General features: G+C 43.7%; 3 protein-coding genes and 2 pseudogenes across 5 annotated transcripts; 4 read left to right on the plus strand and 1 right to left on the minus strand.

Annotated features, from left to right (window-relative positions):
* Positions 1-14201: 14201 nt before the first annotated feature.
* On the minus strand, positions 14202-33944 carry Fbxo45 (F-box protein 45). Its single transcript, XM_004671729.3, has 3 exons — positions 33606-33944; positions 24913-25269; positions 14202-17594 (listed from the first exon to the last, which is right to left on the minus strand). The coding sequence occupies exons 1-3, from the start codon at positions 33942-33944 to the stop codon at positions 17409-17411; spliced, it is 882 nt and encodes a 293-aa protein (XP_004671786.2). The 3' UTR covers positions 14202-17408.
* LOC123460298 lies at positions 30772-30890 on the plus strand (annotated as a pseudogene).
* A 460-nt stretch (positions 33945-34404) lies between the features above and the next one.
* Positions 34405-47054, plus strand: Wdr53 (WD repeat domain 53). Of its 3 annotated transcripts, none has more exons than XM_045147791.1 (3): positions 34405-34446; positions 44366-44862; positions 46433-47054. In XM_045147791.1, exons 2-3 carry the CDS (start codon positions 44383-44385, stop codon positions 47027-47029), a joined length of 1077 nt encoding a protein of 358 aa, XP_045003726.1. In that variant the 5' UTR covers positions 34405-34446; positions 44366-44382; the 3' UTR covers positions 47030-47054. The 3 variants fall into 3 exon arrangements, with proteins under 3 accessions (XP_045003726.1, XP_004671769.1, XP_045003727.1); XM_004671712.2 differs by lacking the exon at positions 34405-34446 and adding an exon at positions 34453-34646; XM_045147792.1 differs by lacking the exon at positions 34405-34446 and adding an exon at positions 34453-34646 and having other exon boundaries at positions 44366-44763.
* On the plus strand, positions 43714-43810 carry LOC123460477 (annotated as a pseudogene).
* A 2548-nt stretch (positions 47055-49602) lies between the features above and the next one.
* On the plus strand, positions 49603-50190 carry LOC123460212 (bax inhibitor 1-like). Its single transcript, XM_045148327.1, has one exon. The coding sequence runs from the start codon at positions 49612-49614 to the stop codon at positions 50188-50190; it is 579 nt and encodes a 192-aa protein (XP_045004262.1). The 5' UTR covers positions 49603-49611.
* The last annotated feature ends 10758 nt before the right edge of the window (positions 50191-60948 follow it).

The raw sequence follows: 60948 nt of genomic DNA on the forward strand, positions 1-60948 counted from the left end.
GCCAAGGAGGGGGACATTCCCTTCTAGCCTGAGTCTTTCAGTTCTTCCCCGGATCCTAATTTCCCCTGAATTAACTTCCTAATTCATAATTTCTCCCTAAATAAAATCAATAATTCATAATTTACCCTGCTCAGAGTTTGTGTTCTCGATTCTGTGTTAAAATAAATGAGAACCTCAAGGTTGGGGTTCACAGGCTGAACCTCCAAATCCTGCATCATTACCACACCTACCTCCTTGGCAAGGCAAGGCCTGTCATGGCACTGTGTTTCCCAATTCCTTTGTGCTCAGCCGCCCTTCCTCTCCTTTGGGTCTGTAAGGTTCTGAGAAACTTCCTTCAAGCAATCTTCCTGTCTATCAGGGACAGAGACCCCAGAGGGCAATGGAAACCACTGGAGGAGGCCGATCTGAGAGAAATGAAAGGCACATGGAGCTGATCTATCTGTTGGGAACACAGGCAAACCCTCATCTCTAGGAGTGTCAGGCTGCAGTCTTGGGGCGGTTGGGAGTAGGGAGACTGGCCTTGACCTCCACAGTCCCTTGCAGCAGGTGAGAACAGGACCCAGAAGCAGGAGACAAGCAGACCGGACCCAGCACTGACTGGGCTGCGCTTTCTGGTTTCCCTCCCCGGACTCTCCAGGGTGCTTCCATCTCTTACAATGCAGAGAAGGCTAATTTCCTTCAGTGGCTGATTTCACTGGATAAGGAAGGAGAGGGGGAGGGGAGCCCAGCCTGGGTGCAATGCCCCAGGGAATAGGGGTGATCCTTGAGCAGAAAGGGTATATATCCTCAGTTAACTAACTCCCGACCCACTTCCCAATCCAAGGAGATTGCCATCCTTTTTGTTTGTTTGTTTGTTTGTTTGTTTTTTGAGGTAGGGTCACTCTAGCCCAGGCTGACCTGGAATTCACTATGTAGTCTCAGGGTGGCCTAGAACTCACAGCGTTCCTCCTACTTCTGCCGCCTCCCTAGTGCTGGAATTAAAGGCATCTACCATTCTTGGCTTGTTTTCTTTTTGTTTTGCAAGGTAGGGTCTCACTTTAGTCCAGGCTGACCTGGAACTCACTATGTAATCTCAGGGTGGCCTCGAACTCACGGCGATCCTCCTACCACTGCCTCCCAAGTGCTGGGATTCAAGGCGCGCGCCACCACGCCCGGCTGAGCAAGACTTATTTTGAACTACTGCATGGGAAGCTGACCAAGAACAGCAGCCAGCGTATTTCCTAGTTTTAGAAAGGAAAGCACAGTGCCATCAGGGCAAGCAACTGTACCCCAGGGCTACTTTATGCTGGGCTGGGACAGGTTATGAACCTCCTTACTCGTTCACAGCCTTCAATTGCAGACAGAAAGGTAAACATTAAGCATAAAAACGAATTCCCAGCCAAGCCTGGTGGTGCACGCCTTTAATCCCAGCCCTCGGGCGGCGGAAGTAGGAGGATCGCCGTGAGTTCGAGGCCACCCTGAGACTGCATAGTGCATTCCAGGTCAGCCTGGGCTAGAGTGAGACCCTACCTCGAAAAACAAAAAAAAAGAAAACATGAATTCACTTCATCCTGAATTACGAGACAATCTGGGATCTCCCTGGAAATAGAAAGCAGACAGACTATGTTAGAAGCAAAACCACTCCATCTTTGGACTCTGACCGCGATCCCATGTAACCCTCGGTTTCCCAAGGGTGGCCCAGCCTCCCCTCCTAATTATCAGATTCCTGGAATGACACCCCCGAACCCCCAGCCCCATCGTCACTCAAGTTCACCACAGGGTGGGCGACTCTGCAGCGGAACTGGGGAACTAGCTCGCTCTCTCAACTTGGAAACCCTCCACGCAGCAGCCCACCCACCCGCCCGCCCGCCCCAACCCGGCGTGTGACGCCGCCGCCCCCTGCTGGACAAACACGGCGGGACGCCCGGGAGACTTCCTTTGGAAACCCCACATTCCACGTCTAGGAAGGAGAGGATGGAATTATATAAGAGGCAGGCAACAAGACAGTGTTCAAGGGCTGCAGAGATAGCTTAGTGGTTGAAACCCTTGCCTAGGAAACCTAAGGGCCCATGTTCGATTCTCCAGGACCATGTAAGCCAGATGCACCAGGGGGGTGTGCGCGCGTCTGGAGTTGATCTGCAATGGCTAGAGGCCCTGGTGCACCCATTCTCTCTCTTTCACTCAAACAAATAAAATGTTTTTTAAAAAAAAAAACAGTATTTACACACTCTCTCTCTCTTTCGCTCAAACAAACAAAATGGTTTTTTTTTTAAAAAAAAAAAAAACTATTTAAGGGCTGGAGAGATGGCTTAGCGGTTAGGCTCTTGCCTGTGAAGCCTAAGGACCCCGGTTCGAGGCTCGGTTCCCCAGGTCCCACGTTAGCCAGATGCACAAGGGGGCGCACGCGTCTGGAGTTCGTTTGCAGAGGCTGGAAGCCCTGGCGCGCCCATTCTCTCTCTCTCCCTCTATCTGTCTTTCTCTCTGTGTCTGTTGCTCTCAAATGAATTAATAAAAAATTTTAAAAAATTATTTAAAAAAAACAGTATTTAAATATAGTCACACACACAATCTGTCTAAAACATCTGACAGAATTAGCAGACAGGCCTGTGAAAAGGGGGCAAGACAGAGAACTAGGGACATGCAGTCACTGAGGTAGGCTTCAAAAGACCTAGACTATCCACCTTTTATCTTGCCCATCTGAAACATAGTAACCTTTGTAGAGCACAATGTTTGTTATAGTAGGGTGATTTATTTTACTTTATTTATTTGACAGAGAAAGAGGAAGAGTGAGAGAGAGAGAGAATGGACGCACCAGGGCCTCCAGCCACTGCAAACGAACTCCAGATGTGTGCACCCCCTTGTGCATCTGGCTAACGTGGGTCCTGGGGAATCGAACCTAGGTCCTTTGGCTTTGCAGGCAAACACCTTAACTGCTAAGCCATCCCTCCAGCCCAGCATGGGGATTCCAGGTCAGCCTGAGCTAGAATGAGATCCTACCTCAAAAAAAAAAAAAAAAATGGAGGGGGAGAAGGGCTGGAGATGTTGCTTAGTGGTTAAGGCGCTTGTCTGCAAAGCCTATGAACCCAGGTTCAATTCCCCAATACCCACGTAAGCCAGATACCCAAGGTGGAGCATGCATCTGGAGTGTGTTTGCAGTGACTGGAGGCCCTGGCACACCCATTCTTTCTCTCATTCCTCCTCTCTCTCAGATAAATAAGTACATAAAATATTTAAAATAAATAAATAAAAGGAGGGCTGGAGAGATGGTTTAGTACTTAAACATTTGCCTGTGAAGCCTGAGGACCCCAGTTCGAGGCTCGGTTCACCAGTACCCACATTAGCCAGATGCACAAGGGGGCGCACGCGTCTGGAGTTCATTTGCAGTGGCTGGAGGCCCTGGCGCGCCCATTCTCTCTCTCTCTCTCTGCCTCTTTCTGTCTCTGTTGCTCTCAACTAAATAAATAAAAATGAACAAAAAAATTAAAAAAATAAAAGGAAAAGGGAGAGGTTATGCTGAAAGCTTCTTTATGGCAGCAGGATTAAAATCCAGCTATAGGTCTGGAGACATGTGAAGCGGCAGACCAGGGTGGCGGCGTGGGGACAACCAGGAGCCCAGAACCAGGACACTACACAGGAGACAGTGATGGGGCTGGGGGCTGACTCCGTGGATAAAGCCACCCACGCAAGTAGGACGGCCAACTTGAGCTCAGATCCCCAGCACCTTCAGATGTGACCAGCTGTGCAGCTTCTCAGCTCTGGTTAAAACCCAAATTTCGCTGGGCGTGGTGGCACATACCTTTAATCCCAGCACTTGGGAAGCAAAGGTAGGATAATTGCTGTGGGTTCGAGGCCACCCTGAGACTACATAGTGAATTCCAGGTCAGCCTGGGCCAGAGTGAGAGAGACCTTACCTTAAAAAAAAAAAATTCACTACCACTCTAATCGAGGTCTAAATGCAAGGTTTGGTTTCTGAAAGAATACAGATAAAGACTCTGACATCTTTTTAAAAATATATATTTTTTTGGGCTGGAGAGATGGCGTAGCGGTTAAGTGCTTGCCTGTGAAGCCTAAGGACCCCGGTTCGAGGCTCGGTTCCCCAGGTCCCACGTTAGCCAGATGCACAAGGGGGCGCACGCGTCTGGAGTTCGTTTGCAGAGGCTGGAAGCCCTGGCGCGCCCATTCTCTCTCTCCCTCTATCTGTCTTTCTCTCTGTGTCTGTCGCTCTCAAATAAATAAATAAATAATTTAAAAATATATATATATATATATATATTTTATTTCTGTGACATAAAAATAAATAAATAAATGTTTTTAAATAAATATTTATTTGAGAGAGAGAGAGTGAGCATGACAGGGCTTCCAACCACTGCAGACAAACTCCAGATGCATGTGCCCCTTTGTGCATCTGGTTAATGTGGGTCCTGGAGAGTTGAACCTGGATTCTTTGGCTTTGCAGGCAAGCACCTTAACGGCTAAGCCATCTCTCCAGCCCAACTCTGACATCTTTTAAATGACTGCACAAATATTTTTTTAATACAGCAGGAGAGCTTGTAATATGATGGAGAATGGAATTGCAATGGAGAAAGTGGGGGGGGGGGAGGGAGGGAATTAACACGGGATATCTTTTTATAATCATGGAAAATGCTAATAAAAATTTTAAAAAATACATATGGAAGCCAAACTTAGTAGTGCATACCTTTAATCCTATCACTCAGGAGGCAGAGGTAGGAAGATCTCTGTAAATTCAAGGCCAACCTGGAAAGACAGAATGAGTTCCAGGTCAGCCAGGGCTAGAGTGAGACCCTACCTCAAAAAAGGGGAGGCCTGGAAAGATGGCTTAGCAGTTAGGGAGCTTGCCTGAAAAATCTAAGGATCCATGTTCGATCTCTCTACAGATCCCACATAAGCCAGTTGCACAAAAGGTGAGGCAAGTGCAAGGTTGCACATGCCCACTAGGTGGAACAAGCATCTGGAGTTTGGTTTCAGGGGCTGAGGCTCTAGCACACCAATTCTCTCTGTGTCTCTCTTGCTCTTTAAAAAAGTTGAAATAAAATTTTTTAAAAACCAGCACTCAGGAGGCAGAGGGCGCTGGAAAGATCAGCAGAAGACATTAGATACCACAGGCACTCAAGCCGGCTCTGTCAATCACTTGTCCTTCCCTCCCTCCCTTCCTTTTTTTAGGCAAGCCAAACAGACTAGTTTTATTTTTAATTTTTTGTTTATTTTTTATTTAATTATTTGAGAGTGGCAGACAGAGAAAGAGGCAGAGAGAGAGAGAGAGAGAGAGAGAGAGAGAATGGGCGCGCCAGGGCTTGCAGCCTCTGCAAACGAACTCCAGACGCGTGCGCCCCCTTGTGCATCTGGCTAACGTGGGTCCTGGGGAATCAAGCTTCAAACCGGGGTCCTTAGGCTTCACAGGCAAGCGCTTAATGGCTAAGCCATCTCTCCAGCCTTTTTGTTTGTTTGTTTGTTTGTTTTTTTAAATGCAAGAAAGAGAATTGGCACACCAGGGACTCACTCTAAGTGAACTCCAGATGTGTGCGCCACCTAGCGGTCATGTGGGACCTTGCACACTTGTGTCACCTTGTGCGTCTGGCTTATATGGGATCTGGAGTGTCAAACATGGGTCCTTAGGCTTCCCAGGAAAGTGCCTTAACCACTAAACCATCTCTTCAGCCCCTGAAATAATTTTTAATTGTATACAGTTACTGTTCATGGTACTGCGTCAAGTACATTTTCATACAAGTATACATTATACATTCGAGACCTATTTTTCTCATAGAATTTTCCTAGTCAATAACAGATTTTGCTAAACTCTCAGGTTCCTCAAATGTCAGTCCTGAAAAGTGGGGGGAAATACCTATACAGATGCCTGAATTCATCTTTCTATCCCACATAATTTAATTGACCTTGGCATTTAGCTTTTTATTTTTTTGGTTTTTTTTTTGTTTGTTTGTTTTTCGAGGTAGGGTCTCACTACACCAGGCTGACCAGGCTGACCTCAAACTCATGGTGATCCTTCCCAGTCCTGGGATTAAATGCATGTCCCACCAATGCCCAGACTGATCCCTCCTTTGCAATTCCCTATATTTAAAAAATGATAATTTAGCTTTTAGAGAGACAAGGAAGATGGGCTGGAGAGATGGCTTAGCGGTTAAGCGCTTGCCTGTGAAGCCTAAGGACCCCGGTTCGAGGCTCGGTTCCCCAGGTCCCACGTTAGCCAGATGCACAAGGGGGCGCACACGTCTGGAATTCGTTTGCAAAGGCTGGAAGCCCTGGCGCTCCCATTCTCTCTCTCCTTCTGTCTTTCTCTCTGTGTCTGTCGCTCTCAAATAAATAAATTTAAAAAAAAATTTTAGAGAGACAAGGAGGGAGAGAGAACAGGTGTGCCAGGCCTTCCAGCCACTGCAAACGAATTCCAGATGTATGCACCACCTTGCGCATCTGGCTTACATGGGTTTTGGAGAACTGAACCTGGGTCACTTGGCTTTGCAGGCAAGCACCTTTACCAGCAAGCCATCTCTCCAGCCCTCAATTCCCTATCTTAATAAAGAGTGCCATTGTTCTCTAGGCTGTTCAACACAAGCAGTGTTTGACTCTTCGGGAAGGAGAGGACTGTGCATGTGTGATGAGTGCATGTATGTGTTTATACTCGTGTGAAGGTGTGCATGACGTGTGTGGAGGCGAGGAGTTGGCGTCAGGTCGCCCCTCAATCATTCGCCACCTTATTTATAGATGCTGGGTCTCTCACTTGAACCCACAGTTAGCCTATTTGGCTAGCCAACTTGCTCTGGGGATCTCACCCCTGTCTGCAGAGTGCTGGGATTACAAGCAGGGGGTCACACACTTTATCTGTGTTATCTCCTCAGCCCTTCACTCTGGAAGGACAGCCTGTGTTCATGCATCTTCCTGAATATCCCTAAAGTACATCCTTCCTCTACCCTTAGGTCTCAGTCATTTCCTTCCTAGATCTCCTGATTGCCACCACTCTCCATTATTTGCAGCCTGAGATAATCAATAGATGCAATCACAGATCATACTGTAACCCTCCAGGAAGTATATGAATATTAAATTCCCCATGAGAAACAGGATGCATTCTTATGTGACAGCTATGTATGACGTGGCTTCAACATTCCAGTACCATGCCTCCCATCACTTCTTCAGCATGCACCATTTCCAGATATACTGGACCTACAAATGCCTCTGCGCCACAGCACATACTATCCCATTGGCTTAGAATAGAAGTCTATCATCGTTAAATGATCCCCATCGTGCACACCATGGTGGTACGCTCCCTTACATCTTTAGATCAATCCCAGCACTCCGGAGGCTGAGGTAGGCTCGCCATGAGTTTGAGGCCAGTCTGGGACGAGAGTTCCAAGTCAGTCTGGACTGGTGAGCCCTGCCTGGGGAGTGGGGGAGGGGGGAGATCATCATCTTCTAAGACTGTACTTGGCTGTCTCTCCTGCAGAAGTATTCACCCTCCTATGCCACACTAGACTTCATGGATCATTTCATTAGAGCAATGCTTGCTTGGTTTCACAGTGGTCAGAATTCACATCGGCTTTCATGGTGATTTGTGAACACACAGCACATTTCTGGGTCTGTTTCTCTCATCTTTACACACCTGTACCTGGCAAAGGCCTGGCACCCAATGAGTACTAGGAAGTATTTAATGGGGAATGGGGCTCAGTTGGTAAGTGCTTGCCTAGCATGTCGGAAGACGAGTTCAATCCCCAACACGGAGCTTGGCGATGCACGCCTGTAATCACAGCACTTGGGAAGTGAAGACAGGAGCCCAAGGTTATTTCTGATTACCCTAGTAAGTTCAAGACTAGCCTAGGGGCTGGAGAGATGGCTTAGTGGTTAAGCGCTTGCCTGTGAAGCCTAAGGACCCCGGTTCGAGGCTCGGTTCCCCAGGTCCCACGTTAGCCAGATGCACAAGGGGGCGCACGCGTCTGGAATTCGTTTGCAGAGGCTGGAAGCCCTGGCGCGCCCATTCTCTCTCTCTCCCTCTATCTGTCTTTCTCTTCTGTCTGTCGCTCTCAAATAAATAAATTAAAAAAAAAAAACTAGCCTAGGCTAAATGACCATCTCAAAAAATGTAAATTTAAAGGAGTTTTAAATTAACCTTTTTGATATTTCATTCTTTCTAAATAACTGAGTGAATGACTAATAGGCAGGTGGTCAGGTAAACGTTTTAGAAACTGTGGCTCACCTACGACCACAGAAAATCCAGTTTGGGCTGTGGTGTTACTAACGGTTTCATGTAATGATCACAGATGAGCTCAAATCCATCACAGATTGTGCTTGGAAGGCAAATGCATTTAGTTGCTTCCAGTTAATGTAGCCAGTCTCTGTACCACCAAGCCTTTCAGCAAGTAGTCATTTGTCCACATTTTCTACCACTCTGGGCAAATTAGTAATGAGTAACATCACTCTTTGGCTAATGGAGGGGGAGAAATGTCACTGACAACTCTCATCCCAACCTTAAGACCTTCTTTTTTTATTCATTTTTATTTATTTATTTGAGAGTGACAGAGAAAGAGTCTGATAGAGAGAGAATGGGCGTGCCAGGGCTTCCACCCACTGCAAACGAACTCCAGACACGTGCGCCCCCTTGTGCATCTGGCTAACGTGGGTCCTGGGGAGTTGAGCCTCAAGCCGGGGTCCTTAGGCTTCACAGGCAAGGGCTTAACCGCTAAACCATCTCTCCAGCCCGAGACCTCCTTTTTTTAAAAAAATATTTTATTTTTGTTTATTTGACAGAAAGAGAGAGAGAATGGGCATGCCAGGGCCTTCAGCCACTGCAAATGAACTCCAGACACATGCACCACCTTATGCATCTGGCTAACGTGGGTCCTGGGGAATGGAACCTGGGTCCTTTGGCTTTCCAGGCAAACATCTAAACCACTAAGCCATCCCTCCAGCCCACCCTTTATTTTAGTCTTTCTTTCAAAAGTGAAGATGTGCCAGGCATAACAGTGCATTCCTATAATCCTAGCACTCAGAAGGCAGAAGCAGAACTGCTGGTTTCAGACTAACCTCATTTATCTAGCAAAACCCTGTCTTAAAAGAAAAAACACACAAACATCTTACATTAAAGTAGAAGAAGTGAAGTGAAAGGTAGAACTATGAGTGGGGATGAAAATGACCAAAGCACATGATGTATGTGTGGAAATGTCATAATTGAACCAACCCATCTTTTTTTCTTTTAATGTATCTGAGTGTCTTTTACTGAAGTAGAGCATCAGGTTATATACAATTCTGGCTGCATAAGCTTATCCTTTTATTCATGTGGTACAATTTCTATGAACAGCCTGCTTCAAGCATCAAGTATTTTTTTAAGTGTTTTTTTTATTATTAGTTTTCTATTCAGCAAATACAGGCAGTTTGGTACCATTATTAGGCTCATCCTTGACCTGCCCCCTCCCTAAATGCCCCTCCTTGTTGATGTATATGGGTCGTGCATTCTGGAGTTAGCCCACGAAAACCCATCTTTTGGTACGATTATGAGTTGATAATTTTTTTTGTTGTTTGTTTGTTTTTTGGTTTTTCAAGGTAGGGTTTTGCTCTAGCCTAGGCTAACCTGGAATTCACTATGTAGTCTCAGGGTGGCCTCAAACTCACGGTGATCCTCCCACCTCTGCCCCCTGAGTGCTGGGATTAAAGGTGTGCACCACCATGCCCAACTTATGAAGTGATAACTTTTTACAAATATTTTTATGGATTAGAGAGATGGCTTAGCCGTTAAGGCGTTTGCCTGCAAAGCCAAAGGGCCCTGGTTCAATTCTCCAGGACCCATGTAAGCCAGATGCACAAGGGGGCCCACGCATCTGGAATTTGTTTACAGTGAGTGGATGCCCAAGCATACCCATTCTCTCCCTCTCTCTCTTTCTCTCTCAAATCAATCAATCAATAATTTTTTTTAATTATTTATTTGCAAGCAGAGATAGAAAAGAGGAGACAGAGAGAGAGAAAGGAAGAAAAAGAAAGGATACATCAGGACCTCCAGCAGCTGCAAACGGACTCCAGATGTATCCACCACTTCGTGCATCCAGCTCCACATGGGGAATCAAACCCAGGTCAAAGGCCTGAACCACCGAGGCATCTCTCCAGCCCTTGATAAATTTTAAAAGGTACAAGACTCTATAAAACACAGCTTGGAAAAAGAGAGCAAGTTAATTAAAATATACAAAGATATGGAGCCCATTTCCTGTAACTAAGGACATCAGCATTAAAAAATATTTTATTATTCATTTATTTGAGTGAAAGATGTGTGTGTGACAGAGAGAGTGGGTGCACCAGGGCCTCCAGCCACTGCAAATGAACTCCAGACACATGTACCACTTTGTGCATCTGGTTTATATGGGTCCTGGGGAATTGAACCTGAGTCCTTAGGTTTCTCAGGCAAGCACCTTAACCACTAAGCCATCTCTCCAGCCCCGACATTAGCATTTTAATAAATTGTTTCAAGGAGCATTTCTCAAGAGTTAGAAAGTCAAAATTGTTTCTATTACTTGATTTTGCTCTCCAACTTATAGAAGAAGGAAGCAAAAATACAGGAGATCTAAGTCTCATATTCTAGACAGGACTTCTCTGACCTTTTTTCTTATTGAGAGAAGGAGAAAATGGGCACGCCAGGGCCTCCATCCACTGCACATGAACTCCAGATACAAGCACCACCTAGTGCTTCATATGGGTATAGGGGAATCAAGCCTGGGTCCTTAGGCTTTGCAGGCAAGTGCCTTAACAGCTGAGCCATTTCTCCAGCCCTTATTTTTCTTGTATGTATGTATGGGTGTGTGTGTGTGTATGTGTGTGTGTGTATATATATATATATATTTTCCCCCCCTTTGGTTTTTCAAGGTAGGGCCTCACTCTAGCCCAGGCTGACCTGGAATTCACTATGGAGTCTCAGGGTGGCCTTGAATTTACAGCAATCCTCCTACCTCTGCCTCCCAAGTGCTGGAATTAAAGGCGTGTGCCACCACGCCCAGCTCTCTCTATATTTTTTTTAATTTTTATTTACTTATTTGAGAGCAACAGACACAGAGAGAAAGACAGATAGAGGGAGAGAGAGAGAATGGGCGCGCGAGGGCTTCCAGCCTCTACAAACGAACTCCAGACGCATGCGCCCCCTTATGCATCTGGCTAACGTGGGACCTGGGGAACCGAGCCTCGAACCGGGGTCCTTAGGCTTCACAGGCAAGCGCTTAACCGCTAAGCCATCTCTCCAGCCCTCTATATTCTTTTTTATATTTTATTTATGTATTTGAGGGGAGGAGAGAAAATGGGCACTCCAGGGCCTCCAGCCACTGTAAACGAACTCCAGACACATGCGCTTCTTGTGCATCTGTCTTACATGGGTCCTGGAGAATTGAACCGGGATCCTTTGGCTTTGCAGGCAAATGCCTTAACCCCCAAGCCATTTCTCCAGCCATTATATATATTTTTTTCCTTTATTATTTTGAGAGAGAGAATGGGTGTGCCAGGGCTTCAGCCACTGAAAACAAACCCCAGATGCATGCACACCCTTGTGGGTCTGGCTTATGTGGGTCCTGGGGAGTTGAACCTGGGTTCTTTGGCTTTGCAGGCAAGCATCTTAACCACTAAGCCATTTCTCTAGCCCTGGTAAACTATATTTTTGATATTAGAGAACACATTCTTTTTTTTTAAATTTTTATTAACAACTTCCATGATTATAAAAAAAAATCCCATAGTAATACCCTCCCTCCCCCAACTTCCCCCTTTGAAACTCCATTCTCCATCATATCCCCTCCCCATTAGAGAACACATTCTTGTCAACAGTACTCTAATAGAAACAAAACTAAGACCAGATGTGGTGGTACATGCCTTAAATCCAGCACTCAGGAGGATCACCATGAGTTCAAGGTCACCCTGAGACTCCATAGTAAATTCCAGGTCAGCTTGGGCTAGAGTGAAACCTTACCTTGAAAAACCAAAAAGAAAAAGAAAGGAAAGAAACGAAGACAACAGACATATAAATAGAAAGTGGACTCTGGTGTCTTTTCTCACTAAACCAAAAGATAAATACAAAAACTTCACACCTACTCAACACTTCAGAAATGAAAATGCTTTGTATAAATTTTATTGTATAAATATATCAAGCTACTTTCAGCAACATAAACTGATACCCTTTTAATCTTTTTGATCACAGCAGTTACTTATCCAGCCAGTTCAGGACCAGATGTCTCTTACCTTGCCACTCTTAGCAAATAACTACATGATCAACAGTTAGCTCAGGGAGAGTTGATAAAGACACAAGATACATGAGAATCACTGACCCTTGTTCATGTAGATTCTCTTGCCAAAAGCCATGGAATTTATGGGTTGAGCTCATCGCCACCTTTTGGCTATGAAGGCACCCCAGTTTTTCTTCCTGACTTACATAACAAATGTCTTTTTAACTTAATTTCATTTGAGACAGAGAAAGAGATTATGGGAGCACCAGGGCCTCCAGACACTGCAAACAAACTCCAGATGCATGTGGCCCCTTGTGCATCTGGCTTACGTGGGTCCTGAGGGATGGAATCTGGTTCCTTTGGCTTTGCAGGCAAGCGCCTTAACTGCTAAGCTATCTCTCCAGACCCGAAATGCTTTTTATTTATTTATTTTTTTCGAGGAAGGGGTTCACTGTAGCCCAGGCTTACCTGGAACTCACTCTGTATTCTCAGGGTGGCCTTGAACTCACAGCAATCCTCCTCCTACCTCTGCCTCCCCAGTGCTGGGATTAAAGGTGTACGCCACCACGCCTGGCCACAAATGCCATTTTAAAGTGAAAGCAATCACAAGTTGTTAAGGTTTTAACTTTTTTATTAGAAAACTAAAGCAAAACCAAAGACTCACGGAAATTAAAATATAGAATTCTAATTTCATTGTTAAACCAATATGAAATCTATACCGGTAACAACTAGTCAATTTATCAACATTTCTGAATAAAAGGAGATGGTGAACACGTACCCACAGTGATTACTTTCTCACTGGCCCAGCTCTGCATCACTCACTTTTCTGCGTCATTTGGATTAGGACAACAATTTCTTTCTCATCTATCTTGGCCACTATGATCTGCAAGCTTAAAGCTTTGTCTTTTTTTTTTTTTTCTTTTTTTTTTTTTGAAGTAGAGTCTCACCCTAGCGCAGGCTGACCTGGAATTAACTATGTAGTCTCAGGATGGCCTTGAACTCACAGCAATCCTCCTACCTCTGCCTCCCGAGTGCTGGGACTAAAGGCGTGCGCCACCACTCCCGGCTAACCTTGTCTTTCTTTATTCTTTCTCTATCCCACACAAGTCTGTAAGTACCTGTTTGTTGAGCTTAGAAATGTGAACGCAAAGATGAGTCCAATTAGGGGACTAAGACACCAATAATAAACAAACATAAATAAGGCTTAAAGTCACACAGCATGAGTTAAATATATGGAAAAAACTAGGGAAATTTCAAGAAAGGAGAGATTACATTCAGCTAGAAATGAGGAATGTTTCATGAGGTCAGCATTTGGGTATGGCCTACTTATTCCTAATAGAGAATTCAAAGTAGGCCTGTCTTCCACAGTGCCAACTTGTAGACTGGTGGTCTTGTTTTCTGAAATCTTTTTGACACCAATATTGAAAACTCCTTAATTTCTGTCTCCCATCCAAGTACTAACCACGTCCATCCCTGCTTAGCTTCCAAGATCAGATGAGATCGGGCACATTCAGGGTGGTATGGCCGTAGACCTTAATTTCTATCTCAACAAGCTGTTCATTTCTTAAAATTATTTAAAAATACTAATGTTACAGTTATAATGTAAACAGTAGTTTGGAAACTTCAGTTGATAGTTAATTATAATTACTTTTAAAATATTTTATTTATTTGAAAGAGAGAGAGGCAGATGTGGGGGGGTGGAGGGGGAGAGAGAACAGGTACACCAGGACCTCTAGCTACTGCAAAGGAACTCCAGATGCATGCGCCACCTTGTGCATCTGGCTTATGTGAGTACCGGGGAATGGACTGGGTCCTTAGGCTTCACCAACAAGCACCTTAACTGTTAAGGCCCCAGTTAATTATAATTTCTATATGGGTTAGTTCTTTGTTATTTTTGAGATTTCTCAGCCAAATCACATCTAAGACAGAAGCTACTTAATCATTGAGCCATGATGGCCAAAACTTACTTGGAGTGCTTTATCAAGTCTGCATTTAAACTTAAGTAAGAATGAGAGATGAGATTAATGGCTTTAATGTTCAAAAGTCAAACAATGAAAAAATAATGGCAGCTATGAAATGACATCTATTAACCACAAGAGTCCTTGTATGAAAATTTTTAATGAATTATGAGTCCATGAACATTACAGAATTTAAGCCTTAATATTTCTTCTTTCCTATGTAAAACCAGATAATTAAAAGTCAACCTCAAGTATGACAGAAGACCCTAGTAGAAATTAAGAGTAATCGTAATTAATGTTTGTGTTCACACCTGCATGCTTCATTAAAGAACCAAGTGCTTCCAGTTTCCCAAGGCAACACAGGAAATTCAACTGCACATTTTTTTCCTCATTATAGGTGCAGTTGAAATAGAACAAATGTTTTTCCTTTTAACAGCATGTTTTCATCCATAGCACAAGCACTTTCCCATTATTTTTGTTTTATTTCACTCTCAATATCCTTGTGAGGTAGTGAAGGGAGGGAACAAGAATTTTTTAATTTGTAGATGAGATTACAGGTGAATTTTAGAACAAGTGTTCTCACCTGATATCACCTGAAAAAATTTAAAAATTATGATCAGGACATATCCCAGTGCCAACATCAGGATTTTAGGGTATGGGACCCAAGTTTAGATACTTTAAAAAAAAAAATCATTCTAAACTCACTCCAAAATAGAGCCAAGGTTGAGAAGCATTGGTTCAGGTGAGTGACACTCAGTCTTCAGGTACGAATGTCTTCTCCCCACTCACTCTCTGCACCAGTGAGAACCAGGTCCCCTTGAACACTGAGCAGTTTGTCCTCATGGTCTGGACAGCCACTACTGGTCACTAGGATCAAATTATGAATAAAGGCTCTCCATCCCCTGATGTTTATCCCAACTAGGAACACTTGTATCTTTGAGATACAGGAGCAGGTATGTCACTGTGAGCTCGACAGCCTGAAGTACACAATAAGAACTTGTCTTAAAAATAATGAAATAAAAAGGGAAAAGAAAGGCTTCTTAAATAGACAATTACTTGATTCTGGGAATGAATAACTGTGTTTTGTCTTCCAATCAGCACCTTCAAAACATTGTTGCAAATGAATTATTTACTAATGAGAAAAAACAGAAGTCATCAACAAAACTCAGCAAAAGTTTGTGGAATTAGCCAGATAACAGCCTGAAAATGCAACAAGTACTTAAAGGACTGTACCACTTTCTAACTACTCCATCCTCATTTGAACCAATTTTCACTCATCTATTACTCAAATTTTACACTTTGTCAAATTGGGTTGTTCTATGCCAAGAAAAAATCAGCTTCCATGATAGCTATATTCTCTAATACATTTAACATGTCATTCCACTCTGTACAGGTTTCCTTTTGACATAGATATCAAAAAGAATCTTTAACAAATTTCTCTTTTTCAAACAACAAACCAACTACACAATCAAATACTTGTAAACCTTTCAGGTGGCATCTACAAATCCTTGTCCTATGGCTGGAATCTCCTGCTTCATAGCAGTAGTGGTAATTTTAACTCTAAGAGAGAGACCTTAACAACCTCAGCAAGATGCTCACTGTCCCAAACTCTAATAGATTTAAACAAAATATACATACAGCAATAATCTGAAAAGTACAAAGATTTCACTTGCCTTCATCAATTCTTATGTATGTAAACCATATAATTTATACTTTCATACAGAAAGATGATGCCTGTTTCTCTTCTAACAAAAGAAAAATCTCAGCTCATGTGTGTTAGATTATTAATTCAACAAAGTATTAGTGAAAACATTTGTCAGTCAAAATAGGAAATGATGTTAAACTTTTCTCCAATGAAACTTTCAAAATATTGTCAACCTGAAGTTTTAAGCACAAGGTTTGTATTTCAAGTCCCATGGGGGCAATTACCTGTAATGAGATTAAGAGTATTCTTAACCTGGGTTCAGGCTGGCACTCTTTCAAACTGGTGAGTAAACATTTTGTTGATAGCCCCAGAGAAGAGCTTGAGGCTTAGATTGTTGCATGTAAACAATATGAAACTAAAAATTCTTTATAACATCTATAGCATTATAAAGTTAAAAAATAAAAGAACCATTAATCATTTCTTTTCCTAGAGTTTATGACTAATAGCTCTCGTGTTTAAGGACTGTAAGAGCACACAGCATTGTTCTGTGTTGAGTTTTCTCAGGCCAATTAAATGAAACAAAACTAGATGTCAAAAAATGCACATTACCATTATGTTTAGCACAACCTTACTGATAAATGTATATTAGAAAAATTTGCCTTCCTTCAGTTTTTAGCCAATTGAGAAATCTTTACTATAATTTTGACTGTTTAAAAGAAAAAAACAAAACAGTAGCCAGACGTGGTGGCGCACGCCTTTAATCCCAGCACTCAGGAGGCAGAGGTAGGAGGATCACTGTGGGTTCAAGGCCAGCCTGAGACTGCATAGTGAATTCCAGGTTAGCCTGAACTAGAGTGAGACTCTACCTTAAAAAAAAAAAAGAGTGTAACAGCTATGAGGACTATAAGCCCAAAATAATACCAAATGAACCAACACAACAATTCCTCTTAAAATCCTTTTTGTATTGTCCCCAAATGTTAATCTAATTCTGTACCATGTAGTGATTTTTAAGAGTTGAACTAGAACAAAGCAACCCCTTTGTCCATTTTTAACAGTTTTTTTACACACATATTGTATATACAACTTTTAAAATAGCTGCACGATTTTATTTCTCATTGCTAGAGAAGTGCAGTCCAGGCAGACCATGCTTCTCAATATATTAAAAATATTAAATAAAGCCCAACCAGTTTCATACTTTTCTAATAGTCAAGCTGGCTGGGGAAAAAAGGGACTGGAGAAAGAACAGGCAGTTGTAAGATAGGATAAATCTTTCTTTACAAACAAACCACTTAACAATCTTGCTTTTTCTTATCCTTTTACAGCATCTTTAAAAGCTCACCTTTAAAGTTGGAAATAACACATTGCTAGCTTAGAGACAAATCTGTTGCAACATGCATATGTCAACTGCCCACTCAACCAACTGCAACCCTGAGGATTTTTCTGGCCCAGTGGAAAGAGGAAACATTAAGATAATCTCTGCTGCAGAGTTGCTTCTCCAGTTTACTTCATGTGTTTTTTAGGATGTTTCTTGAACATGCACACATGATATTATCATTTCATGATTCTACTTCCCACAAGTAGATCTCTTCTCCAATGTCTTTCATCCCAAGAAAGCCACTGTCATCCATCCAAAGGTTTTCCAAGGTAAACCAAAGTCACTTCTGTGTTGCCGTACACAGCAGAAACTGCTGGGTATAAACAGGCCTTCGGAAGTCCTCTAAAGGCAACACCCAGGAACTCATACCCACGTTCAAAAGCTAATGTCTTATCTTCCATGTCCAAGATGACTCGAATTCTTTCTCCTATCTGTAAACAGACATCACAATGTAAGAAGAAAAAAAAAAATCCACCAAAGACAAAAGCTAGAAGAAACCAATACAAACTAAGAAGCTGAAAATATTTTAAATATATATATATTTGTTTGTTTGTTTTGTTTTGTTTTTGAGGTAGGGTCTCACTCTAGCCCAGGCTGACTTGGAATTCACTATGGAGTCTCAGGGTGGCCTCAAACTCACAGCAATCCTCTTACCTCTACTTCCCGAGTGCTGGGATTAAAGGCATGCGCCACCACACCCAGTTAAAAGAATATATATTTTAGGGGGGAGAGACGGACTTACCATGGGATATTTTTTATAATCATGGAAAATGCTAATAAAATTTTTAAAAAGTAAAATAAAAAAAATGTACCCAAAAGAAAAAAAAAGAATATATATTTTTAAAGTTATCTAGGAAAATCAGAAAGCAAACTTTCTGGTCAGGAGGAAACATCTAGAAAAAGAACACACATAATTCTCACCATAAATGCTTACTTTGAACACCTTTTAAAGATCACATGAGACCTACATTTACTGCTAACTTTAATGTTCTCCATGAAAAGAACCAGATTATATTTATACTTTGTTTAAAGCCTTTTCCTAAGGAAGTTTACACTAATATCTGTAACTTAGCATATTTTACTAAAAAAAGTCTATCTAAATATTTTCTCAAATTACTGTAGTATATACAAAATTAGTCAGCCAGGGCCCTTAAGGCATTTGCCTGCGAAGCCAAAAGACCCATGTTCGATTCCCCAGGACCCACATAAGCCAGATGCACAAGGTGGTGCATGTGTATGGAGTTAATTTACAGGGGCTGAAGGCCCTGGCTCATCCATCATTCTCATTCTCTCTCTCTAATGAATTAAATAGATATTTAAAAATTTTAAGATTAAAAAAATCAGTTAAAAAATGGGCTATGGAGCTAAATAAAGAGTTCTCAAAGGAAGAAATATGAATGGCATATAAGCATCTAAAAAACTGTTCTACGTCACTAGTCATCAGGGAAATGCAGATTAAAACTACATTGAGATTCCATCTCACTCCTGTCAGATTGGCCACCATCATGAAAACAAATGATCATAAATGTTGGCGGGGATGTGGAAAAAAAGGAACCCTTCTACACTGCTGGTGGGAATGCAATCTGGTCCAGCCATTGTGGAAAACAGTGTGGAGGTTCCTAAAACAGCTAAAGATTGATCTACCATATGACCCAGCTATAGCACTCCTAGGCATATATCCAAAGGACTCATCTCATTTCCTTAGAAGTACGTGCTCAACCATGTTTATTGCTGCTCAATTTATAATAGCTGGGAAATGGAACCAGCCTAGACGTCCCTCAACAGATGAGTGGATAATGAAGATGTGGTACATTTATACAATGGAGTTCTACTCAGCGGTAAAGAAAAATGAAGTTATGAAATTTGCAGAAAAATGGATGGACCTGGAAAGGATTATACTAAGTGAGGTAACCCAGGCCCAGAAAGCCAAGCGCCACATGTTCTCTCTCATATGTGGATCCTAGCTACAGATGATTGGGCTTCTGTGTGAGAATGAAAATACTTAGTAGCAGAGGCCAGTAAGGTAAAAAGGAGACATAAAGAGAAGAGAAAGGAAGGGAGGAGGATACTTAATAGGTTGATATTGTATATATGTAATTACAATGATTGTAATGGGGAGGTAATATGATGGAGAATGGAATTTCAAATGGGAAAGTGTGGGGGTGGGGAGGGAGGGAATTACCATGGGATATATTTTATAATCATGGAAAATGTTAATAAAAACTTAAAAAAAAAATCAGTTAGCCAGAAAAAGAAATGCTGATATATGTTATAACATGAAAACATATTAAGATAAGCAAGACACAAACACACTAATATCATGATTACATTTATGTAAAGTATCCAGGATAATCAAATAGAGATACAAAGTAGAACGGAGGTTACCAGGGGCTGGGAAACAGGGAAAGTGGGGAGATACTGTTTAGTGACAACAGTTTATATTGAGGATGAAGAAAACATTTTGGGTATAGATAGGAGTGATGGTAATATAATACTGTAAACGTATTTAATGCTAGTGAACTACACTTACAAGTGGTTAAAATAATAAGTGTATATGATTTACTATAATTTTTTAAATCACTATAATAAAACATATTTAAGACTTCTGGTTAAGACAGAGGACTAGGACCCACACCAAAAGAAACTGGGGTGAAGAAAGATCAAGATAACACGTAACAAAAAGAAAAAAAGGTAACACGTAACATACACGTCTACCAAAAAGGGAGGTTGTATAAAAAATTATTTGCCTTGGGTAACCCCGTCATGGAAGCTGGAGAGCGCAAAGGACACCCGGCAACTACACCACAGCCAGAAATGCACTAGAGCCAGGGATCCCTCGGCCCTGCTCATACAGGGCTCCCACCAGCCCTCTTAGGCCTTGCGTTCCATCAGCATCAGCAGGTCTACTGGGAAAGGAGTCCCACATGCACAAAAGAAAGGAAAAACAAATCCAGAAGACAGGTGCTTGGGGAGAGCAACAGAGACTCAGCGCTAGCCTCCAGGGGAATCCCCTGAAGGGATCTCTTCCCCTGAGTTCCAGTCTCGCTACAGCCCACAAGAGGGATCCCACACTATACACCAGGCAAATCTGTTTTCTCTTTTACAGAAGGCAGTGAAAACCAGGGAGAACCAAAATCCATCAATATGACAAGAAAAGATAGCTGACTCCGTATCATGAGATGAGCCCCTTCTTATACACCATCCAGGTCCAGGGGAAGACACAGAGAAACTGGCAAGGTAAGCATGAGAGCTGCTCTCACAGCGAGCCTGACAACCTGCGCCAGGGAGAGGGCATAGACGCTGAGCACACTCGAAACGTCATCAAAGCAGAAATCCACAACTTGCTGAGAGCTCAACACTAAAGTGGACTTATCACACACCCGCCAAAGCTTAGAAACATTGAGTAAGGGGGAGGTCAGAAAGACTGTAAGAGCCACAGGGTGGGAAGGAGTATCCAGAGGCATTTGCATCACCCCCACCATGAAGACTGACGTCTGCTTTCATAATTCATAACCTATAATTCCATGGTAAACACCCTAATGAAGAGAGCCCTCAGTGGAATGGGGGTGGGGAAGAAGAGAATGGGACCAACACATGATTTCTTTCTCCATACAACAAAGTTTCTAATTGATAAAAAGAAAAGGAAAAAAAAAAACCCACTAAGCAGAGGATGGTGGTTCATGCTTTTACCTGGAAGGCCAAGGTAGGAAGCTTGCCATGGGTTTGACGCCAGCCTAGGACTACAGAGTGAGCTCCAGGTCAGCCTAGCCTAGAGCAAGACCCTACCTCAAAAAAAATTTAAGGGCTGGAGAGATGGCTTAGTGCTTAAGCGTTTGCCTGTGAAGCCTGAGGACCCCGGTTTGAGGCTCAATTACCCAGGACCCACGTTAGCCAGATGCACAAGTAGGCACACACATCTGGAGTTCATTTGCAGTGGCTGGAGGCCCTGGTGCACCCTCTCTCTCTCTCGCGCGCGCTCTCTCTCTCTCTCTCTCTCTGCCTCTTCTCTGTCTGTTGCTCTCAAATAAATAAATAAATAAGATTTTTTAAAAATTAATTAGCTGGGCGTGGTGGAACACCTATAATCCCAGAATTTGGGAGGTAGAGGTAGGAGGATCGCTGTGAGTTTGAGGCCACCCTGAGACTACATAGTGAATTCCAGGTCAGCTTATGCTAGAGTGAGACCCTACCTCGAAAAAAAAACAAAACAAAAAAAATTAATTAAATAAACAAATGAATAAATAAGTAGGGCTAAAGAGATGGCCTAGCAGTTAATGCATTTGTCTGTGAAGCCTAAGGACCCATCTTTGACTCTCTAGGTCCCACGTAAGCCAGACACATAGGTGACAAACGCACACAAGGTCGCACATGCGCACAAGCTGGTCTGGAGTTCAACTGCAGTGGCTGGAGGCCCTGGCACAATTCTCTCATAAAAAACATTACGAAAAAATTTAAATAAATAAGCCAGGCATAAATGGCACATACCTTTAATCCCACACTCAGGAGGCAGCAGTAAAAGGATTGCCATGAGTTCAAGGCCAACCTGAAACTACTTAGTGAATTGCAGGCCAGCTTAGGCTAGAGTGAGACCCTACCCTAGTACATACATCAAGCATGGTAACAAATGTCTGTAATCCTAGCACCCAGGAAGTGGAGGCAGGATCATAAATTCAAGGTTATAGCCAGAGGTGGTGGTGCACACCTTTAATCCCAGTACTCAGGAGGATCAACATTCAGGAGGAGGACTGCCATGAGTTCAAGGCCATCCTGAGACTACAAAATGAATGTCAGGTCAGTTTAGAGACCTTACCTCAAAAAAAAAAAAAAAAAAGGTACACAGCCAGTTCAAGATCTACCTCCTGATTATAACTCCTGCTATCATTTACTTTCCTGCCAACATGCACTTTTTTCCTCCCTTTGCCCAACTCAACCTGTAACACATACCCTTATCCGAAGGCCATCTAAATCACCCCAGCTACCAACAAAACCCAAACCAAAATCATGCTAATGTTCTGGTAAGTTTATCCCATTTAACCTTCTCATCAATCCTGGGCATTATCCCTATTTTGCAGCACAGTAAGACAGAACTGATTCTGCTGCAATTCACAAGTTGCTTCACCTTGAACACACAGCATTCAGTACAGGAAGCAAAACGACCTTACTAGTATGTGCGCCAGCACGAAACGCCTGGGGATGGCAGAGCCACTAGAAACTGCTAAGAGGGAACTCCAGAAGCAAAAGGACAGCAGAAAGAATGAACATACGAGTCTTAGAATGAACTCTGCCCACATCATTGCGAGACCAGTAAAGGTCAGGCAGGCATGGAAAACTCCCAGGAAGCCAGGCTAAAAAAGAAGCAAAGCTAGCCGGGCGTGGTGGCGCACACCTTTAATCCCAGCACTCGGGAGGCAAAGGTAGGAGGATCGCTGTGAGTTCGAGGCCACCCTGAGACTCCATAGTGAATTCCAGGTCAGCCTGGGCTAGAGTGAGACCCTACCTCGAAAAACTTAAAAAAAAAAAAAAAAAAGAAGCAAAGCTGACAAAACTAGTGTTTGCTGCAGCATACCACATGGATAACAAAGCTTAGAGTTTTGAACCTAGACAAGCTAACTGCTTACATTACAAGAAAATCTACACACATAAAAGAATAAAGCCATTCCTTGGGGCTGAGGAGATGGCTCTGCCATTAAAGGCTCTTGCCTACAAAAGCCTGATGGCCTTGGATTCAATTCTCCAATATCCACATAAAGCCAGATGTAGGCTAAGCAAAGTGGCGTATGCCTTTAATCCCAGCACTGGAGAGGTAGGAGGATCGCTGTGAGTTCAAGGCCACCCTGAGACTACACAGTGAATTCCAGGTCAGCCTGAGCTACAGTGAGACCCTGACTTGGAAGAAAAAAAAAAAGCCAGATGCAAAGTGGCACATGCATCTGAAGTTCATCTGCAGCAGCAGGAGCCCTAGGGAACCCATTCATTGTCTGTCTCTTTCTCTCTCTCACACATAAACAAATTTTAAAAATCACTAGCAATATATAAGATATAAATACTACTAACCAACTTGACTTGTCATGTACAGAGTATTCCAACTAAGAAGAGAATATACATTCTTTTTAGCACATGTGAAACACTCATCAAAATACACCATACTAGCTGGGTGTGGTGGCGCACGCCTTTAATCCCAGTATTTGGGAAGCAGAGGTAGGAGGATCGTTGTGAGTTCAAGGCCACCCTGAGAATACATAGTGAATTCCAGGTCAGCCTGGGCTAGAGTGAGACTCTACCTCAAGAAAACAGAACAAAAAAACAAAACAAAACACCATACTGTGGAGAATAAAATAGGTCTCAATGAATTTAAGTTTAAATAAAACCCAATTATGTTCTCTTAAAAAAAAAAAAAAAAAAGGCTGAAAGACTTTCAGTGCACATAAAGGTAGCAGTAAGACTTTATTTTCATCAATAAGTCCAGACACCCATTTCTACAGGATAATTGCAGAGCTAAAACAGACGAGGCAGAAAGGATTCTCTGAGAAAAATCCCTGCCAGCTTGTATACTTCAGGAAGCGGGAGATGTATTCCACTTACCTCGACTACACTGCAGTGTGCCTGAGTTGAGGGTGTTGCTGAGGTAGGATTTCAAGCTACATGTGGATCTGAAATATGCAATCTATATTTTGGATTTCTTTTTCTTTTTTTTTAGTTTTTCAAGCTAGAGTCTCACCCTAGCCAAGGCTGGCCCAGAATTCACTATGTAGTCTCACGGTGGCCTAAAACTCACCATGATCCTCCTACCTCTGTGCTGAATGCTGGGATTAAAGGCATGTGCCACCACACCTGCACCCGGCTTTAGACTTTGAATTTCTTATCAGACTGTTGTTTTACATTCTGCTGAATTTATAATTTGATTTTTAGAAAAAGCAATTATAATTTTGATTCTAGAATCAAATGAGTGTGAGTGAAAGCATTAATATGCAAAGAATTTTAAATATGTTGCAGCGTGCCTCAACATGCCTATCTACAAAAATTATGAATGTCTCCAAGGGCTTTGAATCCACAAACAGACTAACAGGTAGCGGAGAGTGAGCAGGCATGTATGTGCATCTAAGTGTGTTTGCTATGGCGAGTCTCCACATGTGCCAAGATATAGTAAAGACGACAAACCTGAGCAAGCGCTGGCAAGTGGGCTGGAGAGACAGCTTAGTAGTTAAGGCCTGAGAAGCCTAAGGACACAGGTTTGATGCCCCAGTACCCACGTAAGCCGGATGTACAAGATGGTACGCACATCTGGAGTTCTTTTTCAGTGGCTAGAGGCCCTGCTGTGCACATTCTCTATCTGCCTCTACCCCCCCCACCCCAAACAGCATAAACAAAGAACTGGCAAACTATATATATAGCCCTTGGGCCAAACTGGCCCTATAACCATAAATGAGGTCTTACTGGAGTCTAGCCATGTTCACTTATTCACATTATCTACAACTGACTTAATGTTAAAACAACAGAATTAAAAGTTATTACTGAGAAAATATGGGATGAAATGCCTAAAATATTTACTCTTAAGCCCTACACAGAAAAAGCTTGGCAATCCTGATCAAAAGCAAAGATGTATGCATTAAGATGCATTAAGTATTGACATATATCATTTACTTAAAAACTACCCCCCAAAAAAACCCCACAGTTCCTACATAAAAGTGTTTAAGACAATTTAAGGCATGATTTGAAAAGACCTATATCTAAGAAAATACTGTTTCTCACCTGGTATTTTGGTGCATTGTTGCACTGTGGGAAACTGCCATTGACTTCCCCATTATGTAGCAGATTATTGTCCACAAGATTCCAGCCCCAGCTCTGGTCGTCACTTCCGAGCAATGCCACATAACCTTGGCACTGCATGGGGGCCCGTTTAGTGGCAATTCCTATCACTGCCACAGTGCCCAAAGGACCCTCCCACCACACTTCCCAAGCATGGCGGCCCTCACTGAAACCAATCTTGGTCCTTGCACCATCAGTGCTTTGAGCGATGGGATTTCGATGTAAAGTAAAGCCATTCTTCTTAATATACACATTCCTGGAACAGTCATTAGTGCTGAAGGCATGCTGGAAAGCACGTACCTAAAATAAAAAACAAACCAAAACAGAAAATTTGAGTTTTCTTAAATATCAAAAAGCATGAAAGGAATGAAGGAAGAGAGGGAAGGAGGGAGAGAGGGAGGGAGGGAGGGAAGGAGGAAGAAAGGAAGGAGAAAGAGGGAGGGAGGGAGGGAGCGAGCCAAGCATGGTGGCGCACACCTTTCATCCCAGCACTCGGGAGGCAGAGGTAGGAGGATCACCATGAGTTCGAGACCACCCTGAGAGTACATAGTGAATTCCAGGTCAGCCTGGGCTGCAGTGAGACCATACCTCAAAAGACAAAAAAAAAAAAAAAAAAAAAAAAAAGCCCAAACTTTAGGCTATGTTTACAAATAAAAAATTATGTATTTTAAAACAACACACTCAGTGTTTCCAAATGTCTCAGGATGGGAAATTAACATTAGATATTAAACAATATTAAAAATAACTGCCAACTGGAACAAGCATGGTAACGCATTCCTGAGTAGAGGCGGAAGAGGGAGGATCATTTGAACCAGAAGTTGAAGATGATCCCAGAGTAACAACAGAAAGAGGCCCAGTCAAAGGAAAGCAGGGAAGTGGCAAGCCAACTGCCTTATCACTAACCAAATTACAAACTATAATATAATTCCTACAAGTAAACTTCCTGTTTCTGTTTGTCTGTTTTTTGTTTTTTCGAGGTAGGGTCTCACTCTAGCTCAGGCTGACCTGGAATTTACTATGTAGTCTCAGGGTGGTCTTGAAGTCACAGTGAACCTCCTACCTCTGCCTCACTAGTGCTAGAATTAAAGGGGTGCACCACCACGCCTGGCTAAGTAAGCATCTTAAAACATCAAAACAGAGGCTGGGAAAATGATTCAGTGGGTGAGAGTCTGAGTTTAATCTCCAACATCCACATAAAAAGCTACAAATGTGGGCTAGAGAGATGACTTAGCAGTTAAGCACTTGCCTGTGAAGCCTAAGGACCCCAGTTCGAGGCTTGATTCCCCAGGACCCACGTGAGCCAGATGCACAAGGGGACGCACGCATATGGAGCCTGTGTGCAGTGGCTGGAAGCCCTGGTGCACCCACTCTCTCTTTCTATCTCTGTCACTCTCAAATAAATAATTTTTTTTTAAAAGCTATATACATGGGGGCTGGAGAGATGACTTAGTGGTTAAGGCATTTGCCTGCAAAGCCTAAGGACCCTGGTTTGATTCTCCAGTACCCACATAAGCCAGATGCACAAGGGGGCAGTGGCTGGAGGCCCTGGCATGCCCATTCTCTCTCTCTCTCTCTCACTCAAATAAACAAATAAATAAAATATATATATTTTTAAAAGCTACACATACCTGTGAGGACAACATTGATAGGGGCAGAGAGACAGGATTGCTGGGGCCAGGATAAATAGGAGGGGAAACAAAAAAAGGAGCTCCAGGTTCAGTGAGAGACTGTCTCAAGGAAATATGGTGGAATATAGAAAGGACGCTCAACATCTTTCTCTGGCCTCCACACATGTGCATGTAGGGGTGCACAGTGGCACACACATGCATATACCACAACACTAAGCACACACACACAAAAAACCCAAAACATATACATAGGCATCCTTGTATTTCAGAGATAATACTCAAATGTTTATACATGAAACAATGGTATGTAGTAACTGCTTTGATATAGCCAGGGGCCTAGTGGGGTACACATGAAACTAGATTTGTCACTGGTAAAGTTTGATGGTATACATAAGGAAATTTGTCAATCTATTTACTTTTGTTTATATTTGACATTTTTAAACTATTTTTTCAGTGCTAGGGACTGGATCTTCGGCCTCATGCATGGTAGACAAGTACTCTACCACCAAGCTACATCTCCAGCGCTTATACCTGATTTTTTTTGTTGTTGTTATTGTTTTTCAAGGTGGGGTCTTGCTCTATCCTAGGCTGACCTGGAATTCATGATATAATCTCAGGGTGGCCTTGAACTCATGGCAATCTTCCTACCTCTGCCTCCCAAGTACTAGGATTAAAAGTGTGCGCCACCACACCTGGCTATACCTGATATTTTTATATCAAAAAATTAAGACACACACAGTTTTCATCTTGTCAGTGCTATCATCAAAAAGACTTACAGCCTGGGGAGGTGACACACGCCTGTAATACCAGCACTTAGAAGGTGAAGGCAGAATGATCGGAAGTTCAAGGTCATCCTCAGCCATAGAGCAAATTCCAAACCAGCCTGGGCCACGTGAGACCTGGTGTGTGTAAAAGTCAGAGGACAACTTTCAGGTGTCAGTCCTAATGTTCCACCTCATTTGAGGCAGGGTCTTTCACTGTTCACCACTCTGTTCTCCAGGCTAGCTGGCCTGCAAGCTCCCACCGGATTCTTCTGCCTGTAGCTCCCATCTCATCATAGGTGGACTGGGATCCCTCATATGGGTTCTGGGGGGCCAAACTCAGGTATTCACACCTGTGCAGAACATGCTTTATCTACAGAGCCATCTCTCTAGCACACAATCAGGTTTTTTTTAAATTCTAAATACAATTAAAAAAATAGCTTATTTTTTGTGTAAATCATAACAAATTCTCACGTTTTAATAGTTTAAAACTTTTGGTTTATATTTTACTTTAAAATCTACACTTTTGTTGGACACAGTGGTGTATGCCATTAATCCCAGCACTCAGGAAGCCAAAGTAGGAGGATTGCTGTGAGTTCAAGGCCAGCCTGAGACTACTTGGGCAAAAGTGAGACCCAGCTTGAAAAAAAAATATTTGAAGGTGGGGAGGTCCTTGAGTAGATGGCTCAGAGCTTAACACTTGCTTGCAAAGCTTAGGTTAAAGTAAACTGCCCAAATCCTTGTGAGACCATTAAAGGTTAGAGAGACATAAGAAACTCCCAGGAAACGCAGCTGAAAAAACCTGGGCATTTGCTCCAGCATTCCATACAGGAGACAAAGCTTATAGTTTTCAGTCTACACAAGTTAACTGCATGCATTACCAGAAAACCTACTCACATGAACGAATAAAGCCATTTCTTGGGGCTGGAGAGATGGCTCAGCCGTTAAAGGCTCTTGCCTACAATGCCTGATGGCCTTGGGTTCGACTCTCCACACACAGCGGCAGGAGGCACTGATGCACCCATTCTCTCTCTCTTTCAAATAAATAACTATTTCAAACACCTTAACCACTAAGCCATCTCTCCAGCCCCCCTCCTTTTTTTAATATTTTGTTTATTCATCTGGGAGAGAGAGAGCAGGGACAAATCAGTCAGACTTTACATGAGTGGCTGGGGAACTGAATCCAGACCACAGGCTTTGCTGTCAAACTTCTTTAACCATTAAGCCATCTCTCCAACCCCTAGATCTTTTTTTCTTTGCTTTAGTTTTTTGAGGTAAGGTCCCACTCTAGCCCAAACTGACCTGGAATTCACTGTTGTCTCAGGGTGACTCCGAACTCATAGTGATCCTCCTACCTCTGTCTCCCAAGTGCTGGGATTAAAGGCATGAGCCACCCCTGCAAGATGTTATTTTCTTTCTTTCTTTCTATCTATCTTTCTTTCCTTCTTTCCTTCTTTCTTTCTTTTCTTCAAGGTAGGGTCTCACTCTAGCCCAGGCTGACCTGGAATTCACTATGGAGTCTCAAGGTGGCCTCGAACTCACGGCGATCCTCCTACCTCTGCCTCCCAAGTGCTGGGATTAAAGGTGTGCGCCACCACGCCCGCCTTTTTTTTTTTTTAGATGATATTAGATGATTGTTTTTTACTACAATCTAGTGGTGATATCTTTGTTAGAAAATAAGATCTTGCCAGGCGTGGTGGTACACGCCCTTAATCCCAGCATTTGGGAGGCAGAGGTAGGAGGATCGCCGTGAGTTCGAGGCCACCCTGAGACTCCATAATGAATTCCAGGTCAGCCGAGCTAGAGTGAGACCTTACCTCGAAAAACCAAAAAAAAAAACCAAAAAAACATCTAATCTCATCAAAAGTGACCAATTCTCTACAGGAAATGCAAAGGACAAAAGAGCATACTAAGCAACACAATGATAATGAAATCAGAAAAACCTAGGGTGACAAGTGAGTTGCTGGGGAGGGAGGAGATAGAAGCCATCTGTAGAGTAAAATAGCCTGAAGAGGCTTATCAATTGGTTGTTATGGGAACCTTACATAGAATGTTGATTAAATAAAGTATAAATTAAAATGTAAGATTTAGAAATTTTATATGAAGAAATATCAGTTTCTTGTTACAAGTGATAATAGTATTGCGATTTTACTAAAGGGCTTTTTTTTAGAATGGATACTGAAAATTTCAAATAAAATGGGAAAATACTAAATGTATATATGTATATAATATGTAAAATTTTGTTTTGTCTTGTTTTTGTTTGTTTGTTTTTTTGAGAAAGTGTCTGACTCTGACCTAGAATTCACTATGTAATCTCAGGCTGGCCTCGAACTCACAGCAATCCTCCTACCTCTGCCTCCCAAGAGCTGGGATTAAAGGCGTGCATCACCAAGCCCGGCTCCTAAATAACTTTCTAAAATCCATAGATTTTTAAAAATCATTTTTATTTATTTATTAGAGTCAGAGAGGGGGGAGGGGGGGGAGAGGGAGGGAGGGAGGGAAGATGGGAGGATGAGCGCGCCAGGGCTTCCAACCCCTGCAAACGAACTCCAGATGCATGCGCCCCCTTGTGCATCTGGCTAATGTAGGTTCTGGGGTATCGAACGAACCTGGGTCCTTTGGCTTTGCTGGCAAGCACCTTAACCGCTAAGCTGTTCCTCTAGCCCTAAAATCCATAGTTTAAGTGGTGGCTCATGCCTTTAATCCCAGCCATCAGGAGGTCGAAGGAGGAGGATTGCCGCGAGTTTGGGGCCAGCCTGGGTTACAGTGAAACCTGCCTCAAAAGGGGGGTAGTGTATCCAGTCAAGGTTGCAGACTGTGGACGCACACAAGTTCCAGGGGCGAAATCAGAAGGCAGCAGAAATGGAGGACGAGCCTGGCATGGTGGCAAGCCTGACAACATGCACCAGGTTGATGGAACAGGACACCGAGGACACTCAAAACCTACCAAAGCAGAGATCCAGAAGCTGCTGAGAGCTCAACACAAAGACAGACTAAAACTACAGCAAGGCTCAGGGAGTTCTGCTGAAGTGGGGGCAGAAAAAATCTTAGAGCCACAGGGCAGAAGGGAATATCCAGAGGCACTGCCCCCCACCCCTCAACAACTGACCGCTGCTCTCACAACTCATAACCCACAACCCCGTGGTGAGTACCAGCAATCCCCCTGAGGAGGGCCCTCGGTGGAATGGAGGCAGGGGAGGAGGGAAACGGTACCAACACATGATGTGTCCATAAAAGTTTCTACTTAATTTAGTTTCTGTCTCAGACTCTTAGCTACCTAGATTTTATATCTCAGGAAACAACGGTAAGACCAAACTTAGCTGCTGGAAGTGTGGCTCAGTGGTAGAGTGTCTACTTAGCATACACAAAGCCTTAGGTTGGACCCATAGCAGAGGAAAGAAAGAAAAAAAATAGTTTAGGGCCATACCACCCTGCACACACCCGATTTTGTCTGATCTCAGAAGCTAAGCAGGGTCAGGCCTGGTTAGTACTTGGATGGGAGACCACCTGGGAATACCAGGTGCTGTAGGCTTAAAAGAAAAGAAAAAAAACTAACTTAGTGTCTAAGTCTGAAATTTAGAGTATTAAAATTAGATGCCAAGTCTGACTAGGATAACCAATGCTACTTGGAGATATGTAAAACATGAAGTTTAAAAAAGAAAATTCCTAGGGATGGAGGTAAAGCTCAGTAGTAGAGTGTGTGCTGAGCATTCATGAGGCCCTTGGTTTGATCCAAATGATGGGAAGAAGGAAAGGGGACTGGAGAGTTGTCTCAGCAGTGAAAGGTACTTACTTGCAAAGCCTGGAAGCCAGGGTTCAAATCCCCACTACCCACATAAGCCAGATGCACAAAGTGGTGCATGCATCAGGAGTTCATTTGCAGTGGCCCTGGCATACTCCCTCCCTCTCTGTTTGCAAATAAGTAAATAAAATAAAAAGAGGAAGGAAAGGAGGGAGGGAAAAGAGAAGGAAGACCCCCATGATATATCTAGTTCCAGCTTCCCTTTTCCAATGTATATGCCTTCATTCAATCCAAGTACTCTGTATCATTAGCTTAGACCGCTAAGCCCCAACACTAAGAGCTGCCACCTACTTGAAATCTCTTGGATAGCCAAAAACTCCATGAATTCTACTCTGCAACTGAGCTCACTGCCAGCCCAAGCAATACCTGTATTACATAAGCAAGATACCCAGGAGCCACCCTTAGCTCCACCCTCTTCCTCACCTAGTCAAAACTCTGTTAACTTTTGCTTCCTAAATCTGTCAGTTTTCTCCACCTTCATCATTACTGATCTATACTGTATTTCCAAAGCTTTCTTCCAACCCATTCTTCATACTGAAATCAGAAATAGCCTCTTTAAAGTGCAAAATAATTATATTACTGATCACATGTTCCTAAGTTTCTTCACTGTAGTTTGGCACCATCAATTTCTCCCATCTTACTCAAACAAGCATCACCTTGGTTCTTTTACTTATACAGAAACCACCTTACAAAACAATGTATTTGAAAGTAATGCTCCTTACCTTTTTACACTAAAACTTTTTATTTTTATTTATTTAGTTGAGAGTGACGGGGGGAAGGGGAGGGGAGAGGGAGAGAATGGGTGCACCAGGGACTCCAGCCACTGCAAATGAACTCCAGATGCGTGCACCCCCTTGTGCATCTGGCTAACATGGGTCCTGGGGAATCGAGCCTCGAACCGGGGTCCTTAGACTTCACAGGCAAGCGCTTAGCCCTTAAGCCATCTCTCCAGCCCTAAAACTTGTTTTAATATAATAGAATAAGCTGGGTGTTGTGGCCTATAACTGTAATTCCAGAACTTTCAAGCCAAAACCAGAGGATGGCAACCTGGAGGCCAGCCTTTGCTAAATAGTGAGATGATGACTCCAAAAAAATTTATATAGAAAAGATACATATATGTGTGTGTACACATATATGTAATATGTATATAAACAGTGCATCTGTTTCATATGAAAATAATTTATCACTTACTTAGACCCTCAGTGGAAGTCTAGCATTAAAAAGGATTACATTGGGTTCAGGGGGTAAAGTGTTTGTTATGAAAAGCATGAGGATCCAAGTTCAGGTCTCCAGGAACCAGGAAAAAAGAAAAAAAAAAAAAAAACAGAAATGGTAGCACATACCTAGCACTAAGACAGAATGATCCCTAGGACTTACTGACTACCTAGTCTAAATGAATCAGTGAGCTTCAAGCTCAGTAACAGACGCTACCACAAAAAAATAATAATAATAATAATAATAATCCTGGGCCGGGCATAGTGGTGCATGCCTTTAATCCCAGCACTTGAGAGGATCACCATGAGTTCAAGGCCACCCTGAAACTACATATGTGAGCTCCAGGTCAGCCTGGGCTACAGTGAAACCCTACCTCAAAAAACCAAAATAATAATAATAACAACAATAATAATGGTAAGGTGGAGAGCAATTGAGGAAAACACTCAAGAGTAACCTCTGGTCTCCACACACATGTGCACACATGCATGCACTTTTACTATGTATCATAAAGGTGCAAGAATCCAGGAGGAAAAATAAGAACACGGGAATCAGCACATTAGATGATAAACAGAGCAGAAGTGACATCACAGTAGAACTAAGAAAAAGTTAGCAAAAAAGTAGTCATTAACAGCAAATAAGGCAGAATTATGGCAGTTATATGGTGCCAACGGGGGGATGTCCTATTAAAGTCCCTTTTCTTGAAAGTTAGCAAGATGCCTAGGAACATACTGCTAAGTGCAAAATACTGTGGGCAATAAGAGAACGCGGACAAAAGTAAAGAGAATGTGGCTATAAATCAGAGCTTGGAAAAAGAAGGGTGAACGCAAAGATTCCCATAAACAGTTCACTTTTAAAGCAGCCGAAGTGAAATAATATCATGAAAGTCTACTTTGAAGGCCGGGGGGAGGGGGTGGACTGAGAGTATTAAAAGGTACAAGAGTTGATGATGGTATGTTTTTAAGAGCAAAGACTATCGACGGTAGAATGAATGGTGGAAATCAGTGATGAACAAACGGCCTGGTCCTGTTTAAAGTGGGTTAAGGAGCAGAACTTCCATCCAAAGAAAAGAGGATCTTTATGGAGGGGGGGGGATGAGAAAGACACTGATTGGAGCCCTGGAAAGGCGGGAGGTTGAGCGAGGCGTCTGGCTCAGCAGCTTTGGTTGATAAAAACACTGACTGGGGGAGGCGGATGGGACTGGGGCAGCGGCACGGCCTGGGCTTCGCTCACCTTGGCCTTGTAGCTGGGCAGGTTGCAGAGGATGTCAGTGCGCAGAGCCTCTTCTGCCAGGCTGCGGGCGCACAGGCTCCGCCACACCTCGCTGTTCTCGTCGCCGTGCAGGCAGCGGTACCAGTGCTTGCACACGAGGGCGCAGCTCCTGAGCTCTGACAGCTCCAGGTACGAGAACACCAACTCCAGCACCCGGCTGGGCAGCCGGCCGCCGGCCCCGGCCGATCCGTATCCCGCGCCCGCACCGGCGCCGCCGCCGCCGCCACCGGCCCCGGCCCCGGCCCCGCTGCAGCCAGCGCCGCCCGAGGCCGCCCCAACCCCCAGGCCTGGCGCCGCCATCGCCTCACCAGCCGGCCCGGAGGCCGCCGCCTCCGCCGCTTCGCCCCGTGTCCGCGCGCAAGGCCGAGCCTCGCCTGGAGACTGGAGCGGAGCGCTCACCGCCCCTCTCCGGGCCGCCCGCCGGCGCCTCCAGCTCTCCCGCCGCCCCAGCCCGGGGGCGTCCGCGGCGCGCCCCGCCCCGTCCCGCCCCGCCTCGCGGAGGGCACACGCACGCACGGGCAGCGCCGGCGTCCCCCGCCCCGCCCCGCCCCGCCCTCCCCCTCCCCGCGGCTCAGCGCGGGCGCCGGAACCGCCCTGCTCGGCGGGCCTCCCCGCGGCGCGGCCCGGGCTCCGCCATTCAGGTTGAGGGCACGAAGCAAAGGCGCGCGCCCCGCCCGCCCGCCGTGCCTCTGGGCCCCGGATGTGACGGCTCGACTGACGCGCCTCCCACTCTACGCTCGCTGGGATTGGACGCCGCGCGTGACGTCATCACGAAGCGCCCGGGAGGCACCGGGACGCCCAGGTAGGGAGGTTGGCGCGGGTGGCTTCTGAGCTGCCCTCCGGTGCTTGTTTTGTTTCCGAACCTTCCGCTTTCCTCCGAGTGGCCTCGCGTCCGGCTCTCGGCCCCTGCTTCCCGCTTCATTTTGGTTCCTGTCTCCAGTCCAGCTTATGAAGCTTCCCTGTTCTCGCTAGCCAGTCCCTAGCTCCTGCATCTTCGCTTCGGTAGAACCCATTTTCTTTATCTTGCTGGGGCCGTCTGTATTCTGCTCGGATCGTATCCTCATTTTAGTTTTTGTTTGTTTGTTTTACCGTAGGCAGATGAGGCCGTCTTTTCCTGGTAGGGACCTTTTTGTTCTTCATAAGTGTGGGTACATATAACATCTATACCAGAAAACTGAGCTGGCCTCATCTGAACGAACTTTTCTAATTACTCTCGCAAAAGAATAAAAAGCGGGGGGTGGGGCGGTGGATAACTTCAAAGTGCCAATTTTGAGTACTAATTAACTGTCACAGTCTAGGAGAAAATATAGTGTTTTCGGGCTCACCGCTTAGCATGGAGGTAAAGGCAATATGTTTTTATACAGTTAAATATTTTACTAGGGAGAATGACGTGGAAGCTCATTGAGGGTAGTTTCCTGGAAGGGTTGTAAAGAACACTTAGAAAAAGAATGATAATGAAGCCAGACATTATGGTAGGCCTTTTATGCCGATTTTTTAAAATGTAATTCTCGGCACCTTTATGAAGTGCCTATTATAATAACAGGGTTCACACACTCTCAGTGTCTTGCAATCTTTATGTAGTAAGAAATGTTGCCTAAAACTTCCTCCTGTGTGTAATCCATTTCTTAATCCATTTCTTGTTCTTTAGTGAAAACAAACAGTACTTCCCTATTCTGACATAATTATTTGCCACCCCCTTCCTCCTGGGTGTCTTTAACCAGACCCAGTAACCTGCATTCTTTTCTTTTTTCTTTCTGGTTTTTCAAGGTAGGGAATCACTCTAACCCAGGCTGACCTGTAAGACACTATTAGTCTCAGGGTGGCCTCCAACTAAAGGGATCCTCCTACCTCTGCCTCTCCAGTGCTGGGATTAAAGGAGTGTGCCACCACACCTGGCAAATTCTTTTCATTTTTTTTTTAATTTTTTATTTTTATTTATTTGAGAGCAACAGACACAGAGAGAAAGACAGATAGAGGGAGAGAGAGAGAATGGGCGCGCCAGGGCTTCCAGCCTCTGCAAACGAACTCCAGACGCGTGCGCCCCCTTGTGCATCTGGCTAACGTGGGACCTGGGGAACCGAGCCTCGAACCGGGGTCCTTAGGCTTCACAGGCAAGCGCTTAACCGCTAAGCCATCTCTCCAGCCCCCAATTCTTTTCATTTTTATCACTTCAAATGCCAGTCTTTTTTATTTCTTTTTTTTTTGGGGGGGGGTCGAGGTAGGTCTCACTCTAGCCCAAGCTGACCTGGAATTCACTATGGAGTCTCAGAGTGGCCTTGAACTCACAGCAATCCTCCTACCTCTGCCTCCCAAGTGCTGGGATTAAAGGTGTGTGCCACCACGCCCAGCTGCCAGTCTTTTTTAATTCAACTCCTCCATATAAGGACCAGCTTTAGAAAATCCAAACCTGTGAAGAAAAGTTGATCTACAACTAATTATGGGGGTAGCCATCCCTCTCTGGTGTTTCTTTTTTTTTTTTTTTCTTTTCACAATTGTTATTAACATTTTCCATGATTATAAAAAATATCCCATGGTAATACCCTCCCTCCCCCCACTTTTCCCTTTGAAATTCCATTCTCCATCATAATCCCCTCCCCATCTTAATCTGGTGTTTCTTGAATGTTGAAACCAAATTGTGTCTGAAAAGATAGTTATGTTTCTTTTAAATCTAGAATGACCTAATACAGCATGAACAAAGACATAAATAAGGCACCATGGGGCTGGAGAGATGGCTTAGCGGTTAAGCGCTTGCCTGTGAAGCCTAAGGACCCCGGTTTGAGGCTCGATTCCCCAGGACCCACGTTAGCCAAATGCACAAGGGGGCGCACGCCTCTGGAATTCGTCTGCAGTGGCTGGAAGCCCTGGCACGCCCATTCTCTCTCTCTGCCTCTTTGTCTGTCCCTCTCAAATAAATAAATAAAAATAAACCAAAAAAAAAATAAAATAAATAAGGCACCATGGCATGACCTTGCAGTGGGAAGATGAATTAAGCCAGGAGTTTGGGACCAATCTGGGCAACATGAAAGTCAATCGGTCTCCTCCTCTCTCTCTTTCTTCCCCTCACCCCACCCCTTTTCAAGTTGTACACTTGAATAGGACAAGGGCATAAGTGATGATATGACTGGAAAGGAACATTGATTGTAGAGACCATTTGGTTATGAAACACTCTAGCCTTAATCCTGTCTCTCAGAAAGATAGAGTCTTTCAAGGATCCAGTGATACAGTTCTGCAGCTTATGTAGTACAATCACTGAGGTTACTTTCAGTGGCACACTACCCCCTAAGTATTAGAAATACTCAGGAAGGGGCTAGAGGGATGGCTTAGTGGTTAAGGCATTTGCCTGCAAAGCCAAAGGACCCAGGTTCAATTCCCCAGGACGTATATTAGCCAGATGCACAAGGGGACATGCTCATTCTCTCTTTCCCCCTTCTTTCTCTGTCAAATAAATAAATAAAAATTAAAAAATTTAAAAGAAAATACTCAGGAGGGCTGGAGAGATGGCTTAGTGATTAAGGCATTTGCCTGTGGAGCCTAAGAACCCATGTTCGATCTCTCTCCAGATCCCAGGTAAACCAGACACACAAAGGTTGCACGTGCCCACTAGGTGGCACAAGCATCTGGAGTTCGATTGCAGTGACTCAGGCTCTGGCATACCAGTTCTCTCTCCCTCTCTCTTACTCTTAAAAAAGGAAAGACGAAAAGAAAAAAAGAAATACTGAGGGGCTGGAGAGATGGCTTAGCGGTTAAGCGCTTGCCTGTGAAGCCTAAGGACCCCGGTTCGAGGCTCGATTCCCCAGGACCCACGTTAGCCAGATGCACAAGGGGGAGCATGCATCTGGAGTTCGTTTGCAGTGGCTGGAGGCCCTGGCGTGCCCATTCTCTCTCTCTCTGCCTCTTTCTGTCTGTCTGTCACTCTCAAATAAATAAATAAAAAATAAACAATTAGGGCTGGAGAGATGGCTTAGCGGTTAAACGCTTGCCTGTGAAGCCTAAAGACCCAGGTTCGAGGCTCGGTTCCCCAGGTCCCACGTTAGCCAGATGCACAACGGGGCGCACGCGTCTGGAGTTCGTTGGCAGAGGCTGGAAGCCCTGGCGCGCCCATTCTCTCTCCCTCTATCTGTCCTTCTCTCTGTGTCTGTCACTCTCAAATAAATAAATAAAATTTTAAAAAAATAAATAAATAAAATAAACAATTAAAAAAAAAAAAGAAGTACTCAGGAGTATTTCTAATGACACCTTTTTTTTTGGAGAAAGGGGTCTCACTGTAACCTAGGCTGACCTGGAATTCACTGTAGTCCAAGCTAGCCTTGAACTCAGGGTGATCTTCCTACCTCAGCCTCCCAAGTGTTAAAGGTGTGTGTCACCATGTCTGGCTTCTCTCGTTTCTTTCAAGTCTTACGCCTGCTTTTCGTGGTCCTCGTATGTGTCCTCTGTATCTTCTGCCTTCTAGCTGTTTAGAACTACCCCTTTTGTCACTGCACCCTTTCAAAAAAATGCCCTTCAAATACCTTACTCCCACCTACTCCATTTCACTAGGTGTTAGAAAGAAGGAATCTATTATCTAATTAAATAATTCATAGCAGTATGCCTTTAGGCAAAAATGCAGGAAGACAATCTATTGACTTGATATTGGCACTTAACCTGTTTCTGCTAGGTGTCCTAGTCTAAGAGCTTAAAAAAAATCACCTGGGTGTGGTGGTGCATGCCTTTATTCCCAGCACTTGAGAGACAGGTTGGAGGAGCTCGGTGAGTTTGAAGCCAAATTTTACATATTGAACTCTAGATCTGGCTCAGACTTCTTTTTTTTAACATTCCTATTAGTAGGACTTTGTTTTTCTGACTAACTAATCAGTAAATATTATCCATGGGGTTTAAGTCTATAAATTTTATTTCTTTACTCATGCATAGAGTTTAATATTGCACTATACTTAGATCTTGTGGGACTAATACAATAAGATTTACCACTGGTTCCATTATGGAAAAAAATGTACATTTCTGACACTTAAGCCTTTTTGTTTCGTTTTATCTTTATGTGCTGAGAATTAAACTCAGGGCCTTACACATGCTGAACAAATGTTCTACCCACTGGCCTACCCACCAGCCCTGAGACTCAGTTTTGTTATCAGTAACATGGAATAAGACTAATCATAAGTGTAGTTTTGCAAGTACAGATACGTAACCTACTGAATGTCTCTGTTGATAAAACTAGACTATATTTTTAACCCGTTCTCCATAAGACCATTGTGTAATATAGTTCTAAAGTTCTAGCATCACCTGGAAGATTTTCTAAAACACATTGCTAGGCCCCACTCCCAGAGATTCAGATTCAGGAGGCCTAGGGTATGGTCCAACATTTTATATTCCAGAGAAGTTTCTAAGTGATGCCAATGCTGCTAGTTCACAGAATGCTATTAGAAAACACTTGGAGGGTTGGAGAGATGGCTTAGTGGTGAAGGTGTTTACCTGTGAAATCAAAGGACCCACTTACACCAGATGCGCAAGGTGACACATGCATCTGGAGTTCATTTGTAGTGGCATACCCATTCTCTCTGTCTTCCCCTCCCCCCTCCCTCCCTCCTCTTCCCCCCCCCCCCGTTAAATAAAAAAAATTGTTTTTTTTACAACTTAAAGTGATTTTTACAATGTTTAATATTTGATATTATTTTTTTCTTGAATTAGGGTATTACCTTTAAGATCACTATTATATTTTCTATGTCATTAAAGTAGTAAATGAGCATTTGAGATGAAAGAATGTCACACAATTGGATAGGGTTACAGATTTTTGTTTTGTTTTGTTTTTTTGTGGTAAGGCCTCACTCTAGCTCAAGCTGACCTGGAATTCACTCTGTAGTCTCAGGGTGGCCTCAAACTAACAGTGATCCTTCTACCTCTGTCTCCCGAGTGCTGGGATTAAAGGCATGTGCCACCTCACCCGGCTCAGATTTTTAAAACTTAAAATTTTAACTATTTGGGGGAAGACAGTGGGAGAGAATTGGACAATATAGAAACAAAGATATGCCACTTAGGAAATTTAAATCCCTTTTTATGAAAATTCTAGCAAGTAATTCCATACTGACTTATATAACATTACTTATGGCCAAATCATTCCAACATCTAGAAATAAAAGAATAAATGCCAAAAATACTCATTGGAGAAGAGACAGCCTCTTCAGCAAATGGTGTTTTGAAAACTAGAAATAAAAGAATAAAGATTATATAAGAAAGAAGGAAAATTTCTTAGTTAAAGGAACAAAGGAAAGATTGCTCATATGAGGTGGGAAATACATAGATATAATATTGGCAAATACTATTAATGAAAACTCATCCTCCTTATTATTAAATGTGATTATTATGATTACTTTGAAGGAATGACTAAAACAAGAGATAACACTATGATATCACTGGTGTTTTATATGTGATGCCACTTTGACCAGAGTAATGAAAATAGAGAAAGTAAGCCGGGTGTGGTGGCTCACGCCTTTAATCCCAGCACTCGGGAGGAGGATCCCCATGAGTTCAAGGCCACTCTGATACTACATAGTGAATTCCAGGTCAGCCTGGACTAGAATGAGACCCTACCTTGAACAACCAACAGAAAGGAAAACAGAAAATAGAGAAAGTAACAATGGTGGTCCCGGTTGACCTGGCCATCCTCACATACACTGTCCGCTCAGAAGACCAGGACAGGAGGGATGGTGGAAATTCAAGGCTAGCCAGGGCTATGTAGACCTAGTCTCGTTTTTGTTTGTTTGTTTTTTGTTTTGTTTGTTGTGGGGGGGGGTTGGTTTGATTCGGTTTTTCGAGGTAGGGTCTCACTGTAGCTCAGGCTAACCTAGAATTCACTATGTAGTCTCAGGGTGGCCTTGAACTCACAGCGATCCTCCTACCTCTTCCTCCCAAGTGCTAGGCTTAAAGGTATGCACCACCACACCCAGCTAAGAGAGACCCAGTCTTGGAAAAAAACAGTTGTTGAACACTAGTGTACTAGTGTTTTACATATGTTAGCACTTAATCTTTCTTTTTTCTTCTCTATTGTAATGTGCTGTGTTGTATTTGGTGTGTGCACGTGTAGGTGCCCTGTGGCGCCCCATGCACTCACCTGCAGTGGCTGTTGCCCTTCTGCCTGGTCTTGTTTTGAGCCTCAGTCTCCTTTGTAATTAATTCCAGAGCTTAAGTGGGTTCTTTTGTTGAGTCTCTGCTCCCCTGAAGGACTGGGGCTGTTACAGGCACATGATGCCCATTTGGTTACATGGGATCTAGATATTTGAACGTGGCAGTCTCAGGCCCTTACACTTGCACAGAAAACACACGTAACTCCTGAGGCATCTCCTTTTCAGTGAGCACATAACATGGATGCTATTACTAGCCTCCGCTTTTGTTCTTGAGATGGTCTCTCTGTGTGTCCCAGGCTGGCACTGATCTCATTTTATAGCCCAGGCAATCCTTCACTTTGCCATCTTCCTGTCTTAGCCTCTCAAGTGCCAGAATTGTAGGAATGTGCCACCATACCCAGATTCTTTAAGTTTTATTTATTTGAGATTGTCAGAGACAGCGAGAATGGGCACACCAGGGTACCAGGGTCTCCAGCCACTGCATACGAACTCCAAGCACATGTGCCACCTTGTGCATCTGGCTTATTTGGGTCCTGGGGAATCGAACCAGGGTCTTTTGTCTTTGCAGGCAAATGCCTTAACTGCTAAGCCATCTCTCCAGCCCTTACTTATTTTCATTTCATACAGAAAGTTAAGTGAGTCTTAGAGAGGGTCAGTCACTTGCTCAGTCTTCCAGCTAATACTAACCTGGGGAATCTGACCAAAGAGCTCACTCTAAAACATTATCTAAATAATAAAGTGGCTGAGGACATGGCTGTCACTGCTCAAGCCTGAGAACCTGAGTTCAGTCACTAGCGGCCACATAAGAAGCAGGAAGCTGGCTGGAGTGATGGCTTAGTGGTTAAGGCATTTGCCTACAAAGCCAAAGGACCAGGTTCAATTCCCCAGGACCCACGTTAGCCAGATGCACAAGAGGGTGCACATGTCTGGAGTGAGTTTGCAGTGGATGGAGGCCGTGGTGTGCCCATTCTGTCTCTTAAATAAATAAATAAATAATAAAATTTTCTTTTAAAAAAGAAGCAGGAAGCTAGCCAGGCATGGTGGCACACACCTTTAATCCCAGCACTCAGGAGGCAGAGGTAGGAGGATCGCTATGAGTTTGAGGCCATCCTGAGACTGCATAGTGAATTCCAGGTCAGCCTGGGCCAGAGTGAGATCCTACATTGAAAAAATAAAAAACTAAAGCAGGAAGTCAAGGTGGGCTTCTGTAATCCCAACACAATGAAAATGAGATGGGAGCTCTTCTTGGCTGTTCATCCCTCCTGTCGCCCGAATCTCTAGTAGGTCTTCCAGGTCCCAGACTGGCTGGACGGGGGAGGGGACACTTACTCCCATATGGGCTTTCTACCCCCTCCTGCCTTCCCCTGTCAGGAGCTTTCTATACCTCTCTTGCTGTGTAAAAAAAAAAAAAAAGTCTCTAAATCTTAACAAAAAAGAAATAAAATGAGATGGGAGGTAGAAACAGGAAGATTTCTCAGACACTCATAGCAAGTGCAGCAAAAAACAGCAAGAATAAGAGAAAAACCCTGTCTCAAATGAGGTAGAAGTCAAAGACTATCCTGAAAGTTGTCTTCTCTCCACATACATGCAACACACATGTGCTAACATGCATGCACATATATAAAGAAAAAGTCTTTTGGCTGGAGAGATGGCTCAGCAGTTAAGGTACTCGCTTGCAAAGCTTGGTGGCCCAGGTTCAGTTCTCTGGTACGCACATGAATGCAGGTGCACAAAGTGACATGCATCTTGATTTCATTTGCAACAGTGAAAGGCCCTGGTGTTGTGCGTGTGCTTGCATATCTCTCTCTCTCTCTCTCTCTCTGTTTTCTCACAAGTAAGACAAAATTATACCTTGTAAAGTTTTTTAAAGTATCCAAATAAAAGGTATAATCTGATGGCTTTGTAGTACTCCCTTTAAAAGAATTTATCCTAAATTAAAAATAAATAAGCCGGGTGTGGTGACACACACCTTTAATCCTAGCACTCGGGAGGCAGAGGTAGGAGGATCACCATGAGTTTGAGGCTACCCTGAGACTACATAGTAAATTCCAGGTGAGCCTGAGCTAGAGTGAAACCCTACCTCAAAAAAAAAAAGATCATATATATGCACGCACACATACCTACATACATTCATGTTCATTCTTGCATGAGTCTTTTTTGTTTTTGTTTTTAATTTATTCATTTGAGAGCGACAGATGGAGAGAGAGAATGGTTGCATCAGGGCCTCTAGCCATTGCAAATGAACTCCAGATGCATGCACCACCTTGTGCAGCTGGGTTTACATGGGTCCTGGGGAATCAAGCCTCAAACCAGGATTCTTAGGCTTCACAGGCAAGCGCTTAACCACTAAGCCATCTCTCCAGCCCTTTTTTTTTTTTTTTTTTTTTTTTTTAGTTTTTCGAGGTAGGGTTTCACTCTAGCCCAAGCTGAGACAATGGGCACACCAGGGCCTCTTGTCACTGCAAATGAACTCTAGGCACATGCACCACTTTGTGCATCTGGCCTTACGTTGGTACTGGGGAATTGAATTGGGTCCTTTGACTTTGCCCACAAGCACCTTACTTAGCCACTAAGTGTTCTCTCCAGCCCTCTTACATGAGTCTTTTACCAAAGACTGGAAAACAAGCTGGGCGTGGTGGTGAACGCCTTTAATCCCAGCACTCAGGAGGTTGAGGTAGGAGGATCACAACGAGTTTGAGGCCACCCTGAGACTACATAGTGAATTCAGGTCAGCCTGAGCTAGAGTGAGACTCTGCCTCAAAAAGAAAGAAAGAAAAAAAAAATGACTGGAAGACAAGACTTACCTGGGTCTCTGCTGATAAGTGAAAGCCCTTTGGTGCATGTTTTAGTCAGTATATACTAATTTTGTGTTCAACTAGATTTCCATAAATTTGTTTTCAGGGTAGTGGGGGGCAAGGAGGTGATTTGTTTTTATGTTGTCTTAAAAATATATAAATAGTGCTCGTTCCAGCAGCACATATACTAAAAATTAGAACAATACAGAGAAGATTAGCACAAGGATGACATGCAAATCCGTGAAGCGTTCCATTTAAAAAAATATTTTTTTAAAACAGGTTGGAGAGATTGCTCAGTGGTTAAAGACACTTGCTTGCAAAGCCTTCCATTCTGGCTTCAGTTCCCCTGTACCTACGTAAAGGCAGACACCCAAAGTACAGCATGCATGTGGAATTCATCTGCCAGAGGCAGGAGGCCTTGGCATGCCCCACACTCACTCTTTCTCTCTCCTTACAAATTAACAAATAGGCCAGGCATGATGGCATGTGCCTTTAATCCCAGCACTTGGGAGGCAGAGGTAGGAGGATCGCCATGAGTTCGAGGCCAACCTGTGAGACTACTTTTTTTTTTTTTTTTTTTTTGAGGTAGAGTCTCACAGTAGTCCAGGCTGACCTGGAATGCACTCTGTCGTCTCAGGGTGGCCTTGAACTCACACCAATCCTCCTACCTCTGCCTCCCGAGTGCTGGGATTAAAGGCGTGCGCCACCACGCCCAGTGAGACTACATTTTGAAATATTTAAGTGAGTATTGTTACATTTGTCTCATACTATCAAGTTCTTATATAAAGTATAATATAATTTCCCCCTCACTTCAGAGTCTCCCGGAGGCATCATGGCAGTCAAGTGGACTGGCGGACATTCTTCTCCTATCCTCTGTCTGAACGCAAGTAAAGATGGGCTAGTGGCTTCAGGAGCAGAAGGTGGCGATCTCGTGGCCTGGAGTGAAGATGGATCTCCATTAGGACACATGCAGTTTCAAGGGGCTGATGACATTACCAGTGTCTTATTTTCTCCCTCCTGCCCCACCAAGCTCTATGCCGCCCATGGCGAAACCATCAGCATTCTAGATGTCAGGTCCCTGAAAGGTTCCTTGGACCATTTTCATGTGAATGAAGAAGAAATCAATTGTCTTTCATTGAATGAAACTGAAAACCTGCTGGCTTCTGCTGACGACTCAGGAGCCATCAAAATCGTGGACTTGGAAAAGAAGAAGGTTAGCAGATGTCTGAAGAGACATTCCAATATCTGTTCGTCTGTAGCTTTTCGACCGCAGAGACCTCAGAGTCTGGTGTCATGTGGCCTGGATATGCAGGTGATGCTTTCACAAAGGGTAGCTGGGTAATTTCTGAATAGTGTTCACTAACCAAATCAAATGTGTGACTGATTGGCTGGTTTTATTTTTTTTTTTTTGGAAGTCCTAAGAATTGAACTCAGGGCCTTGTATATGCTGTGCATACCGCTGAACTATCTCCCCAACCTCCGTTTTCTGTCCTCTCTTGACATTTCTTAGGCAGTTATGATCCATAAGCTTCACTTCTGCATTAACTGCTACCCTGATAAAACAAGATGTTTTATTCAAAGATTAGTCATTAATTTTTTTGTCTTTTTTCTACACTTAAACACATTCTAAGACCTTGGGATTGAAATAACTGTTGTTTAAAAAGAGGGGGAGGTTGGAGGGCCCAGTTTCTTGCTTTAAAATCTGAAGTACATTGGGCTGGAGAGATGGCTTAGCGGTTAAGCACTTGCCTGTGAAGCCTAAGGACCCCGGTTCGAGGCTTGATTCCCCAGGACCCATGTTAGCCAGATGCACAAGGGGGCACATGCATCTGGAGTTCGTTAGCAGTGGCTGGAAGCCCTGGCACGTCCGTTCTCCCCCCCCCCCCAATAAATAAATAAAAATGAACAAAAAAAAAAATCTGGAGTGCATTAATTGAAATACAGTGTTTCATCGACCAGAATTAAAATGTTACACTCAATGCTAGGATTTTAGAAGCAACACCACAAATCAATGAGCCAAGTTTAGAGGAAGACAACTAGGAATGGGCATGCCAGGGCCTCTAGTCACTGCGAACGAACTCCAGACATATGTACCACCACGTGCATCTGGTTTATGTGGCTTCTGGGTAATCCAGCCTGGGTCTTTAGGCTTTGCAGGCAAGCACCTTAACCACTAACTTCATCTCTCTAGCCCCAGGCTTTGTAATTCTGTTGTCTTTGGTTTTTCGAGAGGTAGGGTCTCTAGCTCAAGCTGACCTGGAATTCACTTTGTAGTCTCTGGCTGGCCTACAACTCACAGTGATCCTCCTACCTCCCAAGTGCTAGGAATAAAGGTGTGTACCACCACACCTGGCTTTTTGTTGTTGTTTTGTTTTGTTTTTGGAATAGAGTCTTGCTGTAGCCCAGACTGGCCTGAAATTCACTATGTAATCTCAGGCTGGTCTCAAACTCACAGCCATCCTCCTAACTCTGTCTCCCAAGAGCTGGGATTAAAGGCGTGCACCACCAAGTCTGGCTTATAATTCTGCTTTTTCATCTCCATTCTAGTTTCACTTGGGTTTTAAGTTGCATAAATAACACTGGCATGTTTTAACTTTTTTCACTCTTTAAAATGCTGCTGAGAAGCTAGGCCTTTAGTCCCAGCACTCAGAAGGCAAAAGTAGGAGAATCGCCATGAGTTCAAGGCCATCCTGAGACTAGATAGTGAATTCCAGGTCAGCCTGAGCTAGAGTAAGACTCTACTTTGGAAAAGAAAAAGAAAAGTTGCCGAGAATAAATCATTCTCAGACCACTTTGATGATTGTATTAGAAGTTGGATTGAGCACTAAAGTTAAACAAAATGGCTAGAACTCTGTATGACTGTAACTTTGCTTTATTTAAAGGTGATACTATGGAATCTTCAGAAAGCCCGTCCACTCTGGATTACAAATTTACAGGAGGATGAAACAGAAGAAATGGAGGGCCTCCAATCCCCTGGTCAGTTTTTAAACCCTGCTCTCGCCCATTCTGTCTCTGTGGCATCATGTGGCAATATTTTTGGCTGTGGTGCAGAAGATGGTAAGGTTCGAATTTTCAGGATTATGGGAGTCAAGTGTGAGCAAGAACTGGGATTCAAGGGCCACACGTTGGGGGTATCTCAGGTCTGCTTTCTTCCAGAGTCCTATTTGCTGCTTACTGGAGGGAATGATGGGAAGATAATGTTGTGGGACGTGAACAGTGAAATGGAAAAAAAACAGAAGAGTCCCACAAAGTATACCCACAGGAAGAAAACTAAAAGAGCGGCCTACCCCAAGCAGGGTGAACATGCTAATACTTCAGTAACAGATGAGGAAGGAAATGGAAATTTTTTGCCAAAGCTAAACATTGAACATGGAGAAAAAGTGAACTGGCTCTTGGGTACAAAAATTAAAGGACAGCAAGTTATATTAGTAGCTGATCAAACTAGTTGTATATCATTATATCCCTTAAGTGAATTGTAAATCCAATAAAAACATTTGAACTGTGGCAATGCCTTTGTTTTGTTTTGCTTTTTGTTTGTTTCAAATAGTGTCTCACACTTATAACCGAAGCAGGTCTGTAACTCACTATTTAGCCCAGTTTGGCCTTGAACTTGTGGCACTCCTCTTGCCTCAGCTTCTTTCATTTTGGTTTTCTAGGTAAGGTCTTGCTCTACCCCACGTACCTGGTATTCACTATGTAGTCTTATACCATTTTATTATATCAACTTTAAGACATTTGAACAAAAAGTAATTATATAGTATTTCATATAGTAAATAATATTAAAGTTTGGACAAAGAGAACTAATGTACATTGGGTATTAACTGTGTAGAAGCTATTTGACTTCTTTTTCAAAATCATTGACGTGTAGGTAATTTTATATTTTTGGCACAAGAATCAAGACTGAGGCGTTTTGGGTTTTTTTTGTTTTGTTTTGTTTTGTTTTGAAGTAGGGTCTCACTCTAGCCAAGGATGACCTGGAATTTCCTGTGTAGTCTCAGGGTGGCCTTGAACTCACAGTGATCCTCCTACCTCTGCTTCCCAAGTGCTTGGATTAAAGGCCTGTTGCCACAACACCCAGAAGACTGAGACTTTTCTTTTTAATATTCTATTTTTATTTATTTATTTATTTGACAAAGAAAGAGGGAGATAGAGAGACAATGGATACGCCAGGACCTCCAGCCACTGCAAATGAACTCCAGATGCATGCGCCCCCTTGTGTATCTGCCTAGCATGGGTACTGGAGAATCGAGCCTCAAACCGGGGTCCTTAGGCTTCACAGGCAAGCGCTTAACCGCTAAGCCATCTCTCCAGCAACCCCCCAACACATTTTTTTTTTTTTTTTTAGCTTTTTATTTATTTACTTGAGACAGGCAGAATGGGCACACCAGGGCCTCTGACCACTACAAAAGAACTCCAGATTCATGCGTCACCTGTGCATTTGGCTTATGTGGGTCCTTTGTCTTTGTAGGCAAGTGCCTCCAGCCATCTATGCACACTTAGAGTTCTAGTGTTGAGTGGGTAGAGTCGGGAAAATTACTGGGGCTCACTGGCCAGCCAGTCTAACTGAAAAACAAGGAGTTCCAGGGGAGACCCTGTCTCATGAAAACAAGGCTGGAAGTTGAGAAGAGGACACCGACATAACGTGCACACATCTGAACACACGCATATGCTGTGTGTATACACATGCATTCATGCACACACACACACACACACACACACACAGATAGCACTTCAGGGCTGTATCAGTAACCTATCTCAATGCTAGAAACTGAGGGAACAGTGTCTCAGATCAAAGTCCCAAGTCCTTGAAGAAAATCTGGAGGTCCTTTTTAGACAGGTGTCCACGTCAATGAACTCTCACCAGGGAATATTTTCACATGCTATAAACATTGCCAGAAGGGCCCACTCTCATAAGTGGGAAGGTATTTGTCAGGGAACTTGGGAAGCATGGCTTCCCAAATGTATAACCAATTTATGTTTTGGTACTAAGTATAAGGGCTGGAGAGATGGCTTAGCAGTTAAGGCACTTGCATATAAATAGCTTAACAGGCTGGAGGGATGGCTTAGCGGTTAAGGCGTTTGCCTACAAAGCTGAAGGACCCAGGTTCAATTCCCTAGAACCATGTTGGCCAAATGCAAAAGGTAACACACGTGTCTGGAGTTCATTTTCAGTAGCTGGAGACCCTCATGCGCCCATTCTTTCTTTCTCTCTCTCCCCCCATTTCTCTGTCAAATAAATAAAAATAAAAATATATATATTTTTTTAATTTTTTATTTATTAATTTGAGAGCGATAGACACAGAGAGAAAGACAGGTAGAGGGAGAGAGAGAGAATGGGCGCGCCAGGGCTTCCAGCCTCTGCAAACGAACTCCAGATGCGTGCGCCCCCTTGTGCATCTGGCTAACGTGGGACCTGGGGAACTGAGCCTCGAACCGGGGTCCTTAGGCTTCACAGGCAAGCGCTTAACCGCTAAGCCATCTCTCCAGCCCAAAAATATTTTTTAAAATAGCTTAACTACCCAGGTTTGATTCCCCAGTACCCACATAAGATACCAGATACAAAAGGTGCATACATGTGGAGATTGCAGTGGTTAGAGGCTCTGGTGTGTTCCATTAGATAGATAAAACATAGATCACACACATATACACATACATATATATATAATGTTCATATTAATGCTACTCTGGCTTTTGGTTAGAGAAGCTTCTCTTTTCAGATGGCAGTGACCTTGGGATGACTCAGAAGGCACCATGGTGCTGAGAAGTGACAGAGGAGTGCTCAGCACTGTAACATCTTTATCACACCTTGCAAGGCTCAGGATCCATTGCGGAAGAGGTGGTAGAAAGAATGTAAAAGCCGAAGGAAGTGTAGGACTCCTTACAATGTGATCCTCCAGACACAAAATGCTCTGGATATCCATGACCTCACAGTGCCTGACACTACCTCACGAGACCATCCTAATAGGAGGAAAAGATTATGACATCAAAATACAAGAGACTGAATTTTTTGACGCTAAGGTAGAAACCTGAGCAGAGACTGTGTTGAACAGACCCTGGAATCATGAGCGTATTTGATCAGATCAACTCTGATGCTCTCCTAAAATTTTCCCATATAACTCCCTCGACACAGCAGCACCTGAAGGAGGTTGACCCCAGTTTTGCGCTGTGTATGTTTGTGGCAGCTGCGGGAGCCCATGACCATGTGGTCACTTATTTCATTCAGGCTGGCCTGCTCTCTGCCTTGGGCTCGCTGGGTTTGATGATTTGGCTGATGGCAACACCTCATGGGCGTGAAACCGCCCTCGTGGGCACAGCGCTGACGGTCACCTGCCTCAGCCTCCGCGCCCTTTATGCTGGACGCCGGAGCGACTGCTTTCCAGGAGGTATCTTGATGTCAGCCACGAGCCTGACGCTCTGCTCTTCTCTGGGGAATCTTTTCTTTGGATCCATTTGGCTTTTCCAGGCAAACCTGTATCTGGGGCTGATGGTCATGTGTGGCTTTGTCCTCTTTGATACTCAACTCCTTAAAATGGAGATAAGGGTTATATCTCACACTGCTCATCTCTTCTTAGGTTTTGTTACACTCTTCAGAAAACTCATGATGATCCCAGCTAAGAATGACAAGGACAAGAAGAAATGAAATGACCATCAGCCTGTCACAGCTCGACTTCCTCTCTCTCCACCCCTCATTGCTTTGCACATATTACAGGGGCCATGTTCTATGATAATGAAAAGCATCAGAAAACAAAAATAAAAGAGAGACTGACTGAGAGGGGGACGGGATATGATGGAGAGTGGAGTTTCAAAGGGGAAAGTGGGGGGAAGGACGGAATTACCATGGGATATTGTTTACAATCATGGAAATTAAAAGTAAATAAATAAATAAAAATGACAACATCAGAATGGCAACCAGAGACTGGCCACAGTCAGCTGCCTACTGATATGCAAATGAGAAAACCCTAAGGACTGGAGAAAAAGTATAAAAACCCACAAAAAGTTGAAGAAGCCATCACTCAACCCACAGAGGCAGACTGCAGTTACTCCCTATGTTGACACCCGCCACAGGCTTGTGGGAGCCCCTGGTGGGAGTCAGCCGAGGAACAGAGAGGAAGGAGGAGAAAGTCTGACCCAAACCCAGCCAGGGACCAATTACCCTGGCAGCTGAGCTGCGTCCAGGCGAGGCTGAAGGTGAGAGGATAGGCGAATGGGAACTTGACCTAAACAAGTGTGAAGAGTGAATAAAGTGTGGTAATTAAATTATGTTATTAAATTATGTTAATCCGCCTCTCGACTACTTAATCACATGCTCCCAACAAGCCTGGGCTAGAATAAGACACTACCACAAAAAAAAAAAAAATACATACAGTGGGCAGGCGTGGTGGAGCATGCCTTTAATCCCAGCACTCAGGAGGCAGAGGTAGAAGGATCACCACGAGTTCAACACCACCCCTAGACTACATAGTGAATTCCAGGTCAGCCTGAACTAGAGCGAAACCCTACCTCAAAAAAACAAAAAACAAAACAGTGTTAAGAATTACAAGCAAAGTCAGGTGTGGTGGCGCACACCTTTAATCCCAGCACTCAGGAGGCAGAGGTAGGAGGATCACCATGAGTGTGAGGCCACCCTGAGACTACAGAATGAATTCCAGGTCAGCCTGGGCTATAGTGAAAAAAAAAAAAAAAAAAAAGAATTACAAGCAAAATGAGGGCTGGAGAGATGGCTCAGCAGTTAAGGCGCTTGCCTGCAAAGCCTAATAACCCTGGTTCAGTTCCCCAGTATCCACATAAAGCCAGATGCACACAAAGTGGTACATGCATCTGGATTTGTTTGCAGTGGCTACAGGCTCTGGTATGCCCATTCTCTCTTTCTCTGTCTGTCTCTCCTCTCTGTCTCTTTCTCTCTGCATGCAAATAAATAAAAATGAATCAAACGTTTCTTAAGAAAATAATTGGGCTGGAGAGATGGCTTAGCGGTTAAGCGCTTGCCTGTGAAGCCTAAGGACCCCGGTTCGAGGCTCGGTTCCCCAGGTCCCACGTTAGCCAGATGCACAAGGGGGCGCACGCGTCTGGAGTTCGTTTGCAGAGACTGGAAGGCCTGGCGCGCCCATTCTCTCTCTCTCCCTCTATCTGTCTTTCTCTCTGTGTCTGTCGCTCTCAAATAAATAAATAAAAAAAAAGAAAAAAGAAAATAATTATCATCAAAATGAACTAATATTTTGCAACTTCCTATTTGCCAGCAAGACACATGTCCAGAATACCCCTCCACCTAAGGTAAGATTACTGAGAATTAGACTATTGTTTTTTTTCTTTTTTTTTAATTTTTATTTATTTATTTGACAGCAACAGACAGAGAAAGAGGCAGATAGAGAGAAAGAATGGGCGCGCCAGGGCCTCCAGCCACCTCAAACAAACTCCAGATGCGTGCGCCCCCTTGTGCATCTGGCTGACATGGGTCCCAGGGAGTCGAGCCTCGAACTGGGGTCATTAGGCTTCACAGGCAAGCGCTTCACCGCGAAGCCATCTCTCCAGCCCTAGACTATTGTTTTATATATAGTTTAGCTGCATTAGTCAGTCAGGTGCCAAGTAAGAATTTCAACAGCTGTGCATGCTTGAACACACCTGTAGTACCAGAACTAGGAAAGAGCCAGCCTGACTCCATTTTAACAGCAGGAGCCTTTTTTGTTTTTTCTTTTTGGTGTTTCGAGGTATGGTCTCACTCTAGCTCAGGCTGACCTGTAGTCTCAGGGTAGCCTCGAACTCACAGCCATCCTCCTACCTCTGCCTCCCGAGTGCTGGGATTAAAGGCATGCGCCACCACACCCGGCTTACAAGAGCCATTTTGATAGAATGACTAAATTAAACTTTTGTTTCTACGTCTGAGCTGGGACCACAAAGTGTTCCCTGGTTACTGCTCCCAGGACTGTGTATTCATAAAGTTCCCAGAAGTAGTTTAACTGTAACGGCTGGTCAGCTTCTGTCACCACATTGCTTGCCTCTGAAAACCCCTACCCTTTGATTTTCTTTTTTAAATATTTTATTTTTATTTATTTGAGAAAGAGAGGGAGAGAGAAAGAGGCCGAAAAGAGAGAAAAATGGCACGTCGGGGCCTCCAGCCCCTGCAAACGAACTCCAGATGTGTGCGCCACCTTGTGCATCTGGCTTACGTGGGTCCTGGGGATTCGAACCAGGGTTTGCGGAAGTGGTGAGAATGACGCACTAATGGGCAGCCAAGGGCAGTCTGGCAAATTAGCACAGCTGACTAGTCCAACCTGCTTACCCGCCTATGGTCCCTACCTGGATTTATGGCACCAAGAGCCACCCAGTCATTGAGGTTTCATTTTTGATTCCAGTATCTCCTATTAATAATGGGGATTCGTTTTCCAACCTGGGGGCTTTTGGACTTGCACTAAAGTCCTGTCCTACACACTGTCGGTTCTAACTTTGCTACTTTCCCATATTGCTCAATGACACCATTGTCTTGCCTGCAATGCTGAAGGTTTTTTGAGGTAGGGTCTCGCCCAGGCTGGACTATATTTGACGGAGGAAGAGAGAGTGAGAGAGAGAATGAATGAGAAAGTAGGTGTGCCAGGGCTTCGTGATACTGCAAACAAACTCCAGACATACTTAGTCCATCTGACTTTATGTGGGTACGGGGGAATCAAATCTCAGCCCTCAGGCTTTGCAAGCAGGTGCTTTTAGCTGCTAAGCCATCTCTCAAGGCCCCCAAAGTTTTTTTGTAAATGTATATAAGTCCAGGCTGTCCTTGAACTTTGGAACCTCCCTGCTTCCTCTTCCTGTGTGTTACAATTACAGGCGTGTACCACCATTCAAGACTATCAGACTCAGGGGGGAGGGAGGGAATTACCATGGGATTTTTTTTTATAATCATGGAAAATGCTAATAAAAAAAAAATAAAATTTTTTTAAAAAGTTAAAAAAAAGACTATCAGACTCTAGAGACAAGTAAGTCAGTTGGTTGGTGGGTTAGTTTATTTATTTGGAGGAAGCTAGTTCTTTTCTTAATTTTGTTTATTTTTATTTATTTATTTGAGAGCGACAGAGAGAGAGAGAATGGGCATATCAGGGCCTCCAGCCACTGCAAACAAACTCCAGATACACACGCCACCTTGTGCATTTGGCTTAGGTGGTTATGTGGGTACTGGGGAATTGAGCCTCAAACCAGGGTCCTTAGGTTTCACAGGCATGTACTTATAACCACTTAGTCATCTCACCAGCCCTAGTTCTTTCCTTTTTTTTTTTTTTTTTTTTTTTTCCTTTTTGGTTGTTTTCAAGGTAGTGTCTCACTCTAGCCCAGGCTGACCTGGAACTTACTCTGTATTCTCAGGGTACCTTCGAACTCATAGCAATCCTCCTACCTGTGCCTCCCAAGTTCTGGAATTAAAGGCGTGCGCCACTACGCCCGGCTTCCTAGTTCTTCCCTTGAGACAGGGTCTTAGGTAGCCCGGCTGGCCTCAAACTCACTATATAGCTGAGGATGACTTTGAACTCCTGATCCTACTTCCTCCACCTCCAAAGTGGTGGGATTGCAGGGATGTGCACATGCTGAGCTCTAAAGAAACATGTTACAATTGAGCCATGTCTTTACCTGAGATAAAATTAACTTTTCTAATGCAGAATAACTTGCCCTAAAGAAACTAGTATCAAAACCCTGATATGGGGCTGGAGAGATGGCTTAGTGGTTAAATGTTTGCCTGTGAAGCCTAAGGACCCCGGTTCAAGGCTCGATTCCCCAGGACCCATGTTAACCAGATGCACAAGGGGGGCGCACATGTCTTGAGTTCGTGTGCAATGGCTGGAGGCCCTGGTGTGCCCATTCTCTCGCTCTCTCATAAATAAATAAAAATGAACAAAACCCTGATATGATAGATGAATTGGTTTTAGAGAAACAGTGCCAAGCATTGTCGTAAATTAGTGCTATTAGCTTAAATAGCTACAATATTTAATATGTACACTCAATTTTATAGTTGCTTAAGAGCTATATGGCTAATACAGTTATACTTAATATTGGGTTTGGGTATATTTAAACATTGCACTAAGAGCAATTTTAGTAACTAATAATCAGTCCTGAAAATTTAACAATTTTTCCATTTAAAATTATGAAGCACTAGCCAGGCGTTTAATCCCAGCACTTGGGAGGCAGAGGTAGGAGGATTGCTGTGAGTTCAAGGCCACTCTGAGACTCCATAGTGAATTCCAAGTCAGCCTGGGCTAGAGTGAGATCCTACCTCGAAAAACAAAACAAAGCCAAACAAAACAAAATAAAATTATGCAGTACTCGAGCTTAAGTTCATAACTCCTTGGGGATCCCCTTGAGTAACCCTCAGCATTGCAGGCAAGACAATGGCATCACTAGGCAACATGGGAAAGTAGCAAGATTAGAACCGGCAGTGTGTAGGACAGGATTTTAGTGCAAATCCAAAAGCCCCCAGGTAGGAAAACGAGCCCCCAGTATTAATAGGAGATACTGGAATCAAGAATGAAACCCAGGCACCTGGCCTCAATGGCTGGGTGGCCCTTGGTGCCATAAATCCAGGTAGGGACCATAGGCGGGTAAGCAGGTTGGACTAGTCAGCTGTGCTAAATTTGCCAGACTGCCCTTGGCTGCCCATTAGGATGTCATTCCCACCACCACTTCTGCAAAGCAGCACACAGTTTGTAAGTCTTGGTCTCTTACCAAGGCAGACACTTGTCTTTCTCCTTGCTTCCTTTTCCTTTTTTTTTTTTTTTTTTTTTTTCTTTTTTCAAGGTAGGGTCTCACTCTAGCTCAGGCTGACCTGGAATTCACTATGTAGTCTCAGGGTGGCCTCAAACTCACTGCAATCCTCCTACCTCTGCCTCCTAAATGCTGAGATTAAAGGTGTGCGACACCATGCGTGGCCTTTCCTTTAAACCTCTTACTCTAAGACTTGCTCCTTTTTCATTAACATACACTAATTTTCTCTCTTTTCTTTTCTTATTTAAATTTTATTTATTTATTTATTTGAGAGAGAGAGAGAGAGGCAGACAGAGAGAATGGACACGCCAGGGCCTCCAGCCACTGCAAACAAACTCCAGACACATGCGCCACCTTGTGCATCTGGCTTAGGTGGGTCCTAGGGAATTCCACCAAGGTCCTCTGGGTCCTCTGGCTTTGCAGGCAAATGCCTTAACCACTAAGCCATGTCTCCAGCACACACACACCCCCTTTTTTGAGAGAGAGAGGGAGTGAGAGATCAAACTCAGACACTTGCACCACCTAGTGCATGTGTGCAACCTTGCACTTGCCTCACCTTTGTGCCTCTGGCCTATGTAGGATCTGGAGAGTCAAACTTGGGTCCTTAGACTTCACAGGCAAGCGCCTTAACCGCTAAACCATCTCTCCAGTCCTCCTGTCTTCTTTTTTCCCAATACTAAGAAATGAATTTAGGGCCTCACACATGCTAAGCAAGTGCCCTATGACTGAACTTATATCTCCATCACTTTTTACCCACTTTTTTTTTTTTTTTTTTGAGATAGGGTCTACCTGACTTGTCCAGACTTTCCTTAAACTCATAAAAGCCTCTTGCTTAAGGGTTCACAGTGGGTGGATTTCCAGGCACAGGCCTCCTGGCTCAATTTAACATGAATTAAACCAGTTCCAGTTGACCATATGCTAATTGGTTGGGGTTTTTTTTTTTTTTCTTCCTTCTCCCCTTCCTTCCTTTTTTCCTCTCCTTCCCTTCCCCTTCCTTTTTAATTTTTTTCTTTTTCTTTTTTATTTTTTATTTATTTGAAGGAGAGAGACAATAAATGGGTGTACCAGGGCCTCTACCCATGGCAAACGAACTCCAGAAACATACGCCACTTTGTGCATCTGTCTCTACATGGGTCTTGAGGAATAGAACCTGGATCCATTGGCTTTGCAGGCAAGCTCCTTAACCACTGAATAATCTCTCCAGCCCCTCTTTTTTTTTACTTTCTTTTTTAAAACTTTATTTATTTTTATTTGAGAGAGAGAGAAAAAGAGGCAGATAAAGAGAATGGGTGTGCCAGGGGTTTCAGCCACTGCAAACAAATTCCAAACACATGTGCCACCTTGTGCATCTGGCTTACGTGGGTTCTGGGGAATTAAACCTGGGTCTTTTGGCTTTGCAGGCAAATGCCTTAGGCACTCTCGGTCCCTTTTTAAAATATTTTATTTATTTATTTACACCACCTTGTGGATCTGGCTTACATAGGTACTGGGGAATCTAATCTGGGTCCTTAGGCTTTGCAGGCAAGTGTTAACTGCTAAGCCATCTCTCCAGCCATATATATATATATATATATATATATATACACATATATATGTATGGATATATATGTATATGTATGTGTATGTATGTATGTGTGTGTGTATATGTGTGTGTATATATATATATATATATATATATATATATATATATATATATATATATATACACATATACATATATATATTTTGGAGATAGGATCTCACATAGTCCAGACTTGCCTCAAACTCATTCTGTATTAAAGGATAACCTTGAACTCCTGATCCTCCTGCCTCCACTTCCCAGGTGCTAGAATTATAGTATGTGTCTCAGCACCCAGGAGCTCCTTCCCTCCCCCTTTTTTTTATATTCACTAAATTTCAAAAATTATAAAAGTTTGGGCTTAGTGGTTAAGGTGCTTGTCTGTGAAGCCTAAGAACCCAGGTTCGACTCCCCAAATCCCATGTAAGCCAGGTGGTGCATGCTTCTGGAGTTGTAGTGGCTAGAGGCCCTAGTGAACCCATTTTCTCTATCTGCTTCTCTCTCTCTCTCTCTCTCTTTCTCTCTCTCTCTCAAAATAAGTAAATAATTTTTTTCAACAAAATCATAAACATTGCCTGCAAAAGCCAAAGGACCCAGGTTCGACTCCCCAGGGCCCGTGTTGTCTGCAGTGGCTGGAGGCCCTGGCGTGACCATTCTCTCTCAGTATGCGTCACTCTCTCTCCCTATTTCTCTGTCAAATAAATAAATAAATAAAAGTTATAATTTTTTTTTTAAATCATGAACATTTCTTATGAAAACCATGATATTCTGCACACTTCTCTGAACAGATGCCAGGGATGCGTGGGCTATCACTTTTCTCCCTGTACCTCCCCCAAAGTGTTTCCAGTGACCACAAAGCAAGGTGTTCACAATGATTACATGGAGGGAATTTATTTTAAACCAACCAACTATTAACAAAACATAAAATTCACTCACTCTGTTGCTGTCTCAAAATTTCAATGTTTGCCAGACGTGCCAGTGCACGCCTTTAATCCCAGCACTCAGGAGGCAGAAGTAGGAGGGTCGCTGTGAGTTCGAGGCCACCCTGAGACTACCTAGTGAATTCCAGGTCAGCCTGAGCTGAAATGAAAACCCCACCTTGCAAAACCAAAAAATATATATATTTTTTTCAGTGTTAGTTTTTGCATGCCCCACCCCCAACAACTCTGTTTGTAAGGAACATCTGGTGAGCAGCAAAGATTTCATTACACCCTGTCGTAGTCAGCTTCATGCTGCTGGGGTGAACCTCCAGACCAGACACAGTTCATGGGAGGGACAGGATTTATTTGAAGCTTACACAACCAGGGGAGGTTTCATAATGGCAGAAGAAGCTGGCTCCATATACACAGATCCATGCAGCAAGAAAAGCCACCACCACCCAAAAACAAGCACAGTCCAGAAACCCCAGGCTGAGCTTGAGCTCTCTCCACAAGTTAACTGTAATTCACATCCACCCCTAATAACACTTTAGGGCTGGCCCCCAAGATCCACCCACGGTGATACCTCCTCCAGCCAGACTGCTAGAGATCTAAGTTACAAGCTTTAATAAACTCCTGAGTCTATTGGGTGACATCCATTCAAATTACCACATACCCTGTGCTGGGTTGATTCAGGTGTCCCCCATAAATTTATGTGTTCTGAATGCTAGGTCCCTAGCTTGTGGCAATTTGAGAACTGGATCCTCCTGGAGACAGTATATTGTTGGAGATAGGATTATGGGTGTTATAGCCAGCTTCCCCTTGCCAGTATTTGGTACATTCCTGTTGTCTATCTGATGTTGAGCAGAAGGTAATGTCCACCCTCTGCTCATGCCATCATTTTCCCCTGCCATCATGGAGTTTCCCCTTGAGTCTGAAAGCCAAAATAAACCCTTCCCTCCCACAAGTTGCTCTTGGCTGGGTGTTTTATGCCAGCAATGGAAAGCTGACTGCAACAGTATAATTGGTACCATGAAGTGGGGTCATTGCTGCTAGAAACCTGAATGTGTGGCTTTTGGCTTTCTGGAGCTGATTTTTGGGAGGAATGTGGAAGAATTTGAAACCTGGGCCTAAGAGATGTCTTGCAGTGCTGTAAGTATAGCTTAATGGAGTATTCTGGTCAGAGTTGAAAGACTTGAATGCAATAAAAATAAACTGTGAGATTGGGTTTATGAGGGTGAGAAAGAGCTTTGCCTGGACTGGGCTAGAAGCACTTTGTGTGTGAGACTTGCTGTTATGACCATGTCCTGAGAAGTTGTGCAGAATTGCATTGTATAGAAGTGAACTGGTATGAGCAGAGACATATGGCACTGAAAAAAAATAAAATCTTTGGCCCAAAACTGCTGCCCATTCAGCTGCAATTGTTTGAGAGATTACAAACATTGAGATTGGGTCAGCTTATTTGCATTGGGACAACAGGAAGAATCAAACTCTTGAAGGGGCTTGAATGCTAAAGGAGTGTCCTGTTCTTCAAAGTCTGCTTTATTCTCCCCTAGATTAACAAATTGGCAGCCCACCTGGTACTATAGAGTTTAACAAATGCAGAAAAAGAGAGTCATTGAGTTTGGAATAGGGTTGGAAAGCTGGCTTAGGGGTTAAGGCACTTGCCTGCAAAGCCAAATGATCCAGGTTCAATTCTCCAGGTCCCACATAAGCCGATGTACAAGGTGGCGGATATGTCTGAAGTTTGTTTGCAGTGGCTACAGGCCCTGGCATACCCATTCCCCCCGCCATCTGTCTATTTGTCTCTCCCTCTCTCTCTCTCTGCCTGTAATAAATAAATAGAATTTTTTAAAATTTTTATTTATTTATTTGAGAGAGACAGACACAGAGAGAAAGACAGATAGAGGGAGAGAGAGAGAATGGATGCGCCAGGGCTTCCAGCCTCTGCAAACAAACTCCAGACCGTGCGCCCCCTTGTGCATCTGGCTAACGTGGGACCTGGGGAACCGAGCCTCGAACCGGGGTCCTTAGGCTTCACAGGCAAGCGCTTAACCGCTAAGCCATCTCTCCAGCCCTAAATAGAAATTTTTTAAAAAAACTTTAAAAAAAGAAATTAAGATTAGCAGGAACATATTTCAACAAGGCTATATACAATAAACTATAGCCAACGTCATACTAAACCAGATAAAAACAACTGAGAAAATTTCTTCTAAAATATGGAAATAAACAAAGATGTCCACTTTCTCCCTCTTTCTTTGTGTGCATGCATGTATGCATGAGTGTAGGTGCATGCACACATGGTGTGTACTTAGAGGCAGAAGGTAGAAGACAATCTTAAATGTTATTGTTGTAGTCAGGTTTGCATTGCTGGCAGAAATCACCCAACCAAGAGCAGCTTGTCGGGGGGGGGGGGGGGGAAGAGGTTTATTTTGGCTTACAGGCTCAAGGGGGAAGCTCCATGATGGCAGGGAAAATGACGACATGAGCAGAGGGTGGATATCACTCCCTGGCCAACATAAGGTGGACCATAGCAACAGGAAAATGTACCAAACACTGGCATGGGGAAACTGGCTATAATACCCGTGAGCCCGCCCCCAACAATATATTGCCTCCAGGAGGCGTTAATTCCCAAATCTCCATCAGCTGGGAACCTAGCATTCAGACTACTTAAGTTTATGGGAGACACCTGAATCAAACCACCACAGTTATCCTAAGGAATGCCCTCCAATTCCTTTGAGGCAGGGTCTCTAATTGGTCTGAAGTTCACCAAGTGGACCAGATCAGCTGGCCAGTGAGCCTCAGAGAGCCTCCTGTCTCTGCCTCCTCAGGGTGTTTACAATAGACACGTGCCACCATGCCCAGCATTATATGTGGGCACTAGGGATCCAATTAGGTCCTCATGCTTGCAAGATGAGTGCTATATTGATGAAGCTCTCTCCACAGCCCTCTACTCTTATTTATTGTAGTGTTCATAGTCATACAGCAATAAGACAAGTGAAAGGAATAAGAGGGTTACAAAGAGGCAAGAAAGAAGTAAGATTTATCCCCATTTGCAGACAGCATGACCCTATATCTAAAAACCCTAAAGAGGGACTGGGAAGATGGGTCAGCAGTTAAGAACACTTGCTTGCAAGCTGGGCGTGGTGGCGCACGCCTTTAATCCCAGCACTCAGGAGGCAGAGGTAGG

Source organism: Jaculus jaculus, chromosome 4, assembly GCF_020740685.1.
Source record: "Jaculus jaculus isolate mJacJac1 chromosome 4, mJacJac1.mat.Y.cur, whole genome shotgun sequence".
In the NCBI taxonomy this organism is placed as follows: Eukaryota; Metazoa; Chordata; class Mammalia; order Rodentia; family Dipodidae; genus Jaculus; species Jaculus jaculus.

Bases quoted from the DNA above. Each gene is read 5' to 3' on its own strand.
- LOC123460212 (XM_045148327.1), top strand. From the start codon at position 49,612: ATGAGCGTATTTGATCAGATCAACTCTGATGCTCTCCTAAAATTTTCC.
- Fbxo45 (XM_004671729.3), bottom strand. From the start codon at position 33,944: ATGGCGGCGCCAGGCCTGGGGGTTGGGGCGGCCTCGGGCGGCGCTGGC. The intron at 25,270-33,605 runs GTGAGCGAAGCC...TTTTTATTTTAG, and splicing joins TGCCCAGCTACAAGGCCAAG to GTACGTGCTTTCCAGCATGC. The intron at 17,595-24,912 runs GTGAGAAACAGT...GTCTGTTTACAG, and splicing joins ACAATGCACCAAAATACCAG to ATAGGAGAAAGAATTCGAGT.
- Wdr53 (XM_045147791.1), top strand. From the start codon at position 44,383: ATGGCAGTCAAGTGGACTGGCGGACATTCTTCTCCTATCCTCTGTCTG. The intron at 44,863-46,432 runs GTGATGCTTTCA...CTTTATTTAAAG, and splicing joins CATGTGGCCTGGATATGCAG to GTGATACTATGGAATCTTCA.